The sequence below is a fragment of the Colossoma macropomum genome, unplaced genomic scaffold, assembly GCF_904425465.1.
Source record: "Colossoma macropomum unplaced genomic scaffold, Colossoma_macropomum, whole genome shotgun sequence".
Classification (NCBI taxonomy): domain Eukaryota; kingdom Metazoa; phylum Chordata; class Actinopteri; order Characiformes; family Serrasalmidae; genus Colossoma; species Colossoma macropomum.
The window spans coordinates 48,461,821-48,532,877 of record NW_023494791.1 but is presented as its reverse complement, the minus strand read 5'-3'; the positions used below and the strand labels follow the sequence as shown (position 1 = coordinate 48,532,877).

Here is a 71,057-nt window from a genome sequence, read left to right as displayed (position 1 = left end):
TTGGGAATCTTGAACAACACTTCTAATTAAACTTCTACTTTTTATCCTATTGTAAAATTCTATCTGTATGATTATTTTAGTGTTATCACTTTTATCACACTGTTGCTGTAGGTACTATGCATGGGTCACATGTTCTCCTCCATGGTCGTTAGGTGCTCATAACTAAAGTCAACTCAAGCCTTACTGTCACTTTTCACAGCCAAGTGTCGAGAGAGGAACAAAATCTACTTCCCCCGGAACCACAGTCCTACTTTTAACACAGAGCAGCAGATTAGTAGATAAGGTGACAGAGCGTAACAGCACAAGTTAATATTTACAACAACTAGACTGCAGAGAACACAACACAATACAAACAACAAACACAGATCAATAAACAACCAGTCAAAGCCAACAAACAGCCCACTATATGTCTGCCTGCTCCTGTGTTAATAGTGATTTTGTGCTGCACTAACGGCCTCTACTCTTCTGGGAGGCTTTACACTAGATGTTGAACATTGCTGTGAGGATTTCATTGAGCATTAGTGAGGTCAGGTACTGATGTTGGATGGTCAGTTCTAGATCACTCCAACTCATCCTAAAGGTACTGGATGGAGCTCCATCACTCCAGAGAACACAGTTCCACTGCTCCACAGCCCAATGCTGGGGGTTTTATACCCCTCTAGCCCACGCTTGACACCGGGCATGGTGAATTTCCTTAAGATGTGAAATGGCAATGAGTGACAATTAAATTAATAAATTAATAATATAATAATTAATGTAAATTAATAAAAAAAATAATTAATGTAGATGTGAAAATATGTAAATGTACAGATTTTGCCTGTGATATGTTTTCAAAATTATCAGGTTGAATCAGGTTTGATTATTGGGGTGTTTTTGGGGGGGGGGGTATTTACTGTATATTTACTTATTCAGTGAGTATGACTACAGACTCTACAGGGGGTGGATGGTGGGGGGGGTGTTAGTTTAACAGACCCCCAACACAAATTATTTCCATATCCCCCTATATTTGCTGTTGTACTTTGTGGTCTAAAACACATTTGTCAGTGTTTGAATCAGCCTCTTTTCACTAACCATACTTACTTTGATGAATACGGTTTTATGTATTTAGTGTGAAAGCCCATTTAATTTGAACAACATAGAACTGTAATGAAGGATTTCTGTGAGAATCAACTTAGCAGACTGTTTGGTGACTCTTACACCCGTCTGTCTTAATGATCAACCTGCCTATGTGGTAAGCTGTCATGTTAGCACTCGCACCACTCTCAGATGAACTGTTCAAAAATGATTGTTCGTAGAAACAAGGTATGTAGGCTAATAGTCCAATAATTATGTGCAGTTATTAGACTAGTCTAAACTAGCCTAATAATTCCACATGAGTAGTCCAGTGTTCCCGTAAGAAAGCCGTGTAACACCATATTTTCAGTAAGTGTGGCACGTTTTTGTCGCTGACTCACTGCTGGTAGAGCTGAAGCTCCACATTAACACCCCAACAGCACAACAGCCCATTCCCCGAAGAAGAAACGAGAAACAGACCTGCCTCAGTTTCACAAAGACAACAGAAAAGTCTGTTTAAAATGAGCTGTTAAACAACAAACGTTTCCCCTCATATATAAAGTAGTTTGAATGTCAAATTTCCACAGTTTCCCCTAAGCCTCCTGCTTGAAGCTGTGAAGCTGATGTAGCAGTGATATATGCAGTGTTTCTCAGCCCGGGTCCTGGAGGCCCACTGCCCTGCACTTTTTAGTGTCTTCTCTGCTCCCAACATGCCTGATTCAACTAATCAGCTCATCAACAGCCCCTTACTGAGCTGAAGTGGGTGTGTTAACACTTTCACATTGCGCTGTGTTCAAGAAGCCATGTGAGATCTTTCTTACCCACTGCTATACGGCTCTACAGCGAGTCTCCTCACTGCAGAGACGGTACTGATCTCCTGCTGTCTGAACTGAGCTGAACCTCATCACTGTATCTCCTCTCCTGTTAATACTCATTCATTGTGCTTTTAGACCTCATACCGCTCAGTGCCTGCTCTCATGTAAATATGACAAATCTGTCTTATATGCTATATAAATATGCAAATAGAACTACTTTATTTCTACTCTTATACTTTAACTTATGTCTATTTTTATTTCTATTCTTTATTTTCTGCATGGTATATATAAGTTTATGTGCAATTATATATGTTGCTACTAAAACACTGTAATTTCCCTTCAGGATCAATAAAGTTCTATCTATCTATCTATCTATCTATCTATCTATCTATCTATCTATCTATCTATCCATCCATCCATCCATCCATCCATCCATCCATCCATCCATCTATCTATCTATCTCTAAAGCGAAGAAAATACTAAAACGTGCAGGGCAGTGGGCCTCCAGGACCAGGGTGGAACACTGATGTATGGATAAGCGTACGGTTCGGCTCCAAGGCCTCAGAATGCTTTTGTTTAAGCCAGGTGACGGCTATTTTCAGAGACTACAGCGTGTCTTTCTATTACTTGTTAGCTACATTAGCAACATAGCTCCAGCGCTAAAACTAATGAGGCAAACTTCAGACAACAAACTTGACTGACTGACAGGGGAAAACCGGGTAAATTGGTGTTTTTCTTTTGCTGAACTGTAAAGTCAAATTTATTTGTATGGCGCTTTTTTCACAGGAATCCATTAAAGACAAAGTTTTAACATGAAATGTAAATCCTCCAGGTGAGCGAGTCAGGGGCGACAGTGGACAGGAAAAACTCCCTCAGAGCTGGGGAAGAAACCTTGGGAGGAACCAAGGCTCCCAAGGGGGACTCGTCCTCCTCTGGTCAAACTACCTACAAAATTATTATACTACTAATATTAATAGTAGTAGTAGTAGTAATAGTTATAGTAGTAGTAGTAGTAGTAGTAGTAATAGTTATAGTAGTAGTAGTAGTAGTAGTAATAGTTATAGTAGTAGTTATAGTAGTAGTAATAGTAGTAGTAGTAATAGTTATAGTAGTAGTAGTAGTAGTAGTAATAGTTATAGTAGTAGTTATAGTAGTAGTAGTAGTAGTAATAGTTATAGTAGTAGTAGTAGTAGTAATAGTAGTAGTAGTAGTAATAGTTATAGTAGTAGTAGTAGTAGTAGTAGTAATAGTTATAGTAGTAGTAATAGTAGTAGTAGTAATAGTTATAGTAGTAGTAGTAGTAGTAGTAATAGTTATAGTAGTAGTAATAGTAGTAGTAGTAATAGTTATAGTAGTAGTAGTAGTAGTAGTAATAGTTATAGTAGTAGTTATAGTAGTAGTAGTAGTAGTAATAGTTATAGTAGTAGTAGTAGTAGTAATAGTAGTAGTAGTAATAGTTATAGTAGTAGTAGTAGTAGTAGTAGTAATAGTTATAGTAGTAGTAATAGTAGTAGTAGTAATAGTTATAGTAGTAGTAGTAGTAGTAGTAGTAGTAGTAATAGTTATAGTAGTAGTAGTAGTAGTAGTAGTAATAGTTATAGTAGTAGTAGTAGTAGTAGTAATAGTTATAGTAGTAGTTATAGTAGTAGTAGTAGTAGTAGTAATAGTTATAGTAGTAGTAGTAGTAGTAATAGTAGTAATAGTTATAGTAGTAGTAGTAGTAGTAGTAATAGTTATAGTAGTAGTTATAGTAGTAGTAGTAGTAGTAGTAATAGTTATAGTAGTAGTAGTAGTAGTAGTAATAGTTATAGTAGTAGTTATAGTAGTAGTAGTAGTAGTAGTAATAGTTATAGTAGTAGTAGTAGTAGTAGTAATAGTTATAGTAGTAGTTATAGTAGTAGTAGTAGTAGTAGTAATAGTTATAGTAGTAGTAGTAGTAGTAGTAATAGTTATAGTAGTAGTTATAGTAGTAGTAGTAGTAGTAGTTATAGTAGTCATAGTAATAGTTATAGTAGTAGTAGTTTAACAGGCAGCCAATGGAGTGATGATAGAACTGGACTGATATGATCAAATTTTCTAGTTTTAGTGAGAACCCTGGCTGCAGCATTTAGAACTAGTTGAGTTCACTTAAATTCCTGCTGGTGCATCCTGACAGTAGTGCGTTACAATAGTCTAGCCCTGAAGTAATAAAGGCATGTACTAATGTTTCTGCATCATGCAGCGATAAGGCATTTCTTATTTTGGCGATATTGCGAAGATGATCAAATGATAAATCTGGATCAAGTATGACACCAAGATTTTTTACTGCTGAACCAGGTATAACTGGAAAGTCAGCAAGATTTAAAATTAAATCTGATAATTTACTTCTTGCCACTTTTGGACCCAGAAGGAGAACCTCTGTTTTGTTACTGTTCTGTACTGTTACTGTTACCTCTATTTTCTTTAACCTGTATTTGTCATCAGCCTTGGCTGATATGTATAATTGCGTATCGTCTGCGTGAAAGTTAATGCCATGGCTACTTATAACTGTGCCTAACGGTGTGCCTAATAATAATGGTCCTAAAATAGAGCCTTGCGGAATTCCAAATCTTACTTGTGAATAATTGGAAGATAAGTCATTTACCTTTACGAACTGATAACGTTCCGTTAAGTAAGATTTGAACCACGATAGGGCGGTCCCTGTGATTCCAACCATGTTTTCTAACCTTTCTAGGAGAATATTGTGGTCTTTCGTATCAAAAGCTGCGCTGAGGTCAAGTAGTACCAACAGGGATACGTAGCCTTGATCAGAGGCAAGAAGAAGATCATTTGTTATCTTAACTAGAGCTGTCTCAGTGCTGTGATGTGGCCTGAATCCAGATTGGAATTTTTCATATATGTGGTTCTTATGTAGATATGAACTAAGTTGTGAGGCTACAGCTTTTTCTAAGATCTTAGATATAAATGGTAGGTTAGAAATAGGCCTGTAATTAGACAATACGCAGCGTCAAGGTTTGGTTTCTTGATCAGAGGCTTAATAACTGCTAGTTTAAAAGCTCTGGGTACATGGCCCAGGCTAAGGGACGAGTTTACTATAGTTAAAAGAGGATTAATGATAACTGGTAGTACTTCTTTGAGTAATTTTGAGGGGATTGCATCAAGTGTGCAGGTTGTGCAATTTGCAGAGGAGATAATCTTCTCTAATTCTGGCTGTGTGAGTGGGTAGAAGGTTTCAAGCCTTTCTTCTGCAACTACGTTATGTTTTATATCAGCCACGTCAGATGACAGCCAGGTTGGATTTAATACTGTGGGTTGAATTTGTTGTCTAATATTTTCAATTTTATTATTAAAAAAGTCCATAAAAACTTCACTGGTGAGAGTCGCCGGAATTTGTGGTTCAGTACCTGCCTGATTTTTTGTAATAGGTTGTTGAAACGGGCTGATTGAGTCTTTCTACGTTAGATTTTGATTTAATTCGGGGCAAAGACACAGTCTCAATACAGTGGAACCTAGGTGACGCCTCAAGGGGGTTCGCAGACGGTCGGTTTAGCCTGTCTGTCTGCGGCCTGGTCCCGGCTCTGGATTGTCAGCAGCTGTTTACACTACTCTGCTGACTAACTAAAAGACTATGTGCTATGCTGCAAGAAAGTAAGGCAGCACCCTCCTGCGTGGGGTGGACACTGTCACTTTAAGAGTGATGAAATTAGCAGATTATCCCAGTTTGGTTCCTTTTGCACATTTGAATGTTTTCCTGCTAACAGATAAATAAATTAGGATCCACATAATCAGTGAGTTTCAGGAGTCCATCTGTCCCAAAGTTCAGAACTTTAAGGTACCACAATATATCTTCATAGAGAAGCACTGACCAATAGAATGGGACGCTATGGAGCAGCTGAACATGAGCCTATGGTCTCCATGCCCAATGCCAAGCGTGGGCTAGAGGGGTATAAAGCGCCCCCCAGCATTGGGCTGTGGAGCAGTGGAACTGTGTTCTCTGGAGTGATGGAGCTCCATCCAGTACCTTTGGGATAAATTAGTGATCCAGAACTGACCATCCAACATCAGTACCTGACCTCACTAATGCTCAATGAAATCCTCACAGCAATGTTCAACATCTAGTGCAAGGCCTTCCCAGAAGAGTAGAGGCTGTTACTGCAGCACAAACTCACTATTAACACCTTCATTTCATGAGAAATAAGCAGGTGTCAACAAACTTTTGAACATGTAAATATTGACCTTATGGGCTGATACTCTTCTGGTTGGGTGACTTTCAGTCCTCAACCGGACGTTAGCTCTTCCACCATATGGTCAGTGTGTCACTGACTGCCATCAAGCTGGAAAACATTGTGCTGTGTTTTAGACAGAAGACTGACAGAGCCAGTTTCTGAACTATTAGAAGAGATATTTTATTTTGGCTCCCGAGTGGCGCAACCGTCTAAGCTTGGCCCTGTCATCAGGACATCTGGTGATGCTACAGCCGTCCGTAGCCGGGAGTCCGAGAGAGCACAATCGGCCTCGCTCTCTCTGGGTGGGTAGGATGGCCCCTCCCTCTCCCCCCATCACTTAACGCAATGCTAGTCAGCACAGGCCTCTGTTAGCTGACGTAACAGATCTGGCGGTTGGCGCTTTCCTCCGAGAGCGTTCGGCTGTCCAGTGACGTTGCGTGATCGGCAGCTCGAAAAGAAGCGGTGGTTGGCTTCACAGGTCTCGGAGGAAGCCTGTGTTAGCCTTCACCCTCCTAGCGTTGATAGTATCGTGTGATTGGGGGAGTCCTAACTAGTGGGTGGAATTGGAAACGACTAAATTGGGGAGAAAATCGGGTAAAAATAAAAAAAATAATAATAATAAAAAAAGAGATATTTTATTATAGTGAATTTTACACTTATATTTCTTCTTATTTATGCAATTTTACAATCATTTCTTTTTATTTGTACATTCTAAATATCTAAATAAGTAAGTAAATAAATAAAAGGCACAAAAGCTGCAGTAGAAAAGCTGCAGAAGTCTTTTTCTTTACTGACATAAAACTATATGGAACATTGTCGCCACCTAGTGGTCACAGGTCAGAAAAGCATGCGATCTCTCTGAGGCGGGGTTTATTGCTGTCAATCAAGCTTTTAGCCACCAGTCAATTCACTCAATTCAAATTCACTCTGTAATAAGATCCTTTTGTAAGGAAGGGCCGGTGTGATTGGCTGATTCTCCTGCTGTCACTCCATTCAGAGAACCCGAAGAAGTGAATGAATGAAGACCAATGTTAGTGTGAAGCTGTAGTGCGTCACAGCCTTCAGTGTGTAACCACCACAAAGCACAAGAGACACCAACTCGGGCTGCACTTTAAAGGAGAACTGCCAGTGTGGTTAACAGTGAGGGAAAGCCAGTGGTGTGGGGGCAGACAACATTGTTTAGTCTGCATAAATATTCCTTTAAAACAACCTTTTTCAGTTCATTTTTCTCCACTAGTCGAATATTAAGAATTTGTTGGATTCGTTGGTTTTAAATCGTAATGAAGAAAATGATTCTTTAGTCTGCATCACGTGGCATAAGATACTAATAAATAAAAAATCTCAGTAGCTAATACTGTAATGTAAAATGTAAAAATGTAAAATGTAAAATGTAATGTCTTTTCTCAAACGCTAGAGGGCGCTGAGCGTTTGAGCAAAATCATAGTTTATAAATGCTGAAACATTTTTAATGTAAAATAGTTCATTCATTTCCTGAACACAGAGCAGCATAAAACACTTTAACACTGCTGTTATATTTTAAGAGCTTTTAAACTCGAGTTATAGGAGTTTAAAACGGAGCCTCATGTACGTTCATGACGTCAGTGAGCGCGAGGAGTCTCACCAACCAATCAGCACTCAGTAGCAGTAATGTCAGCGTCCTGCTGCCTAAAACCCGTTTGCTGTAGTAAAGCAAACATACAGGTGAGTTTTCTTTGATTTTTTAGCGAAATCCATCCTTCTACTCTCTAAAATTAAAGGAAAGTTCTGGTTCAGTGATTAGAAACTATTTAACTTCTCATTTTTAGCCGTTTAGCTCCATTTACTCCCTTTCATTGAGGACTCGCTCGCGGGCGCCCTCTGGCGTTCCGCAGTCATTTTTTCGATACAACGGGGAAAATAGGAAGAGGCCGGGCTCCTCATAAACCGGCTCTGCTAATACGATGAAAACTGCTTCTCCACTTAGCCTTGCCTTAAATTAGTTCAGCAACTCTGACAGACCTGGTTCTGTGGTTTCTGACTCTATGTGACTCACTGCTCTCTATAAACCTGGGCTGGACAACTTAAGGCCTCAGGATGGCTGCTACTGTTTGTAGCTACAGAGTCAGAAACCACAGAACCAGGTCTATCAGAGATTAACTGATGCACAGTGAGCCCAGTGCTCATTGGTGGTCAGTAGCATTATTAGCTTCTCAGCATAACTAAAGAAGTAAACTTCAGACACCAGACGTGTCGGTTCCTCGACTACATTCTGCCTAAGTGGGCAAACTGGGTGTATCTGAGTTTTCACTGAATGTATGCCTACACTTTTAAAGAAGAAGGTTCTTCAAAGGTTCTTCAGTAAAAGATAGTGGTTCTATGTGATACCATGAACACTTAGATAACTTTTTGCATGCTGAAAGGTTCCTTGCATGGTGAAATGGTTCTTCAGATTGATGGAGAATGTGTTATATATGGTTCTATATAGAGTCCTTTTAGGACAGGGTTCTAAAGAGCACAAAAAGTGGTTCTGTTATTGTGATGATGTCATGCTTATAACAACAGAAGAACCCTTTTTAGTTCTATACAGAACGCGTGTTAAAAAGATGAACCCTTTTTGGTGCTATATAGAACTGTTTTTTAAAAAGGGTTCTATATGGCACCAAAATAGTTCTGCTATTGTGACGACATCAAGCTTGTAACAGTAGCAGAACCCTTTTTCTGCTATATGGAAACATATGCAACACTTTCTCCATCAATCTGAAGAACAATTTCACCATGCAGAGAACCCTTTCATCATGCAAATGGTTCTTTGAGTGTTCATGGTTCTATATAGAACCATTGTCTTTAATAAAGAACCTTGAAGAACCATCTTACAGAGTGCAGAATACATCTTTGATCTGTTTGAGGAATATAAAGCGAGTAGGTCTGTTAGATCCTGAACTCAGGTCAGCTAGTCGAGCCCAGAGTCCAGACAAGCTTGTCACAATAGCACAACCACTTTTTGGTGCTTTATAGAGTCCCTTTAGAACAGGGTTCTATGCAGCACCAAAATGGTTCTGTTATTATGATAATGTGAAGCTTATAGTAATATAATAACACTTTGTGGAGCTATACTGAAGACTTTTTGAAAAGGTGAAGCCTTTTTAGTACTTTATAGAACTCTTGTTGGTGCTATGTAGAGCCCTCTAGAACAGGGTTCTATGCAGCACCAAAAATGATTCTGTTATTGTGATGATGTGAAGCTTATAGTAATATAAGAACACTTTTTTGGTGCTATATAGAACGCTTTTTATAAAGATGAACCCTTTTTAGTACCTCATAGAACCCTTTTTGGTGCTATAAAGGGCCCCTTTAGAACAGGGTTCTATGCAGCACCAAAAATGGTTCTGTTATTGTGACAATGTCAAGCTTATAGTAATATAAGAACACTTTTTGGAGCTATATAGAAGACTTTTTGAAAAGATGAACCCTTTTTAGTACTTATTGAACCCTTATTGGTGCCATATAGAGCCGTTTTAGAACAGGGTTCTATGCAGCACCAAAAATGGTTCTGTTATTGTGACGAAGGCAAGCTTATAACAACTGATATAACAATTTTGCTTTTGATCATGTAAAGCAGTTTGAATTGCCTCTGTGTATGAAATGTGCTGTATAAATAAACCTGCCCTGCCTCGACCTCGCCTCTCTCTGAGGCCTCCTCAGAGTCAGTGAGCAGGGCTGTGCTGCTAGCTGGTTGTGAATGAAGGTTAATGGTGCAGGGTGGGGGGGGCGGGGGGGGGGTCCTCATTGTGCATGCGCATGGCTTTTTTTAGAACAATAGAGCTCTTCCACAGCATCAGCTGGCGCTAGCTGCCCCTCTTTGAGGCTTTTGTTAGCCTTTGTTAGCATCAAGCATTGTAGCCGCAACATAAAGGCAGTGCGGACCCTCAGCGCTGCTGCTGGAGGGTGGGGGTGGTGAAGGAATGGTGAGGGAGAGGTGGAGAAAGAAAGACAGAGGAACAGAGGGAGGGTTTTGGAGTCTAGAACTGGAACATCTTTCGGGGTGTTTGAGTTTGTTTGTGGACGTGGTTGGTGACGAGCTGCCCGAACACCAGCAGCGTGGCCACATTTACAACAGCTTCATGTCCAAAAACAGGGCTGTTTTTATGCTGTTATGATGTCCTTTTGTTTTCTTTTGTTGTCTTTTTTATCTCGAGGCCTGTCTTGTGTGTCGCTATGCTACGTATATTCGTGTGTTTTGTCTTTTGTGTGCTTGATGCTTGTTATAGTATTAATTTGGCTGTAATAAATGACTTTTATTTTGTTTATTTGACTATTTTGGGTTACAAAATATCAACCCTCATGAAAAACTAGCTGTGTGGCTAACAAGCTAGAATATTTACCTTTGAGCTAATTAATAAGCCTTTTTTAAACTTGTATAACAAAAACAAATAAGTCAGTAGTTTTGTAATATAATCTGTTGCATTAATGTTAGTTGTTGTGTTTCACTGCAAATGTAGTGTTTGTTGCTGATGTGCAATATTCCTGAAATAAATGAGTAAATAAGTTTATAAACACATTATTCTTTGTCTAGACACAATAGCTATTGTTTGTTGTCAATGTGCATTGTTTATATATAAATAAAACAAAAAATAGTTAAATAATGAATTACACAGTTCTTTTAATTGAATTAATTCATTTATAATAAATAAATGCTGCATTAGTATTATAATGTTTTTTTTTTCTTTTCAAATATCTATTGGAACAAAATGATTATATTGATTCTTTATTGGAATCTAATTGGTGTGTCGTTGTAACTGCCTGTTTTTGTGTTGGGGGGGTAACTTTGTGTTTGTTCTCTGTGGGTTTTAAGGTGGGGGGTTGGGGGTGGGGGGGGATTCTGAGAGGAATTTTGAAATCCTTCTTTTGTCTCTCTCCCTGTAGACGCTCCTGTCTGTTGCGCGCTGATGGAGGGAGGGAGGAGAACGAGAGAATAAATAAAACTATCCTCTTTTCTCCACTAGGAGGCTCACAGACACACAGAAGATGTTTGTGAGCAAACGTTGCCACGGAAATCATTTACTCCACAACTTCACTTTTCTTTCTTTATTAAAGAGGGTCAATAAACACTAATTAAGCCTAATCACACAATCCTGCTGTTGTCTCACCTGGAGCTGTGTACACTCTTCACTCACACACACAATAAATACCATTAACAATTACTTTAAATTATGCCATCTGTAAATACTTGTAATAGTTGCATTCAGGCATGCGTGTAAACCCACCTACTGACCAGGCCTCCTGTGGGGATTGTAAGCATGTAAACTGTGTGTATTTATGGCTCCTCCTAATACATCATCACTGAACTAAACCTCCCTAAAAGGTAAATTTACAGGAGACAAACATCCTTAACTTTTAAAAGAATTAAAAGTTATTCATTCCAAGTTATTTTAGACCATTTCTGTTTGTCTGTTCACCATAAGGTGTTGATACGATGTGAAGGGCAGCTGGTGATTTTAATTAAGTCAAAAAAACAAAACTGACCAAAATGGAGATGTGAGATTTTGTCCCGACAGTGACGACGTGTCTGTGACTGCAGTTTCCTTCAGGATCATTGAAGTTTCTGTGTATCTGTCTGTGTTCCTGTCTATCTATCTATCTGTCTGTCTGTCTGCTTGTTTGTCTGTGTCTATGTGTCTGTCAATTTATCTGTCTGTCTGTCTGTCAATCTATCTGTCTGTCTTTCTATTTATTGCCTGCCCTGCGATGGACTGGCGGCCTGTCCAGGGTGTATCCTGCCTTCTGCCTAATGACCGCTTGGATAGCCTACAGCTCCCCCTGTGACCCAGAAGGATGAACAGTTTCAGAAAATGTGTGTGTGTGTGTGTTTGCCTGTCTGTCTGTCTATCAGTCTGTCTGTCTTTCTATCTGTCTGGCTGTCTGTCTGCTTGTTTGTGTGTATCTGTCTGTCTATTTTTCAATCTATCTGTCTGTCTCTCTGTCTGCTTGTTTGTGTGAATCTGTCTGTCTGCCTGTCTAGTTGTCCATTTGTCTATCTGTCTCTCTACCTTCTCTGTCTGCCTGCGTCTATCTGTCTATCTATCAGTCTATCTGTCTTTCTATCTGTCTGTCTGTCTATTTGTCAATTAATCTGTCTGTCTGTCTTCCTATCTGTGTGTGTATCTATCTATCTATCTATCTATCTATCTATCTATCTATCTATCTATCTATCTGTCTATCTATCTATCTACCTATCTGTCTGTGTCTATCTGTGTTGTGATTTATTCTGTTGAATTTATATTCATCTTTGTGATTCATTCTGTTAGATTCATTTTATGATTCATTCTCTTAGATTAATTTTGTGTTAAATTCCTTCTTTAAATTCATTTTCCTTTTCTCTGTGACTCTATAAAACCCGCCCCATTCCTCACCTAAACACTGACCACTGGTGTACCTGCGCTGGTCATTAGTGCAGCCGTTGAGGTCAGCGGGGTCGTTCACACTGCAGCCTCAGTCTCCTTCACACTGCCGCTTTAAACACAGGGGGTGGGAATGGGGGGGCAGTTACCACCCATCTATCTCTCATTTCACGCGCTGAATAGAAACCACTCTCAGGATTATGCTTTTTAACGACTGTGCTGAAAACGGGCCTTTTGAGGTGTCAGCAGGGAATTAAGACTTTAAGTGTATTTTTTTGTTTTGTTTGAATGATCGTCGTTCGGTCGCTCAGGCCTAAATAAAGCCACTGATCTCATGATGTTCCCCTATTTGCACCCATAAACTCCGAGGTACATCACTGGTAATCAGTGCTCAGTACAGTGTATGACCACAGACATTAACCACCAGCTGTAAATACAGCTTTTCTGTATTGTGTTTTGTGTATAAGAAAATAAACCTGGGTGGAAATTAAAGTACACCACATTTTCAAAGTTTCTCCATAATCCAGTGTGTGAGGTGTAAACAGAGTGATTCAGAGTGGTTTGGTGTGAAATGGTTCAGATGTCTTTACAGTGGTGGTGATAGGAACCAGGGGTCGCCATGACTACAACACAAATATAGACGTTTTATTTACTATCCAAAACCACCAGTGAACCTACACGAGTCTTCTGAGTTTATATGGAATGTTGATGATGGAAAATAGTGGAAAATCTGAAATAATAAGTTTTCTTTGGGGACTATTTTGCCTCACAGTGCCCTTCATGTATCCCTCCACCATGAATGGAGTTTAAGTTATAAAACAGTGTCTCAGTCATCAGGCAGTGAATTCATAACCATTTCATGTAGAAACTTTCTGTGAGGGAGCTTTTAGAGGTGGACATCTGGTTCCTATCACCACCACTGTGAACAGTTCTGACTCGGTAAGTTTCTCTAGAACAGAGTGTTTCACACCAAACCACTCTGAGTGACTCTGTTTACATCTTAACCATTTAATTATGTAGCAGTATTGCATAAAATACTATCCAATAATATACAGGGTGTCCCAAAAAAATTGACATCATTTCATAGTCTAACAGCCAATTCTCCCTCAAATGATCTCAAATTTTAACAAAATGTGTAAAAACTAACCAAGTTTAATTTTTAGTGTTTTTTTCAGGTTGAAGAATGGCGTTCACTAGAAATGAAAAGGCATTTTGTGTGTTAGAATATGCTCCAACACAGTCAAACAGGAGTGCGCAGCAGCATTTTCCAGAAAATTCAATAAAAATGCTCCAACTGAAAACAGATTTGGACCTGGCACAAAAAAACTCAAAGAGGAAGGCTGTCTGCGCAGGGTGAAAGGATCTGGACGACCACCAGTATCGGAAGATATTATATTTGTGAAGCTGTGGAATCGGTTATAAAATCTACATCTCTCTGAATTTCTTGTTCAAATTTTGATAAATAAATCTTGTATTGTTCAACATGAAGCCTGTTTAATATCGTTTGCCTACATGTAGTTACTCAGATATTCACATCTCGAATGATGTCAGTTTTTGTTTTGGGACACCCTGTATATATATATATATATATATATATATATATATATATATATATGTATATATATATATATATATGAACATGTATGTTAGAGGAATGGTGTCCTTTAAGTGTGTGAAATGAGCCGAATGAACCTGACAATGGGATGAAAATGTCATCTGAGATGTACGAGCTCAGCCTAATTGAAGCTTAGTGAATGGAGCGATGGGCGGGACCAACGGTCCGCGTGGGCGGAGCCAACGTCGTAAGTAGGTGGGGTCGTGGGCGTGTCTTATGCTGCTCCAGCTACACAAAGACGCAGCTGTTGGCGCGAAAAGTGCGTTAGGGGTGCGGCTGCGGCTCGAAACCAGACACCCGCATTGTTTCTCCTTTACAACTTTTTGTCATTGCGGCCGGAGCGGCTCTCGGCAGAGCGCGTGAGAGCGGACGGGTTCTATTGTCTGCGCGAGTTCTTTGGGTTTGGGTTGCTTTCCTCTCTCTGGAGTTATCCGTCCTCCTCGCGCCGGGCGCCTTCTTTTGTCCCTCTCTCTCTCTTCTCCCCCACGCGCCGTGTGTCCGGCTGCAGCACGAGCTCAGCGCCCACATGAGCCGGTGAGTAGCCTTTTCACGCGCATTTTAACATGATTTCTGCCTCGTGCGCTGGTAGTGCACGGGCTCTGGCTGGACATTAGTGCACCGCGGTGTTTCCTGTTTCAGAGGCGCCGACTTTGGAGCTGGAAACCTTCACAATGCGGAAAAGCTGCCCTTTCTGGAGGGTGGGGGAGGAAAGGGGGGGGGTGCGGTGTAAGTTGCTGCACGAGGAACCGGGGAGCTGCCCTTAAGCTTAAGTTAGCTTCCTATTCGAATGTTCCGCTCCACCTCAAATGGTGCCGCAGTTACATTTAACTACTGCACCATTTAAGGTGGAACGGAAGATCGTTGCATAAGCTTAAGTGGGTGAGTATTTCTGATGCAGTTGCAGGTGGGTTTGGGTTTTTTGGGTGTGAAGAGGCTTTGGGGTTGCTCTGCACACTGGCTCCCATCCCTCACCGCACGAGCATGTATGGCCTTTAATTTAACTTGACGAGAGTTGAAAGAGATCCAAGGCCTCAGCTAGGGCATTTTCGCATGTTTGCTTTTATTTTGGTTTTATTGGACTCTTACTTTGCCTCAGTGGGAGGTTTGGTGGTCTTCTTGTAGTGTCCAGAACTTTTTGACCTATTTTGGTGGGGTGGTCCTTTTGGTACTTTTTTGTTTTGCCAGCTGGAGCTTTTGGGATTTTTTTTTGACTTATTTTGCTCTTGGGAGCTTGAATGAAATCAGACATGCTTTTTGGCTTTAAGTTTTTATTTTGCCTATTGTTTGTTTTTTGTTTTTTTTCTTTTTCTTTTTTTAGCCTCAAATTTTTGCTCTTTTCCTTTTAGCTGATTTTCTCTTATTTTGGCTGTTGTTGCCAGTGATCCAGCTCAGTTGAACCTTGGCTGCGTTAGATTGCAGTAATATTATGCCTCCACTGTTCCAGCTAAATAAACTCTTAACGCTTCATTCCCTGCAGCCTGTAAATTGTACCCCTGCAATGCCTGGACTTAGCTGCAGCGCGGCGTCTGACGGGTTCTGGCCCATGGAGTTTGAGGCCCAGCAGCACTACTTCTACTATGATGGGCTGGACACTGGGGAGGATTTCTACAAGTCTCTGGCGCCCAGCGAGGACATCTGGAAGAAGTTTGAGCTGCTTCCTACTCCACCCATGTCACCCTCAAGGACCTGGGCAGAGTTCCCAGGCTGGATGGCACCAAAGCCCACCTTCGAGGAGGATTATGGCTCTCCGTATGAGTTGGAGCGAGAGCCGCTGGACGTTTTGGCCAACCTCAGCTCCATCGTGTTGAAGGACTGTATGTGGAGTGGTCTGGCTGCTGGTCAGCAGCTGGAGAAAGTCAGCCGAGATGTCAAGGTTGCTCCAACGGCTCGGGCACAACGCGTAGCACCTGCCATGACGCACAGCAGCCCAGCCACGCAGTGTGTAAGTCCGGCAGCGGTGCTCAGCCTCCCAGGGCATCATGGGAAGAAGACTGCCTCGGGCTCCTCCGGCTCAGACTCTCACTCTGACTCATCTGGTGAGAAATATAAAGATACTTGGCAGCTTTCAAAGCATGTATCGTATTAAGAAAGCGGCATCCACTGTACTTAAATTATGATCCAAATGGGCTTCCTTATAGGCTGCAATACACTACAGGAAGTGTAGGGGGCGATATGGCTTCTACTGCTTCATTTAAAGAGCTCTATAATGTTCATATGACCCACACAGTCACTCTGACAGACTGTAATACACTACAGGAAGTGTAGGGGGCGATATGGCTTCTACTGCTTCATTTAAAAAGCTCTATAATGTTCATATGACCCACACAGTCACTCTGACAGACTGTAATACACTACAGGAAGTGTAGGGGGCGATATGGCTTCTACTGTTTCATTTTAAAAAGCTCTATAATGTTCATATGACCCACACAGTCACTCTGACAGACTGTAATACACTACAGGAAGTGTAGGGGGCGATATGGCTTCTACTGTTTCATTTTAAAAAGCTCTATAATGTTCATATGATCCACACAGTCATTGTGACAGACTGTAATACACTACAGGAAGTGTAGGGATCTGTTTCCCTGCACCATGAGAAGAAATGGCTTGTTGAATATTCATATTAGTTAATTCAAAATGGCCAACAGGGTAATTAATCATTAGCACACCTAATGAGTGTTATAAATCTCTGTGAAACATAACCAATGCACTGATAGTATATTAGTACATCTGTGTTGCTGTTTTTCGTTAACTGTTCTGAGTAATCATTGCAGTCGGTCCAAGTCTTATAGTTAAACAATAGAGGAAGTGTTATTGTGAATAGCATCACAGCTGTGATTTATGATAACACGTCACCTTACATTGGTTTTATGCAATAGTTTTGAAATTAAAAACATCAATAAATAGGAAGCAATGCTTGAATGGCTGAAAACGTGCTGTAATCAGATGTGACACCATGTAAAGAACACTTTTCAACCATAAGTTCTGTATAATTCCATGTCTGCACTCCTCTCACAGCACACCTTCCTCTTTCTGCTGTTTTACCCCCAGATGAGGATGAAATAGACGTGGTCACTGTGGACAATCGACCAAAACGTGGCCGCCCCCCTGTCAGGCGGACACCGGTTACCATCGCGGTCAGCGCTGACCCCCATGGGCCCTGCCCCAAACACTTCCACATCTCACTCCACCGGCAGCAGCACAACTATGCCGCCCCATCCCCCGAATCTGACCGTGACGAAGAGGAAGAGGAGGATGATATAGAACCTCAGGGGAAGAGAGCCAGACTGGAGGCCTCGTCTTCGTCTTCGTCTCCGCTCTCCTCTCCAGCCAGCTCGGACTCTGAAGACGCCACGGAGCAGCGGCGAAACTTTCTGGAGAGGAAAAGAAGGGACGATCTTCGCTCTCGTTTCCAGGCGCTCCGCGGGGAAATCCCAGGACTTTCCGAATCTGCCAAAACCTCAAAGGTGGCCATCCTGACCCGGGCCACGGACTATTTGATGCAGCTGAGGGCGTGTGAGCGGCGGCAGAATCAAGAGAGGAAAAAGCTCAGAGCGAAACAGCAGCAGCTGCTCCGCAAGATCACCGCGCTCAAAAACTCCTGAAACTACCTGAACACATGGACAATACACACGGTCACTGGGGGGGGGGCTTACTTCAGACAGCAGGACACTTCTCAGTTAGCCAGATAATGTAAGCAAAAAGTCTGTTTTGGCCAGCAGGAAGAGACCTAATGGAGAGTTCTAGTGGACAATCTGCACTTTTGTCGTTTTGTTGAGCGATCCAGCAAGGAATTTCACAAAGTTAGCTGGGTAACTTAAGCCAACAGTTTTGCTTGTCCAATAGGAACGTCCCTCACCTTCTCCTATATTGGACAGGGTTTCACTTTTGGCTTAATTTATCTGGCTAACAGAGGAATCCCTCTGTAGTACATACCACAGAACTCATCTAACCGCCAGGCCTTTAGCCAGTGATGAGTCCTGGAGGGTCACAACATGTGATCCAGCCAGTAATTCATATAATAATTGCTTTGATTACTTGCATCAGGTGTTAAATTTGGTTGGAGTAAAACCTGCAAAAGATCCTCAGAGGAAGTAATAGTGACCTCTGGTCAAGCAAAGTAACACCTGACCAGAAGAGACACAGTTGTTGGTGATCTGTTATAAACGGGTCTTTCCAGAACACAGGAGTTGATATAATGATTAAAAATAGACGGAAGGTGGTAAAAGCTACAGGAAGTTTTTCTCCGATTTGGCAGACTTTGAACCTTACAAGCAGGAAGAGTTTCTGGAACTTGAGCTTTCAGAACTAAATGATGTAGTATGAATTTTTTTTATTATATTTTTGTGCCCCTTTGTATCCTAATAGTTTATGTGCACAGGGCAAACTGGACGGCTAATCTATTGCTGCAGACAAAAAATGAAAACAAAAACCTCAGTTAAGCGTGGGTGTGTATGCATTTTGGGTCACGAGGCAGGATTTCAACTTAAGCCCCAGTAGTGAGTATTATCCAGTAGGAAGATATCTTAACTCTCTTCCTCTTGGACAATCTTGACTGTTGGAAGTTGTCTGACTAACTGGGAAAGTACCTTGTAGGATCTGCGTTGGCCAGATAACTAAATTGTGGCTTTTTTTTTCTTTAAACCCCAAATCACTATCTGCCTTATCTGTAGCGTGCAGTCGTTTACCATAGATGGTTTCGGTGCATGCTGAAGCATCTGCCTGTTGGCTTCCGTTTCAAGCATCTTTTAAGTCATTTTTCATCTTTTCTAAGTAGAGAGAAATGGTTATCCATGGTAATCGGTGTACACTGCAGATGAAGCAGATGGAGATTTGGTTGGAAAAATGGTGGAATGTTGCATCAAAGCCACACATTTGGGTTTAAATAATCCAGCTAAAAGAGATCCTGTGTGAAATGCACTCATGGTGTGGGTGAAAGTGTGTGTGAACGGGTGTGTAAACAAACTCAGGATAAAGACGAGGCTCATGTATGAACCTGAGTGGAACGTTGGCGGCTGTTTAGTGTCGTTTCTGTGAGCGCTAGTGTGGTTCTGGTGCAGTGAGTGAATGTTATCCGTGGTCTGAGAGATGCTGTTGATCTAAAATCATGCTTTGCCTAAATTACCTCACTTCTTTCTGTGCAGTCGCACATGCTTGTTTTGTATAGAGAGTGGAATTATGGGTCTTTTTGTACATTAAAAAAAAAAAAACAAAACAAAAAATATGCACATTGAAAACTTCTGTAAATATTTTCACCTGGGTGGCTTCCTCGTCTCCTGTATCTACCTAAGAACATCACAGATTCTATTTTGCTAAAAAATAAATGCATTTGAAAAAGCTAATTGTGGTCTGTTTGTTTTGAATTCACAAAATCCCTTCACAAGTTCCCTTAACTCAAGTAGTCGGCCTACCAAGTCTATCGAGTTTACTTCTTTAGCTTTAGCACTGGAGCTAAGACTAATGAACCAAAGTATGTAGCATAGCCAGCTAAAACGTTAGCAACATCCTGCAGCTAAAATTTTGTCTGTAGTTCATATTTATAGATAAGTGTCAGAAATGACAAGTCTATTACAGATACTAAACAACTGTAAAAGCTTTGAGGAGAGTGATTTAAACATGCAGTTAGCGCCACGCTAACTGATGTTGGTTGTTAGCTTCTGTTATTTATTAGCTATACTAGCCTTTTAGCTGCAGTGCAAAACTAAAGAACATTAAACATTTGGAATGAGGGGAATTGGACTAATTTGACTTTAATAGTGTTGTTGCTTGGCTGTATAGCTCTGATTAGACTTTCACTTGCGTGCTAGTGTGTCTTTGCCAAAGTTGCTAAGTACCCTGACTAGAAGAACGTGCTGTGTTGGATCACTGTGACCAACTGCAGAGCAGAAAAACCAGAACATTTACACTTCATCACCGTCTGTCTGAGTCCTGAGAGTCAAGAAAAACTCAGAACTTAATCAGCCATGTCCTGAGTATACTAGCTACTTTTAGTGCTAGCAGTGTGTTCGTGCTTACGTACTGTTAATACCCACCCTGCTAAAAAAAGCACTATTAGAAAATCTTAGGATTAAAACCTTAAGGTTTACTTTCTAATCCATAGAAAGTCTGCTTATTGCTTGTAGACTATATATTGTGTATTGTCTGTAAATTATTTATACATTGTATGTTGCATTTATGCCTAGAGAGACACCAATGGCTGGAACCAAGTTCTTTGTGTCAACATATTTGGCTCAATGGTGTCTGAAAGAGATTATTTTTCCTAATATTACATTAAGAAACCATCGAATGCATTTAGAATCAGGTCACCTGTTAATTAACTATAGCATCTTTTACCCCGTTAAAAAAGCCAAAACACATTACAAAACAATTAGCAACCAACGGAAACACTTTTCTATGGGTATCTTCAGCAGGGCAGCCAGAATCTGTCCCAGAGGAAAAATGTCTTAAGATTGTCTCAAAGAAATAAATCAGATCTCAATACCATATTAATGACGAATCACTGATTTCTCAAGTCTTTCTCCTAAGCCCCCATGAGAAAAGATTAACATCAATATTTCATCGCAAAGCATGACTTCTACACCGACAGACGACTGAAAGAGTTCTGTGATGTAGAATTAAGCTGTATAAGAAAATGACGAGATCTTACACTTTTCTTATGGAAACGTTATTCAAATAAGACTGGGCTGAGACGAGTCAGACACTAAAGAGTTAATGCATATGTGTGACAGTATTTTGATCAAAGTGAGAAAATCTTGAAAAATGATTGTGAGACTATGTATTGGAGATTTTAGAATTATAAACAATGAACGTCACATTTCAGTTTGTGAAGGATTTGTTTCAAAATGGTTAAAGATTTGAGGCTTTAGATTTTGGGCCGCAGTGCATTTACCCTCATGCCCCTCTTAGCAGCCATGCTGCTGCCTAGAACCACCAGAAATGTGTGCAACATTGCACACAGTTTGTACTCAGTAACATCCCACACAGAAAAGAAATGTATATATAAAACATATTTCTAAAATACACACGAAATTATCCAAAAAATGTATTTTTTCTTTAATGTACTGTAATTGAAATACATTTTGAAATTGAACAAGATATTTGAACTGTATCTCACATATAATCTCACGTTATAGCTAAAATTAGCTTTCTTAATGTCAGCCAGTTGCTTGCGTAGGTGTGGTTCAGTCAAATGTGGAACTGCAAAGAAATCTGACATTTCTGTTCAGTGCACTCCTGGATCTAGATCGTGAGCTACATAGGGTAATAATATAGAGTGCACAGTGTCTGAACTGAAACAGCAATAGCCTTTGTTTACTGGACCTCACCGTACAAGTGACCACACAGTTAAATTAAACATTGCAGTGCAAGGCACTACATTACAATATAAGCACACAACAGTTCAACTCAATACAATAAATAAGCAGAAGAATACAGTGAGAAATTGAGATGCTATCAGTAAGTGTCTCTCTCCCTGTGAGTGAGAGTCTGAGGGAGCTGTATGAGGAAGTGCAGTCATTAAATTAGCCACAGGTCAACTGACAGTTTAACTCCCTTTTCTTCCCTGACCTGCACAACCGGTTACTCTCACAGTCACTGTATCCGCTCTTCACAGCTCTGCTGTTCTTCTTCTAATGTTTTTCTCATTTATATGCATGTGTTCAGCTGGATTAGTCACAATTAAAGAAAAAGTCACAATTAAAGACAAAAAGGCCGCTTTCTTCAGAGCGATGCCGTAAAAGAACCACTTTTGGTTCCCTAAATGTCTGAAATAGAGATCTGTCAGTGTGCACCTTTTGAAAGCTTTAAGAGCCTTCACATTTTCTTACAATGTTTTTTTTTTTTTACCAGTTTAAGCTTCTTTAAGCTTTTAAACTCTTAGCCTTCACACATATATTTTGCTTTAGTTCATGTGAACTAAAATTTTGCTTTGCATAGTATCATTGAATGAAACCAGTTAAGTCACCTGTTGCAACATGAGGTTAAACCAATTTTATTTTAGGTTAAACCAATTTGTACAGTGTAAAGAACCATCCACTGAAATGTTGTTTAGGGAACCAAAAGTGGTTCTTCTATGGCATCACACACACCTTTATTTTTTAAAAGTGTAATGCTGAGAAATAAAAAAAAAAATGTAAAAAAAGCATTTTTATAATTTCCAGATTTGTGCAGAATTAATGAATGTTGCAGTAAATGAAGGTCCTTCACAGTAATAATGTACATATATACCAGTTCATTTTAATTGATGTGCATAATTAAAGGGCCTATATTGTGTAAAACTGATTTTTTCTCACTTTTTTGGAAATTACAGAGTATGATGTAGTATGCAAAGTTTCAAAACGTACCATTCGTGCCCCAGTCTGTACTGAAACTAAGCTGCAAAAACAGCCTGTTTTGAATTGCCTATAGCAGTTTAGCCCCGCCCACTCACACTGAAGTTATAAGGACTGTTTAAGCCTAGACTGTGCAATACAGGGCAGCCATTTAAAACAGAGCTCATTTACATATAACATCTTAAAGGCTTCTTTATTTCTCAAGGATAAAAAGAAAATAGTAAATTTCCATGTAAAATGTTTTTGGTGCATAAACACACACAATGGATCTCGGGAGAAAAATAGAGTACAAGAAAAAAGTAGGATATGGGCTCTTTAAAACGCTTCATCACTTTATGTATATTAGCCAGCTTATATAACATAAGCATTTCATTACTATGATTAAAGAGCCCATATTCCACTCTTCTATTTCAAAACAAAGAGGGAAATATTCATTTTTCCACAGTATGGGCCCTTTAATGTGATCATACTGAATGTATGAGCTTTATATCACAGAGCGTTTCTAATCTGCACCAACTGAACAGCTTCTGTGTGTGTTTTAACTTCTGCCTTCTTCCCACATCCCTCTAGAGCACAAACAGATGGACTGAAGTGAAAGGAAGTTGAGAGTTGGACCTCAGCCGGCCGTGAAGTTTGAGGTCTGAGTGCTGTGTGTGTGTGTGTGTGTGTAGAGGAAGTACACACTCATCCACCCCTTTTTTCCTTCTCCAGCTTTCAACACTGACCATCAGGATTGAGCAACATTCACCAAGCTTTTGTTCTGCTAACACACACACACATATGTACAGTATCAGTACCGGTTCCAGATGTTGCTGTACATCCTCAAACCTGCACTGATTGTAGATGTTTTAAAGAGTCCTTCATTGCTTCGGCATACTGCCTTCTGTTACTTCGAAATACCACAGATTTAGACATAAAACTCACTTCACGTCTCAGACGTCCAGTTTTGATGCAGATATTCTTCTGTCCTTTTCTCAGTAAGGTTCTTCTTGACAGCTACACATCCTTTCAGACCCATAGCGCTGAGTCGTCTTCTCACAGTGGAAGGATGGACAGAAACACCTGTGGATGCTTTCAGATCTGAGGCATCCTCATCCTCTAGTTCTTCATCAGTGGTCACAGAACACTGTCAGCAAATTTATTATTTATATATATTGTTTTTAATTTTTGTAAAGAACATTTTTCCTTATCCTGTATCTTTTTCAGAGATACAGTGTTTTGTTCTGACCGCAGTGATATAGATATATATATATATATATATATATATATATATATATATATATATATATATATATATATATAGGGATATATGGTTATCCGTATGGTTATGTCATTAGTGTCTGTATGCGTCCCAGGTTCTCAGTGCCCCGACTGGAAAGGAAGAGGATTTTTTTCTGCCTTTTTTCCCGCCATTGTCCTTTCAGACTCTTACATAACACTCCATACATAAACACACAGTTATCACACCATCTCTACCCACTGACCCAGATTCCACTGCAGACCCACAGGAAATCAGACGGCCAGAGGCCTACAGAGCCCCATATAACTCTATAGCTCTCTCTCTCTCTGTCTGTCCCTCTCTCTCCCTCTGTGTGACGCTCTGTGCGAGTTATGTAAGAGACGTCAGTGGGGTTAAACTCTTCAGTCTGTGTTCTCTCTCTCTCTCTCTCTCTCTCTCTCTCTCTCTCTCTCCCTCTCTCTCTCTCTCTCCCTCTCTGCCTGCTTCTTTCTACTGTCAGCAGCTACCAGCAGTGTTTCTGAAGCCTAATCAACATCCTACTGTTAGTTAGCTTAACACCTCCTGATTGTAGAGTCTAACCAGTGAGATACTGTTTTTTTTCTTTCAACTACATCAAGCCTAATAGTGAGAGCAGGAAAACAGAAAAAGGTCCCATTTCTCCTTTTCTGTCTTGGCCTTTTTCCTGTTTCTCAACGCCAGATGGATATATCCACTTTATTACTCTGTCTTAACTTCTGATATCGCCAAAGCTTGTGATACATACCAAAAAAACATAACTACATACTCATATGGCTTCCAGGAGTTTTGAAGGAAGACAGCATGAAAGCATTAATATTAGATGCATTCATGCTTGGATCTCTCGTAACTCAAGGCAGGCAAGGCAAGTTTATCTATACGGCACCTTTCATACACTGCGGTCATTTAAAGTGTTTCACAAATGAGAAAATACAATAATAATTCAAATAAAAAAAAAATTAAATATTTACACGCTTGAGCTAGCTAGTTTTCTCTCCATGAAAGGAGTGGGGGTGAGACATAATATGACTGGTTAATATTATTTAGCCCTGCCTACTGGTGCACAGTGACATAAACAATAATCAGAAAGCATTTTAGAGGCAGAGGAAAGTCATTTCAATAGAAGATGAATTGTGCTTATATGAGCAGAGACACAAACTGATGATGTGCATTTACTTTTATTTATTTATTAATTTTCAGTATCTTTGGGAAAACATATTTTATGCTCTGTCATTTTTTATTGTTATTTGAACGTGAATGTCTTTGTCTTTTATTTATGTTCATACCCTTTGAACTGTTTACGTAATAACAGGGGTGTAGCACCAAAATTTGGGCCCCTAGGCACAGTAAGGTGCCCAGCCCCACCTCCCCTCTCCAAAGACAATAAAGGAAAGGTAAAAAAGTAGTTTATTTATTATTTGTATATCTTTGTGAGGTTGGTTGGTACACATTAGGGTTTAAACAGCTGAAAATAAGGAAAGTGTGACTGAATCATTAATCTTGCTGTACTTGAATAAGGATTAGACTTAAACTTGATTTCTGTTCAAAATAATCAATGTTAGAATCAATGATGGAATATCAAAAGAGAAAAACTAAAAACAATGTGAATGTAACGACTGCCAATATTATTATTATTATTATTATTATTATTATTATTACAAAGTTGAAAGGATTTGCAGAATGCTAGCATGTAAGTATGAGTTAAGAGCATCATGTTGAGGGTTATATGGTCAGTCTGAATGAAAGAGGCCCTCACTGTCTGCTGATCTGTACTGAGTTTAATCCTGTTAGTTAAAATATCACTGCCAAGTGGGCTCTGAAACACTCTGTGTGTGGCTAATAACTCATATAAGTTTGTTTGTAGTGTTTGTATAGTATTTGATGTGTATCATATTTAATGTGTAGTATAAATTGATTAAAATATGCCAACATTTTCGTAAAGCAGGCATCTTAGACATCAGGCAGTGAATTCATAACCATTTACTGTAGTAACTTTCTGTGAGGGAGCTTTTAGAGGTGGACGTCTGGTTCCTATCACCACCACTGTGAACCATTCTGACTCGGTAAGTTTCTTTAGAACAGAGCGTTTCACACCAAACCACCCTGAACCGCTCTGTTTACATCTCAACCATTTAATATAATTTTTTAAAAAATCGGTGGAGTTCCCCTTCAGCTCAAGCTGCGAGTTGCCTGAATGAACTCTCGGCGCTGGACGCCGCTCCGCTCTATGTGGAGCCGTCCACGCTCAGCGCCCGTCGCCATAGAGACGGCGTCATTCGAATTCTCCCACTCTGCGCTCTGATTGGCTGAGGAGGCTGTAGCTCTGGCAGCAGCAGCGTGTGATTGGTGGAGTTGGTGATCGAGTGGGCGGTCTTGTGTCACAGCAGTCAACATTCATTACTCACACAGACGCACACGGGTTAAACTAAAGCGTTTCCTGATTTATTTACCGATTTGCTTATAAACGGAGTATAAAGTTGCGCCGTTCACTTCAGTTTAATGTAGTCTCGCTTCATTTAATCCTCCTCAGACAGAAAAACAGCCAGGACAGGCGGATTGATACTGCAGCGTCGATACTTCTGATCCTGACAATCCTTTATGAGAATTGACCCTCAAACCCAAATGTCTATGCTGAGTGTTTGCATCAACTAATAAATAAATTAATAAATTTAGTAAATTAATAAATGAGGTGTTTCTCATATACACCATCAGCCATAACATTAAAACCTTGTTTCTACACTTACTGTCCATCTTATCAGCTCCACTGACCATACAGGAGCCCTTTGTAGTTCTACAGTTACAGACTGTAGTCCATCTGTTTCTCTGCACACTCTGTTACCCTGTTCTTCTATGGTCAGGACCCCCACAAGACCCCCACAGAGCAGGTATTTTTTGGCTGGGTCATTCTCAGCACTGCAGTGACACTGACGTGGTGGTGGTGTGTTAGTGTGTGTTGTGCTGGTCTGAGTGGATCAGACACAGCAGTGCTGCTGGAGTTTTTAAACCCCTCAGTGTCACTGCTGGACTGAGAATAGTCCACCAACCAAAAATATCCAGTCAACAGCGTCCTGTGGGCAGTGTCCCATGACCACTGATGAAGGACTAGAGGATGTCCAACACAAACTGTGCAGCAGGAGATGAGCTATCGTCTCTGACTTTACATCTACAAGGTAGACTGACAAGGTAGGAGTGTCTAATAGAGTGGACAGTGAGTGGACACAGTGACTGCAATTGAAAGCAGTTTTCCAAGTTCAGTGAAAGCTCTTGGCACCTGAAGACCGATCCAGTTTGATTACTTTCAGTATTTACAGAGAGCGTTGATGTGATGTAAGATGGCCTATATAGACAGTAGTGGATTACTGGGACCCCCACAAGGTGGTCTAAATAAATATTAGTGATTTATTTGGCTACATAGGCACAGCAGCTTTGCAGAGCTGGACACCTGTAATAGTATCCAGAGCTCTTATGTGTGTGCAGGACAAAAGAGAAAAACTGTTTCTGAGTCCTGTGATCAAGGTCAGCGCACTTTGTGCTCTGGATCTACAGTAATTAGGTTAGTATGTGTATCGGAGAGCAAACTGCACTGGACGTTATGTGGGTCAGTAGAATGAGGGTGTGTCTGTCAATAGAGTTGCACTGACTGACCTCCACACAAACACAGCGCACTAACATAATACGCATTAACACTGTCTCTCTACACTCCTTCACCTCTCACTCTCTCTCTCTTGCTCTCTCTCTCTCTCTCTCTCTCTCTCTCTGCACCAATCACTGCTCTGTAAACTGCAGCTGTCTGGTCTCCACAGACACTAAACTTTGAGCTTAGACTTTGAAATGTGTATATATAAACTAAAATACAGTACTGTGCAAAAGTTAGAGACCACATTTCATAGTACTGTTTATCTGATGGGGACAGTTTTGGTGGTCTCCTAGGTTTTGTTTGGAGTCTGTAGCTTTTAATTTCTCTACATTTTTGAACTCCAGTTTTGAAAACTCCTGTTTTTGTTACTTATTTTTGTTTGACATCCTCCTCCCTAATGCAACTGTATTATTTTATATCTAATCTCCTCCCAAATATCTGTTTTACACTACTACTATGACAGTGTCATTGCTGTGCTGAGATTGGTCCACCATCCAAATAATACCAGGTTAGCAGCAGTCTTGTGGTCAGAAAGTGACCTTTAATAAATTGGGTGGAGGGGGTCTTGTGAACTGCAGCAACAGACAGACTATAGTCTGTAACTGTACACCTACGTAGTGGAGCTGTATGGTAGGTGTTTCTAATAAAGTGGTCAGGGTGTGAAAGCACAAGTTGGGTGTTTCTAATAAAGTGGCCAGTGAATGGAAGCAAAAGGTAGGTGTTTCTAATAAAGTGGTCAGGGTGTGAAAGCACAAGTTGGGTGTTTCTAATAAAGTGGCCAGTGAATGGAAGCAAAAGGTAGGTGTTTCTAATAAAGTGGCCAGTTAGTGGAAGCACAAGGTGGATGTTTCTAATACAGTGGCCAGTTAATGGAAGCACAAGGTGGATGTTTCTAATAAAGTGGCCAGTTAGGAATACCACAAGGTAGGTGTTTCTAATAAAGTGGCCAGTTAGTGGAAGTACAAGGTAGGTGTTTCTAACAAAGTGGCCAGTTAGTAGAAGCACAAGGTGGGTGTTTCTAATAAAGTGGCCAGTTAGTGGAAGCACAAGGTGGATGTTTCTAATAAAGTGGCCAGTTAGTAAAACCACAAGGTAGGTGTTTCTAATAAAGTGGTCAGTTAGTGGAAGCACAAGGTAGGTGTTTCTAATAAAGTGGCCAGTTAGTGGAAGCACAAGGTAAGAGTTTCTAACAAAGTGGCCAGTTAAATGTCCCACCGTCTTTACTGGTGATGCCAGTGCTGCTTTTTCAGGTCACATGACATTATATGACGTCATTTGTTTAGTGGCTGATTACGGACTCATGTACTCATGTACAGTGATGTGTTGCTGCCCTCTAGTGCTGGAGGTGAAATTGCCTGACAGGACAGATTCAGATACCTCCTCGTGTTTCTGTTAGCAATATCAGGAATTTTTTTTTCTTTTGAGTGTGTTTTTGTCTCTCTCTCTCTCTCTCTCTCTGCTTTTGAAAAATGGTGAAAATCTTATAAAATCTAAAAATAGAATTATTCAGCTTTTACATTTCAGTAGCTGAACGAAAGCGCTGACGGTGTTTTCGGCTCTAGTGTTTTTCCACAGTCGCTACAGCGGGTTATGTAAGGTCATGTCAAGGCTTGCGTCCGTCTTATTGGCTCATTCGCCTGTCTGTTTCTGTTACGACCAATAGGATGTTCGCGCCGTCTGACACGGCATTGGTGGATTCATATTACTGCCCGCCTTCGTGACGTCGCGCTACGAATTTAATTGGTCAACGCAGAGACGTTTAAATTTGAAATTTAACCGGCGGTTGAGTTCCCTGTTCAACCGCTGCAGCTCCAGAGCGAGGATTCTGGTGGAGAGGAGGGAGGCGTCGGTCTGTCTCTGAAGAAAAGCGAGTTTAAGTCATTATTCCGCCTCTGCTGCTGCTGACTCTAACTACAGATAGAGGTAGGTTTACGAACAAGCTCTTATACGGGATGTCGACAAAGTAAAACATTGTAAAATGCCACTTTTCACCTTGTTTTGAATGTGAAGTCACTTGTCTCTGGCAGCGTGACGTTAACTACGTTAACCTAGGAAGGTTAGATTCCCTTCGCGCTGCTGATCATCTTTCTGTAATACAGTGTTCCTTTCTCTGGGTCGCTTTGACCGTGTTATCATGTCATTTAAGGTGAAGTAAAGCTTGATAAACAAGTCTAACGTCATTAAGAAACGTTACTGATGTTCTAGGTTAACCTAATGAGGTAAGACAGCTCAATGTTGAAAACTTCAGTAGCTTCGAAATAACTTCATAGGTTTGCTAAGGTAGTGTAATGAAAATGATCCATCCCATAAGTCAAAATTAGCTCTTCTAGGACAGTAGAACATGTTTACGTAATCTAACTTACTTACTTAACCTATCTAAATGCAGATCTGGCATCTTAAATTCCACCTATTTTTCAAAATGTCTCCATAATTCAGTGTATGAGGTGTAATCAAAGAGATTCAGAGTGGTTTGGTGTGAAATGGTTCAGATTTCTTTACAGTGGTGGTGATAGGAACCAGGGGTCGCCATGACTGCAACACAAATATAGACATTTTATTTACTATCCAAAACCACCAGTGAACCTACACGAGTCTTCAGAGTTTATATGGAATGTTGATGATAGAAAATAGTAGAAAATCTAAAATAAAAAAAATTCTTTGGGGCCTAACGTAATGTTATTTTGCCTGCCAACACCCTTTTTGTGTCTTCCCACTGTTGATTATACTTACGCTTTAGACCAAAAACTTCCTCAAAACTACCGTAAAACAGTGTCTCAGTCATCAGGCAGTGAATTCATAACCATTTCATGTTAATAACTTTCTGTGAGGGAGCTTTTAGAGGTGGATGTCTGGTTCCTATCACCACCACTGTGAACAGTTCTGACTTGGTAAGTTTCTTTAGAACAGAGAGCTTCACACCAAACCACTCTGAACGACTTTGATACATTAACCATATAAGTATTTAGAAATTTTGAAAAATCGATTGAGTTCCCCTTTTACACACTGAGCTGTCCACACATGTGCCTTCAGCAGGCACTGAATGGTGAGAGTCCTTTGATGACTAAACAGCACTATTGATGATAAAGTATGAAGCACGGCTGTCGATACTTCCTCCAGATATGAGGAGTCGGAACAACTCATGGTTGTCATGTTTATTGGCATTGCAGCTTCCCCTTTTCCCCAAATGTAGCACACAAGACATCTTTGGTATCTGAAGTGCTTCTTTAGATTTGCACTAGTGCTAAAAATGCAGTTAGGATGTCACTCAGTGTTTTTGCACTACTGTAAAACTATCACTAACTTGAGACGCCAGACATGCTTTTGTGGTCCACCTACTGTTGGGTTGAGGGGGAATCTGTGTAACCCACATTAGATTTTTCAGCAAACGTTCCTAAAGAGAGTGGGAATGTTTGGAAGTGTGTGACTTGGCAAAGCTGATAGTTTATTGTTAATTTTAAATAGAAGTTCCTGGGTCATGGAGAGAGGGCCCGTAAACGGTAACTATAAACTCTTATCTTGTAAGTCATGTCGAGTCATGCCATCAAGGGATCGGAGGTGAAGCTAACCATTCGATCATTAGATTTTAGTCTGAATTACAGTGTAGTATGCAAGGAAGAGCTGTAATCTAAAATTAGTTTTTCCTCTCAGTCTCTGCCTTTCTCTTGAAGGCATGATCCACTGTCACTGATGGGCTTTCTCTTCAGTTTTATACTAACACTTGGATCACGGTTGGGATTTTACACTGGCAGTGCCAACAGCCTTTTCCCTGCCACACACCAGCTGACTGATTCAAACCACTATTGACCTATTTCTGCACAATGGCTGTTCACTTTCTAGGCTTCTTGCAGATAGTTGTGGTTAAATGGGGTATGCAGACTGTTTGAATCACCAGCATTTGACTTATGGAGGAACTTTTCATGACTGGTCCCACGCAGCTTGTGTAATCTCCATAGAGAAGCACTGACCAATAGAATGGGACACTCTGGAGCAGCTGCACATGAGCCTAAAGTCTCCATGCCCAATGCCAAGCATGGACTAGAGGAGTATAAAGCCCCCCAGCATTGGGCTGTGGAGCAGTGGAACTGTGTTCTCTGGAGTGATGGAACTCCATCCAGTACCTTTAGGATGAGTTGGAGTGGTCTAGAACTGACCATCCAACATCAGCACCTGCCCTCACTAATGCTCAATCAAATCCTCACAGCAATGTTCTAACATCTAGTGTAAAGCTTTCCCAGAAGAGTAGAGGCTGTTACTGCAGCACAAACTCACTATTAACACCATTTCAGTAGAAGCGATGGAGGAGCAGGTGTTGACAAACTTTTGGATATAGAAGGTCACTTATTTGCCTGGCTGTTGTGGTTTATAGTCTCTCTGGCCAATAGAGCTGCAAGAAGCTCACACATTCATTTCTATTGGATCAAATTTTGCTTCTTGAAGTTTGACATTGCTGAGATCACAACACACAATGTGATTTTATTAAAAATTAATTATCCAGCTCTACTGGCTAACATGACTCGTCACTTTCAAAAAGAATTTGCTACATTGTCGCTGTTGTAACAACCTCACATTGGGGTAATTTTAAGAGTTTTGGTCCTTAATTGTAACTACATTAATGTATCATGCAGAGTTTTTGGGCTGTTTCTGCTGATCCATTCTTCATGAAATGTCCACACAGTGTAAGAGGGAACTGGTGTTTTTTCAAACATTCCAATAATAAATAAACCAATAAGTTTTCATTGGCACTGTACAACAAAGTTGATCAGAATAAATCTGCACTCCAGGCAGCCGAATCTTACTGCATGTGACTTTTTACCCGGTTTTATTCATACAGCTTGTGACCTGGCTGTTTATTTAGAGTGCCAGTCTTTCAGGCTTATCAGTAAGCCCAGCTGGTTACGGTACTTGAAGTGCCCACTGGGAGTGGCTTTTCTCATGTCGTCACCCTTACGCTCCAGTTTGTTCTCTCCCTCTCCAGTATGAGTTCAGTGGTGGTGAACGATGAGAATCAGGGAGTTTGCCCTGTACGGAAGCACGTCACGTCTGAAGCCGCAGCTGACATTTTTGCCCTGGATCAGCCGACTGGCAGGCCGTCCATTCTGCGACAGTCGCAGTCTGAAAACATCAACAAAAACGTGCCTAAAGGAGTGAAGGTGAGCTAAAGAAGGTATTGCTTATTGCTTGCCTAAACTAATTATGCTGTAGTGCTGGATAAAATGTCTGTACCAGTTAGTGGCCCACCAATTTGGGGAAGATATCAATTTTATCCCTCTACTGCATGCATTATGATAGCAATTTAAAATCACTACCCTGTATAAAATGGTCTTTGTTTATTAAATTATATCATTATAGAACTATATATAATGATTATTAATAATCTGTCCTGATTATTACATTCAAAAACATAAAAAAAAAAAAAATAGAGCCATGTTCCCTGATGTGGTGAGACCTGGCTTGTGACTGGCTAAATCCATTCCACTGTCGCATGTCAGTGTTACTGCAGTGCTGAGAATGATCCACCACCCTAATAGTACCTGCTCTGTGAGGGTCCATGGGGGTCCTGACCACTGAAGAACAGGGTAAAAGGGGGCTAAAAGTATGCAGAGAAACAGATGGACTACAGTCTGTAACTGTAGAACTACAAAGTGCACCTATATAGTAAGTGGAGCTGATAAAATGGACATTGAGCATAGAAACAAGGAAGTGGTCAGAATGTTATACCTTATCGGTGTATTTAGAAGGTATTATGGTAATGTTCTTAATTAATATCATACAGCTTTTATCAAAATCTGACTCAACTCTGGTCCCCTGACCCTAACTGTCATTGTGCACTCTTGCGAAGGTTGCTTTGGTTGTACTTGCCTCTTTTTTGTTTTCCCCTAACCATTTAGAACAAAAGTTCCTTTTCTTTAACACATGAGCTACTTATTTTCTCATATTGCTGATTTTCTCAATGTGCTCATTGTTTTCTTTCTGTAATCTACTTGCTGTAATTGAACTTTGTCCTTATGTTAAATGCTTGGAGTCAGTTGAAAATTGTCGTTTTGTTTTTGATGGAGAGAATTTGGATGTCAGTGTCCTTTTTGTTTTCAGTGTTTAATCATTTGTTTTGCTTGCTGCTGCCTCCCCAGGTTTGTTTCCAAACCCCACGCAGAGACCCAGTCACTAAGAAGATTATGTCTCCAAGCCGTGTCGGCAGGATGACTTCTCTGGACGATTGCATGGCCGCTCTAGAGTCTCTCTCTCTGACTTCTGCTGCTGAGTGAGTGTTAACCTGTTCTTCAATGAGGAAGGTTATTTTGCAGTTCTTGGCTTCTACGAAGGCTGCAGTATTCGTATTACTACCTTGGCCTTTGCAATTCTGACGTTACATGTGGCGTTTACCAAAACAGAATTTCTTCTCTAATATCCAGAGCTGAATGTTCATGGAATCATGTTGAATTCATCGTTGAATCATGTTGATCATAAGAAGCTTAGTTAGCTTGTGGAAGAACTGTCCAGCTTTATTGAAACAGTGAGTTTGCTAAAGATTTTCTAGACGCAGATTAAGCCTGACCCTAAATCAAGAAGAATCTGTTGGTGCTGCCTCAAATCTAGTACAAGATTAGGCTTAGTCCATGTCTGAGGAACCAGGTCTATAAGCTAGCTCAAAATGATTCTTGTGCTGTGAAATTCAGCTTTATAATAATACTTCTTATATTCATAATGTGCCATATTTTCCAGGACACCTGCTGAACAAAGTGTTCCCGCAGCACCAGTTGATGTCCCAAGTAAAAACGAAACTCCATACCCTGATGATGAAATGCCCATTCAGAGCAAAGGAGGCTACACAATCGATTTTGACAACCTGGAGTCCATAAATCCTTTTCAGAGCACCTCACTAATGACCCTGTCACCACCCAAACCTGCTGTTTTATCAAGCACTATGACCCCACCAGAGCCAGAACAACTTGATGTGGTGTCTGTTCCTTCGCTATCTGCCCTTGAAGAGGTGGAGAAAGCTCCAGAAAAGCCAACTCAGATGGACATGGCCCTGGATGAGACTATCCCTCTGAGCCAGTCTGTTGAAAACTCCCTGGCAGATCTATCTTCAGATATGCCCTCCACAGACACCACAGTGATCATTGGGCAGAGAAGTTGTGGAACACCCATCATGGATCAGAGCACTAATGACACTGAGAATCTGGAGGTTCCTGCACCAGCTTCCATCTCGGATAGTGTTCCTGTTAAAGAAGAACCCTCAGATGCTGTGGATTCTCCATTACCACCTAAAGGATCCTACAGCTTTGACTTTGATAATCTTGATTCAGTGAATCCTTTTCAAACCGGTGGCTCAAAGCTTCAAAACTCACCACCTCTTGGCAGAAAATCACCCATCAGCAATTCTCCACCTCCAAAAATAGAGGAACCTAAGAAAGATGAGGTCGTCCCTGAGGCCATTCAGACAGTTCCAGAGAAGCCTAGCCAACCAGAGGTGAAGCCAGTCACCCCTGAGCCACCTGCAGTTATTACTACAACCGAAAGCACTTCATCTGAACCGCCTCCAAAAGACGGCCACATGGTACTGGAATTTAACTTTGACGATGGCGCAGAAGTCAAGCGCAAGCCTCCTCCCAAACGCCTTGGCGTGAAGAGACCCCCAGGGGCCAAACCAGCCTCTAAGAAACCCACCTCTGCTCCAGCGGAGAAGAAATCCCCAGAACCCAAACCTGAAGCTCGTGATGCACCAGTTGAAACAGCACCTGTGGAGATCCCCGTCGCCAAAGGCTCTTACACTTTTGAGTTTGATAAGTTTGATGATCCCAACTTCAACCCGTTTGGTACGAAGGCTAAGATGGGTAACTCTCCTCCTCGTGGTGATAAGATCAGTCCGGTGAAGAGTGAAGAACCACCGGCTCAGGCACAGCGGCCCACAACACCAACACCACCTGACAACCAGCCAGAACAGCAAGGCAGCGTGGCCAGTAATGCACACAGGTCAGAATCTTTCACATGATTTACAACTTACTGTTCCAAACTGCCATGGTTGTGATGTCACAACACATGGGGGTTTGGTTGTCTCTGATTGGTCTGTTATCTACAGGCAGTTCATAAGCTCTTATTAGGTGCAGTTTTCCCCTCTTAAAACACATTTTTTTTGCTAATGTGCACACTTAAAAATGGTTCCTCAAGGGTTCTTTAGTAAAGACAGTGGTTCTATATAGAACCATAAACATTCAACGACTTCTTTGCATGCACTTTTTTGAATGGCTCTATATAGGACCCTTTATGGTGCTATATAGCACCATAATACATTCTCCATCAATCTTAGGAACCATTTCACCATGCAAAGAACCATTTAAGCATGCAAATGGTTCTACATAGAATGATTGTCTAAACTAAAGAACCATCATTTTAAGGAACCTTGAACTCTTGCGATTTGAAAATTGCAGTTGTGATTTCGATATAAAAATGTCATTTTTTTTCAGCTCTAGTAGTTGATGTCCATCAGTTTGTGACAAAAAGGCCTGAAAAGGACCAGACGGTTTGTCCACTTGTCTGGATGGTTGGACCTGTTTGGTGCAATAGCTGTTTGACACGCATTTGCAAACCTCCTCTGAGGCACCTTAGGTGTGCAGCATAAGTTTCTGAGTTAAATTGAGCTAAGTTTAGGTTGGCTAGCTGAGCAAGCCCTGCTTTGTTAGAGGCTCCAGCTGTGTTACGTTAGTTTTGGTATCGGTTTGAGCAACAATGAGTTGAAATAAAGGGTCACTTAACATTCAGGACAAAGGAAAATGTTTGGATGGTTTTCCTGAGACTTCTTTTGAACAGTAGTTTTACTCCAGCTGAGTTGCAGTTCAGCTCATGTATTGAAAGTGATTTTGTTTAGGTTGATTTATCTTGGTGTGGAACTGTGTATTTGATCCTCTCAAACTTTTACAGTTCTCCTCCTTGTGACGGTATTGAAAAGACGACAGAAGCAGAGCCATCATTGACTAAGGTAAGTGACGCTTTTATCCTAAACTCTATCCACCCTTAGGAGCTCAGTTCATTATCACTAAATACAGTTTCTTTCCTCTGTCGTGCAGGTGGAGGAAGAGACCAAGCCTTCCATAATTGAGTGCAACAGACCCTGCAGCCCAGCCAATCAGAAGCCAGTAGCCAGAGAGCTGACTCCTGAGCCCTGTCTGCAGAACCAAAGCACAGAGTTTGATTCAACTACAGCTGATGATGGGTTTTTGCCGGGCTCCATGTGTAAGTTTTCTGCAGTAAACAGAGCTGCTCAGTGTTGGTTATACCTCTTTCAGATGCATCCACTACCTCTGCATGGTGTGAGTGATGCAGACTGTGTTGCTTTTAACATAGGATGGCCTGTGTGAGCAGTACCTGCAGCACTGCTTCGGTTTCATGTCTAGCCAATATTTTGTGTTCATGTGCTTTTTTTGGGAAGTCTCTAGGCTTGAAATGACTTAAGTTAAAGGTGCACATGGGATTATTTTATTATATTCAGAACGAACAAACCTGTTATGGAGAACTAAAACGTATAGAGAACTAAAATACAAGGTCAGAGGAAGGGAAAGTACACATTTTCAAAAGTTTTTTTTAAAAAAAAAAAAACTGACTGTTATATCAATAGCAGTATGTCTCAATGTGACACACACCTATAAGGATTAAATATGTACCCCTCTTGTGCCTGTGCACATCTGTGTCCAAACACTTTGGCAGTTTGTCGTACGCTGCCACCTTGCCCATCTGCCACGGTACTCTTTTTAGTATGTGATGAAAATGGTTGGTACTTACAGAGCCCTGAACTACATGGCTCAGATTTAGACCAATTAGACAGCCTGTAAACAGCCAGGGTAAATTAACTGTATAGTATGCTTAACCTGTTCCTTGTTACCTTAGTTTTTCACTCATTGTCGGCTTATTTTTCTCAAACATTTAATCAAAAATGAGTTTGTTTTAGCTTGTTTTCAGGTCTTAAGATTAGAATGATAGTTTTACATTGTTAAAAGTATAACTATTAAAATCTTGATACTTTTGACCACCCTTACTGAGTGTCCCACATCTTGCTTTTCTTATTTTTTTTCCAACATTTACTAAATTTTTTTTTTCTTTTTTCTCCGTAGTCATGCCTAGTGACTTAGATGGACAGATTGATTATTTGGAGCAGTTTGGATCGAGCACTGTAAGTAGCTGTTGACTTATTTCTCAGTTTTAATTGTATGCTTTTTTGGGGAGATTCTGATTTTTGTGTGTGTGTGTGTGTGTGTGTGTGTGTGTGTGTGTGTGTGTGTGTAGTTTAAGGAGTCTGCCCTGCGAAAGCAGTCTCTGTACCTGAAGTTTGACCCGCTGTTGAAGGAGAGCCCTAAGAAAGTAGCAATGGACACCAACTCTGCGTTCAGCCTGCCACGGCCCTCCCTTGCCATCCGGTCAGTCACCTGGACAGAACACAAATGTTTAACTGATCTGTAAACTTTTAAAGATGTTTAATTAATCATACCATTTTTTGAGTGACCACTTTTGAGCCACAAACAAACAGCACATCTCATCAGCACATCTCATCAGCACATCTCATCAGCACATCTCATCAGCACATCTCATCAGCACATCTCATCAGCACATCTAGGGATGCACGATGATATCATTATCTTAACACTGTTGGGGGGAGATTTGACGTAATTATTGAACTCTAGAAGTGCAGAGTATTTCACTGAAGCTAGACTACTGTGGTAAATATCAGAGTTTTATTCAATTTACTGCATTTCTAACTCGAGAAATAAATGTTATTTTTGTTTAATGGTAATCCAGACAGATTAGGTACAATTTATACCTTTTAAAGTACTGGCCTCAGCAGATGTGTATAAGGAAAAAATAGTGCATCAGACATCAGTGCATGTCTAATTAGAACACATCTTGTGCTAAGAGTCTGACACTACTTGGATTGAATAAGAACACTGGTTGTCCTTAACTAGACACGTGCATGTTGGAATAACGTTCAGCACTGTTTAGCTGGGGTGTTTAATAACTGGTTTCATATTGCTTGGTGTAACTGACACCAGATATGAATGTTAGAGATGGTTTATTTTTTATTTGTTTTAATTTTTGAATAGTCACAAGTTTTAAAAAATTGAAAAGTTTAGAATGTTTGAGCATTTTAGCTCCCCTCTAACATTTTATACATTGTCGAATTTAAGTGCCATGAGGTGTTGTTTGAGCACTTTTCAAACAGTACCTTACAAATTTGAATGCCAAATTTGATCGAGATGCCCGTCCCTGATGAGCTCTGGGTGTGTTGCAGGATGATGGAGGCCGCTCGGTCTGAGGTGCGGCAGAAATCTCGGCAGGAAAGCCCAAAGCTGCTGGAAGATTTCCCTCCACTGGTAAGATACCTACTCACTCACAGGTACATATACATGTAACAGTTTTGAACATAATGTGGGTCAGTCACAGCCTTACAAACGCAGGGTTCTTAATTTGATATTTTTTTTTACAAATACCAGTTTTTAAGGAACTAAAAATTCCAATAACCATAATAGGATTTAATTCTCAGCTGCTGTCCTGCCTTTGTGTTCACACAAAGTTAAAAATGGTTTTTAAAGTCCTGAGTCTTGCTGTTTAATTATATCCTTGGTTATTTTTCTGAATGAGCCCGACTGTGGTTCCTTTTCTCTGCCTACAGGTCGAAGTCCCAGTGGTGCAGGACCCCACTGTGCTGGACCTGCTGGTGCCCACCCTCAAACAGCCACAGAGGAGTGAGGACGTCATCGTGGATGTGCTTATGTACAGTCAGAAGGACATGGACGCTGCCATGGAGAGGGCACGTAAACAGGTGAGCGCCGAGAAAGGAAAATCCTGGGAACACTGAATGGACAGAGAATACTGAAACTGAACAGCTCCTTTTGCTACCATGCTCTTTAAAACTTTGGATGCCTCTTTGCAAATTCTTTTGTAAGACAAATAAGCATCGTCTTGAAACCTAAGCAGGTTTATTTAGAGTAACCTTGTAAATATTTGTCCCAATATAAATGATGGCAATAGCCAAAAGCCATACATTTTGTTTAGATGTTGGTGCTCAAACCTTTCAGGTGTTTAAATATGTACCTTTAACAACAGTTTGGAAAAGAAAGCTGTCATGATGGTTGGTTTTCAGGTCAAAACCTAAAAGTCATACCAAGGAGGACATTTTGATGAACATAAAGTGTTGTAGATAAATATGCACAGAGCTGCTTTGATAAGCACTTTGCAGGGCTTTTTTGGCTTTTGTTAAAAAAAAAGGGGAGAACAGGGAAAACTCAAACTTTAAAATAAGGCAAGACATCCAAACTTTTACAGGCAGTGTAGTGTAATGTGCACTAAACCTGAGTGTGTGGTAGGGAGAGAGTAGCAAGTGTTTCATAATTAGTATTTGGAAGATAATGTCTTGTTTTCCTCTAGGCTGTGGAGAAGGAGGAGGAACTGAAGGCTGAGATGGAGAAGCTACGTCTCGATAACCAACACATGGTGTAAGCTTCCTTATGTATTAATCTCCCATATCTTTGATTTACCTACATGCAGAAAAGTGAATGGAGCATTGTTTTTCCACCCTCAGGTTAATTGTGTCAGAGTTTGAGGCAGTTATTGCTCAGATCACAGGTATGTTGTACTTTCTTGGATCCCCCCCCCATGTAGAAGATGGGACCAGTATTATCTCACTTTAGACATGACCCCATTGTAAATTTGTCTGTGTGCTGTGGTTTTGCAGCGGAGCACAAGCAGAAGGAGGAGCTGGCGCAGGCAGAGCTGAGTAAAGTCCTTCAGGAAAAACAGCAGCTGGCTAAAGACCTGAACGATATGGAGCGATCATTCTCTGACGTCGTCAAACGCCTGGACAGACGCAAGGAGGTCATTGATGGCTTCAAGAAGGTGATCATCTCACTTTGTCTTTAATTTGAGTGCAGTCTGAGTATCTGAGTTGAGTGCAGTCTTGACGAATGAGCTGGCGCATCATATTAGATGTTTCTATTAATGTCTTTGCAATAATACAGCACAGTGACTCACATCCGGAGTTATAAGGCTATGAAGAGAAGCTGAGATGCATGCCATCTGCCAGTTGAATGCATTGTAAAAGGCATGAACTGTTCCCAGTGTTCAGTATTCATACTCTGAACTTTGATAAATATGGTCCGCCGTGTGTAACTGGCGGATTTTTGGCCATCTGCCTCTCACCTGTAATTTGTGGATTTGTGTGGACAAATGGACGCTTAGAAAATCACTAAGGACTGACCATCATGCTAGAAACCCTTCATTCTTCATTCAGTCCACATCGGAGACACATGGCTTGTAAAGAGTTTACATCTGCTGAAGTTGCTGCAGCTGATTTTGGAAAATAGAATAACGTTTATCTACTATTTTGTTCATACATTCCACCACTTTTGTGAACCTGAGACTTTCAAGATTGAACATGAAAATGAATTATATGGTGCATAAACCCCACACAAACATAATTAGACTTCAAGGAAAGAAAAAATTAAAGAATATTTGACCTTTTTAGAGAAATTAAATCATACAGTTTGCTGCTGTACATTTGTTTTTCTAGTTTTGAGTGGTACTAAAATAATTGTACTTGAAAGCTGAAGTGATGGTGCAGCTCGTCTTTATCTGTTCTGTGTGTTTAGAATGAGGAGACGCTGAAACAGTGTGCGCAGAGCTACCTGGCCAGGCTGCAGAAAGAGGAGCAGCGCTACCAGATGCTGAAAACTCACGCAGAGGAAAAGATTGACCAGTAAGAACTTTAGTATGGTATTTTATTGGCAAAATGCAGGTGTGATTCTCTGATCTGTGATTTTTAATCTTTTAATTTTTAAATTCAATCCATGTTGGTCAGTTTTAGTATCTTTAAAAATATACTGAATATATGAATGTGACAAGTATATATTTGTGTTGTGAAATGCTGGCAAAAAGTGCTACTGATCTCCTTTTTTCAGTAGTTGTGATCAGGTTATAACTTTTAAAAGACAACGCATTTAAAATGTCAGTGTTATCAATCTCTAATAATGGACGTAATTTTGTGTTGATGTTTGCAGGGCGAATAAGGAGATAGCGGAGGTCCGCTCTAAACTCGGAGCTGAAGTTTCAGCTCTTCAGGTCCAGCTGCGAAGAGAGCAGCTCAAAGTGCAGTCACTGGAGAAGAACCTGGAGCAGAAGGTATAAAGGCTGCCACTGACACTCGCGCGCGTGCACACACAGCAGTGAATAAATGTAATAGAGACCGCTTATTTTAAGCAATAGAACACGAGAGGGAGTGTTATTCGCGATAACACACTCCTCAAGTGTTCTATTGCTTTAAAACAACAGTTAAATAAATAAAGTAATAAATTAATAAACTGGGCCGTGAACGCGGCGTTTAGTATGTTTTAATGTTCGCGGTTCCTTCACCAAATTATAGTTCCTTAACGAGCAGCTTGTTGCTACGTCAGAGTAACGAGCTCCGCCCACTCGCTGCACAGCCGGCAGTTCGTTCTCCAGCTCCTTACACTAAATTCCCAAACTGTCATCACCACTGAGCAGCTTTTCAGTCGGCAGCTGTGACAGAAGAACAGCTGAACAACCTGGAATCAGCCAGAAATGAACCCAACACCATTTGTGATAAAAAGTGATGTTATTGCAAAATAACAGCACGGTTAGAACGCTTATCAACCAATCAGCTTGCATGGCCGGAACTAACTGTTGTATAATGTAGATCATCACACTGGAAAAAAAAAAAAATAGCTGTAACGTATGTTAACAAGGTTTTATTCCAAATCAGTTAGGACCCTCTTTATATTGGTTCACTCATGGAATTAGTGCACTGTAAAGAGCAGCTGATGTTTTCATATGGGGATATTTAAGAAACAAGTGAAAAAACAAATAAAAAAGAAAAGTATAATTAAAAAAAGGTTTAACTGAAATTGTGTGACTGAAGCATCAAACTAATTAATGCTGCTATGGTTTAACCAAGAAATCATCACCAATATGATTAATAATATATTGCTGCATTCAGTTGAAGTAACTCGATCACTTGATCTTGCCTGGTCGTGTTTTTTTGACGTGTTCTTTTATTTCTCTTTTCAGACGAAGGAGGTGGAGGATGTCACCAAGCTGTGTGATGAGCTGATTATGAAAGTGCAGAAGCACTAAATTTTATTAGTTCTGTCTGTATATCTGTGTCCGTCTGTCTCTTGTTCTTGTTCTTGTTCTTTACTGACTAAATAAAAAAAATATTTACAACGTACACACTGAGTGCTCACTGAATGTGGAAGTTTACCCAATGTTGTTTTGAATAAAGATTATGTATAGGTAAAAGATGTTTTTCGCTGCAGTGAACACTCAAACACAGCAACCACTTGCACTACTGAATTCAGCTTTGATTCAAATGTGGCTTTTTTCTTATTCTATTCTAAGGCGTTTAAACCATGCTTTATTGTCTTTAATCTACATCTATTAGCATTTATTTAGCAGTACCTAGTAAGAACGTGTAGAGATTGTATATTTGGGGTGGGGTGGGGGGAGAAAATGGCAAATCTGCATGAAAAGTTGACCAACATGAAGCTGTATTTGCTGCTTGATTTTGAGGTTTAAACTCAATCCTGGATATTCTGAGACATGACCAACAATAATGTTTGTGTGGTGCAAAGTTGCTGTGTAATTCTAATAATGGTGCATTAGTGTACATGTGTTGTCTTGCCTTTGTTTTTCTTTAAAGTGGCTCCTGTTTCCCGCTACAAAGGGGAATAAATAAAATTATACCATATTAAATAAGCAATGCTCAATCCCAAATGGCTCCCTACTCCCTAGATAGTGCACTGCACAGGTCTTGACACTGCCTAGATGGTGCCATGAATGCTGCTTTTTGCCGAGTCTGAATAGCTTTCGATTAGACATAAAATGCACTGTTTGTGCAGAAGCCGTTGTTTCATTACCTACATAGGGCGTATGGAGCCATTTGAGAAACGACCCTACAAACGGCGTAATACACGCTTTCAACAATTATAGAGAGATTCGTAGAATCATCTGTAACCTCGTCCAGATGAAGTAATAGAACTGGCCTGCAGGACACATTTATGTTTACACTAAGGTGACCGGGGCAACATCTCAAATGGCTCTATGCTCCCTACGTAGTGCGCTGCCTGAGTCTTAAAATAATCGCTCCTGCGCACAAACAGTACATTTATATGTATAATAAAGATTCGCCCACGTGTGCTTCCTCATTTCAGTGCGACATTTTAGTGAAGAAGCCACAATTTCACAACTCACACTTCGCACTAGGTAGGGAGTAGGGGGCCGTTTGAGACGCAGCCCGATTGAGAGCCTGTCCTCCAGGCCTGCAGGTGGCGCAGCGATAGTAAAGCGCTGTAGAGATGGGTTTACCTCAAAACCCGCCGCGCCAATTTTGAAGTGTTTTGATGTCGATTAGAAGATTTTTTGGCTTTTTTGTTTTTTAGAAATGACACATAACACAATGAACCCCAAAGGAAAAGGTACTGTTACTGATTTCGCTGCTTTTGGATGAATATTAGAGGCGCTTTGTTTCAGCTCTTCACTGTTTTGTGTGATGATAACAGAGCTAAGTGTCAATACGGGTAACTGGGTTAGCCAACACCAGCTAAATGAACTCAAACCGAATATTTAAATACGTTTAACTTTTATTAGTTCTATATAGATGCGGCTCGACGGTAAGCAGTATGATATAAAAAGCTTCGTGGGCAGAGGAAGCAATGTTAACTTTGTTTTTGTACGAGGCTTAAATTTCTTCCTTTACGAACTTTCCCGTTCCACCTTAAATAGTGCAGCAGTTACGTTGTGGCTGCACCGTTTAAGGTGGAACGGCAAAATTCGACTAAGAAGCTGACTTGGTTTTGTTGTGTTTATGTTCCATATTTCGCTGCCCTGTAAAATCCGGCCACAACATCAGCTTCGTTAATCAAAAACCTGTTTTGTTCGTTTAATTTCGACCACTTTAGAACGAAAAGCACGGCTAATAAAGGGTTTTTATGATTTAACACGACTAACAAACACCATGTGGCCCATTTTCACAAAACAGCAGCTTTAAACAGTGTTTATGAATATTTAACATATATAATTTAGTGGATCAATTGGGCTCTGTTTGGTGCAGTAAGAAGCTCATTTAAAATAATAATTTTTTATTTTAAACTTTTTTAAAACCCTAATTCTCACTCATTACCACACCGTGTACACACATGTGCTTCTCATCATCATTTATTATTTCAAACAAAACGTAAAATATCTTTAAATGTTGACTCGCTTGACTTTGATACTTTCCTTATCATTTCTAAGGAAGTGAACCAGAATAAAAATGTTTTATGACACATCCTCAATGGCAGAAATGCCAAAAATACAACATTTGTGTGTGAATTTTTTTTTAATAATCAGCATTGAAAACAGTATGTAGATTATGAAAACAGAAGTTTGGAGAAGTGGACTTACATTATTACGTTACATTATTGACATTACTTACATTATCTTCCAATCCTGCTGTTTTTTTTACTTAATCGGAAAATGTTACTAAAAGCAAAGAAATCATTCAGGTTTATTTTTAATTGTTCAACTTGGTAGGTCTTTTTAATTTTTAATGCTGCATCCCAGTTTTTATCCTGTTTGTGAGAATAAAACATTCGTTTTTGCTGTAATGCCACAGAACGGTTGGAGAACACACACGGGCAAACAGGCAGTTCATATAAATATGAATATACATCTTAAACGTGGAGAAGCTTCTGCCTGAATCTGATTCTTATGAACGAGTGCACAGTTAAAATGATGAGTGAATAATATCTTTGCACTGATGTTGAAGTAATTGTGTTTAAAGAGAACTGACTGCTTACAGTTACAGCGTCCTTGTTATCAACCCTAAGAGCTCAGTCTTGTTTTTATCCATGCAGGGTCTGGAGACACAACCTTACCTCTCCAGTCCAGCAGGTAGGTTCATTTCTACGTACTGTACCACAGGTAGTCTGCAGAGGAGGGTAAAAGCAGCCAAAGACCAAAACTGTATTGTTATTTCAGTTAAATAAACTCGACTGCAAGTAAAAATGATTCTCAAGAATCAAATTAAATTACAGAACTGCACTAGAGGGGTTCTTTGGGTGTTCATGGTTGTATATAGAACCATTTTCCTCAGTATAGAACCCTTAAAGAAGTGTGTCTCTGTAGAGAATGTGCTCATTTATTTTAACAGAATGTGCAGTTTGGTCAGGGTGCCGACACTTACGCAAAACAGCTGTAAAAATAAATAGTCTTTATGTAAAAGTCTGATTTGTTACAGCTCAGCTCTGCCAGACTGTCCGGCTCTGCCAGACTGTCCGGCTCTGCCAGACTGTCCGGCTCTGCCAGACTGTCCGGCTGTGTCCTGTTTCGCTCTCTGATGTTTTGTCTCTGTGTTTGTTCCTAAAGCAGTGATGGAGACGCCATTAAGGTGTATGTGCGCGTTCGACCTTTGACCCAGGGCAGCGGGTTGACCACAGATGGCGATCGGAGTTTGTGTCTGACGGTGACGTCGCCCCACACCGTGCGCCTGCACTCCAAACCCGAGCCGCGAACTTTCACCTACGATCACGTGGCTGATATGGACACGACTCAGGTGAGCACTGAGAGCAGGACTGATCTGGGAAATGCGGACGGCACATCAAACACAAACACCACAGAGCTCCCAGCTGATCTGGGGTCTGTTCATCATTCCTCTAGGTCGGGGTGTAGCGATTCAGTTTCTCAGATTTGATATAGCTTTCATTTCCAAGGTTAAGATTTGATTCAAATTTCTGTTATTTTATGTGTTAAAATATCTTGATTTTAATTGTGTGTTCCATCGGGTTAAATGGGGTGGGCGATATGGCAGAAATACCAAATCATGATACTTTCATGACATCTTCAGGATTTATGTTACATATCAATATTTCCACACACAGACAGCATTTAAAAACCGCACCGAAACCTTTTTTTAAGTACCAGCTGTAGCTACAATATACTCAAAAAAGCATGTTGTTTATCATGATGACAAAATTGATCATGATTAAGATAATATATCGTCATTTTGCCCACCTCTTGGCTCAAATAAGATACAACACATGCCAACTTTATAAAATGTAAAAATCTGTACTAAATCCACCTAGATTGGCCTAAATCCACCTAGGACCCCAGGAAGAGTAGCGGCTATCATGATAGCAGCTAATGGGGATCCTATAAAAAACAAATAAACAGAAATATAACATTTAACATAATTTAATGTTTCATAATCGAAGTAAAACAAACTTATTATGATTTACCACGAGTCTGAGAATCTGGCGACTGTGATTAGTTCATGTAAACTTTTCTAGTAACTGTTACTTTTACTGTCTTATGTTGTTCTCTATAATATGATATTGAAAAATTCCTGAAATGTACTCGGTCCATTATGTTCTGATCGTGTCTGTTTTGCAGGAGTCTGTGTTCTCAAGCGTGGCGAAGAACATCGTGGAGTCGTGTATGAACGGTTATAACGGCACCATATTCGCATAGTGAGTCCTCGTCTGCTCTGTTTACTAGTCATTGATCAGTTTAAGTCAGATTCAGTAAATTCTTTCTGTTCTTCACACTGTGATGTTTTTTCCTCTCTTTCCCATGATACAGTGGACAGACTGGCTCTGGGAAGACGTTCACCATGCTGGGTAAGCAGAGTCCAAAACTTTATTGTCCAAAACTGCTTAACACAAATGTAGAGTCACAGTGGTTTAAAATCCCAACAATTCTATCAACAAATTTTAACTGAAGGTGTTTGTCTGAACACTCAGTTTAACGGACAGAACAGAAAAAATCTAATTTTTAAATTGAACATTTCTCATCTCTGATTTTCCCAAATCAATCTTTTATGAGTGCGAAACTCTTCAAATACTAAATAAATGAAATAGGTACCTAAATAATTTAAACATGACTAGATTAGGTATGTTTTTGAAAGGAATCAAATGTAGAATACAGTATAGCCAAACATTCATCATTCTGTTTGAGTTTTAGCAGATTGTAGTGTTGGAAAAAGTAACTTTTATAAATATTAACAATAAAGACAACAACAATAATAATGATGTTGGTAATAATGGTAATTCTTTATTTAGCAACTTTCATGCGTTAAAATGCAGCTTAAAGGGCCTTACGAGGAGGAAAGCAAATAAAAACCAAGAATCAGTAATAGAGAGAATAAAAACATTGTAAAGGGAATGAAAAATGAAAATTTAAAGTATAAATAATAGTAAATAGAATAAAATAGCCAAAATATATAAAAGAGAAAATACATGAAAAAGAAGGAATTGTAAGTCAGAATAAAAGTATTTTGTGTATCTTGTAGTGAATTATTAAAATGTTTATATAGCTTGTACACAGCTCTGTGATCAGGGTTATATACTGATATAAGGGGTGTGTGTGTGTGTGGCTGTTTTTGTTTGTAGGTCCTAACGAGCTGAATGATTTCTCTGATGAGCTGCGTGGTGTTATTCCTCGCAGCTTTGAGTATTTGTTCTTCCTCATCAACAGAGAGGTGGAGCGGGTGAGCTGATCACTGCTGTATTCAGTTTTAGGGGTTCAGACAATGTTTTCCTGAATGTGGGTGAAGCGGAAGCGCTGGGGAGTGTGCTGGGGGGTGGGCTAGGGAGTGCGCTGGGGAGTTTGCTGGGGAGTGTGCTGGGGAGTGTGCTGGGGGGTGGGCTAGGGAGTGGGCTAGGGAGTGTGCTGGGGGGTGGGCTAGGGAGTGGGCTAGGGAGTGTGCTGGGGAGTGTGCTGGGGGGTGGGCTAAGGAGTGCGCTGGGGAGTTTGTGTGTTTTGAAAGCTGCACTGGGCTGAGCTTTTCCCTGTTGCTAAGCTAAACTACTGGTTTGTTAATCATATATAACACACAAAAAACATACCTGAAGTCTGAAGCGCTGCACTGTTAAAGAACCCAGCTGTGCTGGCAAACTATCGTTTTGATATGTATAGAAACATTTTTAATTACAACCGCACTTCCAAATCACACGCTGGGCAAAATATAAATAAAAACAAAATGCAGTGATGTGCAGATCATTTAAACCCTATATTTCATTGAAAATAGTACAAAGGCAACATATCAAATGTTGAAACCAAGAAATTTTTTTGTTTTTTGAATTTGATGCCAACAACACGTTCCAAAAAATTGGGAGGGGGCAACAAAAGGCTGGTAAAGTTGTGTAATGCTTAAAAAAAAACACCTGATGGTTGATTGTCAACAGGTGAGTAACATGATTGAGTATAAAGGGCATCTCAGAGAGGCGGAGTCTTTCAGAAGTAAAGATGAGGAGGGGTTCTCCACTCTGTGAAAGACTGCACCGTCAAATAGTGCAACAATTGAAGAATAACGTATCTCAACGTAAAAGAGCAAAGAACTTCTGCTTTTCATCATCTACGGTACATAATATCATTAAAAGACTCAGAGAATCTGGAGAAATCTCTGTATGTAAGGGATGAGGCCAAAAACCAGTATTTGCTGGTCGTGATCTTTGGGCCCTCAGGCAGCACTGCATTAAAAACAGACATGATTCTGTAGTGGAAATCACTGCATGGGCTCAGCTCAGTTCATCACTGCATCCACAAATGCAAGTTAAAACTCTAAAACACGAAGAAGAGACCATATATAAACAGGACCCAGAAATGCTGCCACTTTCTCTGGGCCTGAGCTCATTTAAAATGGACAGAGGGGAAGTGGAAAAGTGTCCTGTGGTCTGACGAATCAACATTTGAAATTCTTTTTGGAAATCATGGGCACTGTGTCCACTCAGCTTGTTATCAGTGCACAGTTCAAAAGCCAGTATTCATGATGGTATAGGGGGGTATTAGTGCACATGGCATGGGTGACGTGCTCATCTGTGAAGGCACCATTAATGCTGAATGATATATACATGCTTTGGCAACATATGCTGCCATCCAGACAACGTCTTTTTCAGAGAAGGCCTTGATTATTTCAGCACGACAATGTAAAACCACATTCTGCACGTATTACAGCAGCATTGCTCCATATTAAAAGAGTCCAGGTGCTAAACTGACCTGTCTGCAGTCCAGATCTGTCACCACTGACAACATTTGGCGCATTATGAAATGAAAAATACGACAAAGGAGACCCCGAACTGATGAGCAGCTGAAATCCTATATCAAACCAGAATGGGAAAACATTTCACTTTCAAAACATCTCACTTTCAAAACTACAGCAGTGTCTGGAACGTGTTGTTGACAATAAATTCAAAATGGGAACATATTTTTCAAAAAACCAAAAAATTTCTCAATTTCAACATTGATATGTTGTCTTTGTAATATTTTCCTTTAAAAATATGGTTTACATGATTTGCACATCATTGCATCCTGTATTTATTTACATTCTGCACAGTATCCCAAATTTTTTGGAAATGAGGTTGTACTTCTAATAGCTGGCAAACATGGTGCTGTTTGCAAAAATGAGCTAAACTAAAAAAAAAAAAATCAGTGCTCTTTTATGTTGTGAATTAGAAGGACTGCAATCACTAATCCTTTTTCCATTGATGTTTGATCTCATTGGTCAACACAGCCACCACCACCCACTCTTACAGTACAAAACTGAACCACCTGTGTCGTTTATTTATGTGTTTATTTATTTTTAATAAAGTCTGGTCTTTGCCTGGTTTATTGTTGCTCTCTTATCTGATTTCTGTCTGTGTGTTTAGTCTGCAGGTGCTAAGAGCTTCCTGTGTAAGTGCTCTTTTATAGAGATCTACAACGAGCAGATCTTTGACCTACTGGACAGTGCGTCGGCCAGCTTGTTCCTGCGAGAGGACATTAAAAAGGGGGTGTTTGTGGAGGGAGCTGTGGAGAAATACGCCGCCTCTGCCGCTGAGGCCTACCAGGTCAGATACCGTGAGGGGGTAGCTAGGCCTGTCGCAGTCATTACATAAATATCAGTTGAGTTGATCACAATTGTTCGACTCAATAATACTGGTGCTACAGAGGGCAGCAGTGAGTAATGTTTGTTTTAACTTCAGCTGTAAGCTGCTAGGCCCAGGCCCATTTCATATTTTTACACCTACCCCTTGTTTTCAAGTGTTGCCCCTTGGAACTGAGTTACAGGGTAGTGTTTGAAATCATCCTCTGAAATGGGACCCTCAAATAAAAAGAGCATCACTTCATTAACAGCTACCAGCGCTGCTCTGTAGGCGACCCTGCCAGTCTGCAGTGACAGCAGAGGAGGGTAAAGTTCAGCTCCTCACTGCTGGGCTTTAGTTACATTTAGGGCATCATATGATCTTCAAAGAGGGGGGCGATTATTTATTATCACCCACCCCTAATTCTTCAGTGATATGAAGCTGAAGTCCGATATTCACCAGATTCTTGTTCAAATTTTAAGGTGGAATGGGAAAATTAGCTAGGTAACTATTTTTTTATGCTTGTTTTGGAAAAAAAGGACCATAATACATTGAGACGAGAATAAACGAAAATAAACATAATACAATGGTTGTCGAATTTTAAAGTGAGAAAATTCTCACATCTGTGTGTCTCTTTGGTCGCTTGTTGCTGTTTTTTTTTCCTCTTTTTTCCTCATAACTCTCTGTTTGGAGCCTCTGAAAAACCTCACTTCACCCTACCCCTCTATTTCAACAAAAATTGGGACACCCTACCCTTCAGCATGAAAATGCAAAACAGATGAGTAGGGCTAAGTGGTAGGGGTGAGGGGTGAAATGGGTAATGGGCCTAGGTTTTGACAGTTGGGAAGCAAGACAGCAATTTGGCCACTTTTGTCTTGTACTGTAATGCAATTTAATTGTTTCAAAAACAGCCAAATTGTTAATGGCAAACTATTATTATAGCAATTAATTGTCGGCTGAAATTATTCTGATACACCTCAAGTGTTGATACTCAAGTTTGTGTGTATGATTTTGTTTTTGTCTGTGTGCCTCGGTGCAGGTGCTGTCTATGGGTTGGCGTAACCGTCGTGTGGCATCAACATCAATGAATCGTGAGTCGTCGCGCTCTCACGCCGTTTTCACCATGACGCTGGAGTCTAAGGAGACCGGACAGGAAGTGGTCAACATCAGGACGTCCCAGCTCAACCTGGTAGATCTGGCGGGGTCTGAGAGGCAGAGAGACACCCACGCAGAAGGATCACGACTAAAGGTGAGTAGGAGATTTTATCAGGATCTACTAGATTATTGACTATTTTTCGCCCCCACAAACGTTCTCTCAAGTTCAATGAGGAGTTTCTCCTTTTATGCTGTGATCAAACACAAGAAGCCCTTCCTAAAATGTGTTGTTCCCTATATTTAACAGTTTTAGGTTCAGCTGTATAAAACTGTCTTATGCCCTGTACCCTGCAGGAGGCCAGCAGTATAAACCGCTCCCTGATGTGTCTGGGTCAGGTGATCATGGCCCTGGTGGACGTGTCCAATGGGAAAACCCGCCACATCTGCTACAGAGACTCCAAACTGACCTTTCTGCTCAGGGTCAGTCAGAAAATCAAACAGAGGTTATACTGTATGTGGTCTTATAGTGTTTGTGTGTGCTTTACTCTCAGATGTGAATAGCTTTCACCATCTGAGCATCACTCTTACAAACAGAGGTTTTTAATTATGGAGTTGACTCCCAGTAAGCTTTTGGAGAATGTTGTCTAGCATTCCTTTGAAGCAACAGTTTAAGCGTGTGGAGGTGTTCGGTATCTCTAATAGACCTAATTATATGATTTCTGACACTGTATGACTCACTGTTATCTGTAAACATGGGCAGAAAATGACCCAGAATCTGCAAGAAATATTGAAATAGGCAAATTGATTTATTTATTTATTTTTTAACGATGTAAATGTGAACAGGAAGAAAAGTGCTTCAATGCTGTGTTTGAATGATGCTGCTGCATCTGTACCAAAATGTCATAGGATAATTATGCATATACCTCTTACTCAACTATGTTGTGCTTTATTTGAATCACATTCTTTAATTAGGTAGCTGGGTTTTTTATGAATGTAAAAGGCCAGTTTGGCCCATTAAAAAGCAAATAATGTTACTTAAGTTGAGACTGGCTAATAGAAAGTACTGGCAAACTTTCATACATGGATTGAGCTTCAGATTTAACATCAAAAAAGCCAAAATTGGCCAAAAAGCATTTGACTATAAAGAAATTTGAAATCGACAAAAAAGGTGATTGACGTGTCCTTACGATAATTCTTCTTGGAATTGTTTTTCTGTCTAAAGCATTTAAGCAATTAAAGGATCAGTGTAGAGGCTGACTGACCTGTGTGTGTGTGTGTGTGTGTGTGTGTGTGTGTGTGTGTCTGGTCTCTTTTAGGACTCTCTGGGAGGCAATGCTAAAACCTACATCATAGCTAACGTCCACCCGGGATCCAAATGTTTCGGAGAGACGCTCTCCACCCTGCAGTTCGCGCAGAGAGCCAAACTCATCAAGAACAAGGTGCAGTAGACAATACTGCTTATTCAGTTAATATTATGTAATTTTATTTTTTTATACTTACTAATTTGTTCATATATATATATGTATGTATGTAGGATGCTTCCCCTTTTTTTCAACTGACCACTTAGGTACGCTGTGATGTACACACAATGAAACATGACAGGATTTCAGAAAAATATTAGATTTGTGAACAGATGAATGAACAAAACGTTCGTCTGTGTTTTCTGCATCGTGAAAATCATAGGACCCTGTTTATTGCTGTTAATTGTGTTTGCTGAATTATGCTTGATTAGGCGTTTTTTTGTTATCTCTGTCTGAATAGTGACTTTGTTTTGACGTTTTGTATTCTCTGCTTGTGGTTTGATTCCCTGTAGGCGATGATAAATGAGGATACTCAGGGTAATGTAAAGCAGCTGCAGGCTGAGGTGAAGAAGCTGAAGGAGCAGTTGGCTAACGCTCTGTCTGCGCGCCACAACATAAACGAACTTGCGCCTGGAGGCCCTCAGCCACACACAGGTACACATGCACACCTGAATATCCTCTTTGAGGGATTAGCTGTGGCACAACACTACCTTTTCCAGTGCTGGCTACGTTTACATGCAGTCTGATAATGTGTTAATAATCAGACTAATAGCTCTAACAGAATAGAAAATGTTTACATGTACACATGCATAGTTTACACTAATGTTTACACTAAATGATGAGCCGAATTTTGGAACAGGGTTACATTTAGCGAGTATGTAAATAAAGATTTTGATCAGATTCCATAGCAAGAACTACCAAACCATAAACTACCAAACTAAAAACCACCAACTCTTACCAATAACTGCCAAACCACACTTAAAAATGCCAAATAATAAACTACCTAACCAAATCAATAAATAACAAGCCATACCAAGAGGAAGTACGATAGTATACTGCACATGATCTGTCAAGCCTAGGTTCCATCTATATTCACGACCCATCATTCTAGACACTCCCCCTTTTACTGTAAAAGAAAAATAAGACTAATTGTATGATGTTGTTTGTTTAGCCCCGTCTGACGCTGAGCTGCCATATAAGACTCGCTTCCTTCAGGCTGTACGACTCTGGAAAAAACGGGAGGACGAGAAAAAGGTGACGATCATTGCATTAAAAGCAGTATAGATGTTCAGTCTTTTATGCTAAGGATATTAGCAAACAGGATTTATGTTTTTATTCTTTATCATTATTGATCCTTTTTACTCATGATGTTTAAGCCACGATATGGCAATATTAAGATTAAGAGTAAGTGACAACGGAGAAATTTCACCTTCGCATTTAACCCATCCGTGCAGTGAAACACCACATACACACTAGCGAATGCACACAAACACACACTAGGGGGCAGTGAGCACACTTGCCCAGAGCGGTGGGCAGCCCTATCCACGGTGCCCGGGGAGCAGTTGGGGGTTAGGTGTCTTGCTCAAGGGCTCTTCAGTCACTTACTGTCAGCTCACGGGATCAAACCAGCGACCTTCCGGTCACAAGCCTGGATCCCTGACCTCCAGCCCATGACCGCCCCCAAATTAGAAATTGATGATATTTGAAGATCTGTAACGTGCTATGTATTTTGATATGACATATTGACACGTATTGCGATTTATTACTTTTGACTGCAAACTGTTCCTCCAAAAGAGCAGTTACTAACCGCCGTGTTGACGCTGCAGGTCCTGCAGGAGAAGGTGTCCCGTTTGGAGGAGGCGTGGGCTCAGAAGGAGAGGTTCATCCAGTCTAACCGAATGATCCTGAAGTTCAGAGACGACCGCATCGCGCAGCTGAAGCGAGAGCTGGAGACGGGACAGCAGAGCGAACCGCAGCGGCAGGACCAGATACTGATCGAGCAGCTGCTGCAGGAGATCCGCCTGCTCCGGGAACAGGTTCGGACCTCATATACATTCATATATGCATCATAATTAGATTCGATACAATGTGGTTGTGTCCCGCTTCAATACATTTTTCAGTACAGGCAAAATTAAGTCCCTGAAGGTGGGGGGTGGGTGGTTATTACAATAATAAAACAATGTTTTATTATTGTATTTTTATGGTTTTAATATAAATGTGCAAATTAAAAAAAAATTGCTACAAATGGCAAAACTAAAGGAACAGCTGGAAGTGGTTATTCTGCTTATTATTATTATTATTATTATTATTATTCTCAGGAACGTCCTGATTAAATTCTTCATCCTCAGGTAGAGCATCATCCCCGCATGATGATGTACGCAGCGGAGAACTGCAGCCTTAAAGAGAAAGTTCGTGCTCTGCAAGCTTTGGAGTCCGTGAAGAGCGCTCAGGAGGCCGTGTCCCAATCCGCAGCTGAGCTGGAGAAAGCCTTCCAGGATCTCATGCAGACTGAGGAGGCTGCAGAGGCCTCTGGAGGTGAGTGAGGCTGATTAATCTGTGTCAGTGCTGGTTGAAAGCCTGTCAGCTGAGTGTGAGTTTGTCCGTAGCATAAGCTAAACGTATTTCGTAGAAACGCGAGATGCTTGAATGAGAGCGAGGGCTGATTCGGCGGTACAGTTTTACATTTTTACTGTTTATTTTTATAAATTTACCTCCATACATCGTTAGTAAGCACTTAAAGCTTGTACCTAATAGCCCGTGTGATATTTATCCTGATCCTATTCTGCCCAAGCATATGTTCACACTGCAAACTTTTTCAGTTTGAGTTCTTCCTTGTTTTTAAATACGACAGCTCCACCCACCTACTCCACCCCCGTCACCATGGAGACGTTGTCCTCAGTTTCCGTGGAGAGGCTGAAGGCCCAGTTGCTGCAGAAACAGTCCGAGCTCTCCTCCACCATCCAGGCGTTCGATGAGTACAAGCAGGCCAGCAAGTAAGCAAATATATGAACAGCTAAGAGGACAATATTTTTTTTAATCAAACTAAGTTCATTTGCAGTCTTTAACACACTGTAAACACACTGAGAAGTAGAATCCATTTACGCTACATGCTGAATTATGAATACTATAATCAATTAACCTATTAACTAATATTCAATTAATTAATTAATCAACTATTCTATCTTCTCACTTCTTTTCTCTCTGGCTTTAAAGTTCTCTGTGAGTGACAAGTTATTTCTTATTTCATGATGCAACGAAACAGCACAAGTCATACGCCCCCTACACTTCCTGTAATGTATTACAGTCTGTCAGAGTGACTGTGTGGATCATATGAACATTATAGAGGCTTTTTAAATGAAACAGTAGAAGCCATATCGCCCCCTACACTTCCTGTAGTGTATTACAGTCTGTCAGAATGTAATCTGTCAGTGTGATAGTGTTGCATCAGCGATGAAATCCACGTTGACTTCCTTTTTTTGTCAACTAAATATTGCAGCGTTAATGTCCACTGCAAAATAACATACAAAGGACACATTTGTTGCTGTGTTGTTGTACAAATGTCTGCGAGCCTAAAGCCCAGCTGTGCTGCCTCTTCTCTAGGAAGCAGCTGCTGGACTTGGAGTCTGAGAAACGCTACCTGGAAAAGTCCAACAAGCACCTGGAGAAGATTCTGGAAGCTACTAAAGCGCACACCAAGCAGGAAGTGTCACAGCTCAATAAAATACACGCAGAAACGATTAAGGTACACAAAGAGTGAAAGTAACATTCATTGAAATCTTTAAAAGATTTTAAAGTGTTGATTTAGCTAAAAATAGATTCCCTCGTTTCACCCCTTTATTTCAAAAGCAGTTGATCAGCCAAGACATGTTTGGTGTCTGAAGTTTTCTTCTTTAAGCCTTTGGGTTTTCGGTGACTAAAATAATTGGGGATCACACACTACTCAACTTAGTAGGAGACCCAAATGAACAAAGTTAGAGCTGCTCGCTGCTGATGCTGTTTCCTCTGCTGTTCGCAGTGACGGGGTAAAGAAGCAGCAGGTAAACGTGATCAGTGTGGTATTTTTTTGAGGTTTAAACGTAGATAAACTCGGTTCTGCTCATGTTTTAAACTCGGCTCATTAAAAAGCTTCGCTCTACACGAGAGAGACTTTTCACCGTTTTTCTTTGTTTACTTGCTGTATTTTCTCTTTTCGTGCTCTCAGTTTTTATTGGCTGTTACAGGAATCTGTTCAGACTGAGTCGTTGATCAGTTTAGACTAGATTTCGCTCAGAGTCGGGTTAAAAAAATCACGTTTGATGAACTCTGACTGGTCTGAAACGCGATCGGGAGGCCAAAAATCTGAGTCTGCGCCCCTCAAACACGACTCAACTCAGACTCACCCAAAAATCTGCAAACTAGAGCTGACCAGCTCAGACTCAGCCAGACTGAGAACTGAGGCTAAAATCGGGCTAAAATTGGGGTAAAAGTCGTGTAGAGTAACCCCGGCTTTAGTTTTAGCAATGGAGCTCTGAGGCTAATGTAACTAACAAATAATAGCTGCTTACGTTTCACCAATTAGCATGGTGTTAACGGCATGCCTGAATCATCATACGCTCGCCTCAAACCGTGTGCAGTTGTTAAATAACATTTAATAGACTTTGTGATTTTCTGACCCCATATGGTCTTTTGCTTGAAGTCCATTTTGCTGTAAGATCTCTTGCTTGTAAAAGATGAATCATCTATGAAGAAGCAGAAAAGTATGTTGTGGTTTATTGGCTTGATTTGAAGTAAATTTTGAAAATCTGAGTTTTGTCCACAGTAATTTCTGAGGGAAAAGATCAACACTGTTTGTTCCCTTATGATTTTGTTTGTTAAAGCTGCTCTCCACGTGTTTTCATTTTTTATTTATTTATTTATTTATTTATTTAGATCCTGACGACCCCGACCAAAGCTTATAACCTGCGGAGTCGTCTGGTGCCGCTCTCCAGCCCGGAGCACCTAAACGGTCATTCGGGAGAACACGATCTGGAGGATATTCACACTGAACAGCCTCCACCAGAGATGAGTGAGGTGGCCTGCGAGGCTCTTACAGAAGAACTGAAGCAGATGCAGGTACTGACAGTGAGACGCTGCTTGATTGTAACTATTATAACCATAATCTTTGGATTGCTTTTCTCTAATAACATTTAAAGCCATGTTTAACGACTTAATAACTTAATGTCCCTCGCTCATCAGGATCAGATCAGTCGTCTGAAGGGCCAGTTAGACGAGGAGGAAGCCAAGAACATGAAGCTGCTTCAGCAGATCAGCAAGCTGGAAGAGCAGGTCTCCACAGCAACGGAGCAGTCCACCCGCAGAGAGGAGGTAGGATGTGCGCAGTAGTGCAGTACTGAGTTTAAAGGGGACCTATTATGCTTTTTTGTTTTTCCTCTTTCCTTTAGTGTGTTGTGCATGAAAACGTTCTACAAAGTCCCAAAGCTCAGCGTTCCCTCCAGAGGGAGAAACTCTCTCCCACGGAACCTGCTTTTCTCAGCTGCCTGAAACGCCTCGTTGGAATTCCAGCCCTTTTCCTTTGTTACAAGATGACTCAATCTTGTGACACAGTCCTTACTGCCCGCCTACCGGCGAGCTCCGCCCCCTCACACAGCGCACAGCGGCTACTGAAGGAGGAAGAGTGTGTTTAGTGTTGTGTCCATGTGGAGACGACGCTGACCGGACTTTCAGGATCCACTCTGGATCAAACTGATCCGGCAGAAGCAACACCGCTGGAGAAACAGCCACAGCAGAGTTTACGGCTGCTCAGGAGAGAAGGGTCTGTCTGCAGACTGCAGGACAGGGGTGGAACGTGGAGGGGCTATGTTTTTGGAACAGTGAAGGTGTAAATCTGTTCTAGTGAAGCCTTAAAAATAAAATATTGAGCCTTGAAAATGAGTATAATGGGTCCCCTTTAACACAGTTACTGTTACACAATCAAAAGAAAAGTTTTATGGCTGTTTGTGGCTACTTTTATGTTAAAGTAAATCACATTATTACAGCAGCGCCCTGTCTCTCTGTCTCTTTAGGACTTCAGTTCTGAGCGGTGTTCTCTGCTGGAGGAGCAGCAGAAGCTTCAGGAGAAGATCAGCACTTTAGAAAAGCAGCTCACTGAGGAGAAGACCGCAGCAGATGGTCAGTGTATCTCCTGAGTATCTGAGGGCTTATTTTTGTCGACACCATGGGGTCTTAAAAAAGACGGTCCTTCACATATTTACAATGTTTTATTAAATCCACCCTGCAAAACTTTTATTTTCAGCGGAATATTTTCATTTCACTGCTAAATCAGCTCAGACTGATGATTGTGATATTAAAAAGCAGAAATAGAGCACTGCGTGCAAGAGGAGCCGTTAAACTTTTTAAAAATCTACTTATATTTATATATATTTATTTATTTATGCTAGTATAATAATAGTAATAGTGTTTACAATCCAACATAGACGAAAGTACAGACAAAAGTGTTTTTTTTCTTTATCATTTGCACCATGTTGATTGGTGGTTTGATGACCTTTTGACCCTGCAGTGCTGCGCAGTGAAGTGTCTGATCTGCGGCTGATCCTGCAATCATCCGATAAAGAACTGGAGGCCGTTAGGATGGAACTGAAAGAACGACGGACCGAGCAGGAGAAAGAGAACACGCACCTGTCCAGCAGCTTGATCAGCACACAGCTACAGCTGGATAAAGTCAGGTGGGTGCTGGGTGGTTATATATGGTTCTGGCGTTTTAGTAACTGTTAAATCCACTCTGTTCCATAAAATATCATTCATGTTGCACTGATTGTGCTTGTTGCTGACGATATCCAGAACCTGACAGCTAATTACTGTGTATTCCATTTACTCAGCACTTCAGATTGTTTTGAAAGAACAGTGTAGACAAAAACCTTACAGTGACTTTTTTTGTTGTGAGTCGTTTCATTCATTTATTCGCTGTGCTGTGTGTGTGTGTGTGTGTGTGTGTGTGTGTGTGTGTGTGTTTTTCAGGCTGGAGTGGGAGCAGCTGCAGGAACAGCAGCGTTTGCTGCAGGACGCCTTCGACACGCTGCAGGCTGAGTTTAAGTTTGAGGCAGATCAATACAACCAGCAGCTGGAGGAGAAAAACAGAGAGCGCGCAGAACAGCAGGCGCAAATCACTGTGAGGATCACTCTGACTTTTTCTTTTCCTTTCCTACCGTTTTCTTCTCATCTCCTCTCCTGTCTTCTCTCCTCCTTTCCCCTTTTGTCCTTTCCTTTCTGTTCTGTTCTATTTTGTTCCCCCTTTTGTCCTTCATTTTCCAGTTTTCTGTTCTGTTCCACTTTTTCCATTCTGTCTCCTTTTTTCCCCTGTTGTTGTCATCCAGTTTTTCGATTCCTTTCCACCTTTTATTCACTCTGGTCCTCAGTTTTCCCTTCCTTTTCTCTTTTTCCATTCCGGTCCCCTTTTCCTTTTCCATTTCTGTTTTTTTTTCCATTCTGGTTCGCCTTTTCCTTTTCATTTCTTTTTCCATTCTGTTCCCCCTTTTCTTTTTCCATTCCTCTTTTTCCGTTCAGTTCACTTTTTTCCCTTCTATTCTGTTTGGTTTCACTTTTCTCCTGCCATTCTGTTATCCATTTTCTCTTCCATTCCTCTTTTTCCATTCCATTCCTTTTCTTTCCTATCACCTTATAGTTTTCCCTTTCTTTTACCATTTTCTTTTCATTACTTTTCCTATTATTTCTCATTTTCCTTCCTTTCCTTCTTTTTCTCCTGCTGAGTGTCAACTATAAACTCCCTCTTCTTTCTTCTCCTCTTTAATCACTTAATCTTGTTCAGTAATTCTGAGTTTTGTGCTGTTATTATGTAGGAGCTGATGAATTCTCTTCAGGCCGAGAGGGAGCTGGTTAACAGTCTGAGGTCGCAGCTGAAAGCCGACCGAGAGAGCACGTCAAAGTGAGTTCATATCCATCATACGAGCAGAAATAAGTAATTCTCATTACTTGCTTCTGTAACTATACTGACTGTACTGTGAGCTGAAGAGTTTTAGATGTTTCTGATGATGTCGTCTCACAGAGAACTGCTGCAGTCGATGGAGGAGAACGCTGTGCTGAAGAAACAGATTCTCGATCTCACTACAGAAAATCAACAGCGGGTGGGTGTGTGTGTGGTGGAAGTGCTTAATGCTACAACCTATACCTCATCATCATCATCATCATCATCATCATCATCATTAACTACTTAGTCCAGATAGTGTTGCCGTAGCAGTTGAGTGAGCAGAGAATCCCAGACGTCTCTGTCCCCCACAACTTCCTCCAGCTCATTCCAGGGGACCCTGAGCCGCTCCCAGGCCAACTCGGAGATATAATCCCTCCAGCGGGTCCTAGGACGACCCCGTGGTCTTGTCCCAGCTGGCCATGCCTGGTACACCCCCACTGGGAGGCATCCGGGGGGCATCCTGATCAGATGCCCGAGCCACCTCACCTGGCTCCTCTCAATGCGGAAGAGTAGCGGCTCTACTCCGAGCTCCTCACCGTATCAAGTAGAGTGTAGCCGCCACCCTGCGAAGAAAGCTCATTTCCGCTGCTTGTATCCTTGATCTCATTCTTTTGGTCAGTACCCAAAGCTCATGTCTACAGGTGAGGGTCGGGATGTAGACCAACTGGTAAACAGAGAGCTTCGCCTTATGGGTTGGCTCCCTCTTCACCACTACAGTGCGGCACAGTGACCGCATTGCTGCTGCCATCTGTCCCAGGTTGCGGCCAATCTCACCATCCCTCTTCCAATCTCTCGTCAATAAGACCCTGAGATACTTGCACTCCTCCACCTGGGGCAGGTCCTCTCCCCTTACCTGGAGTGGGCATAGCCTGTACCTCTGCGATTGAAAAGAAAACAGTTTCTGTTTTTTCTTTTATTATTTTCATTTGTGTTTGAGAAAAAAGTTAATAAATACAGTCTCGCTCTCTCCATCATCCAGGCGGAGAGGATTAAGGATCTTCAGCAGGATGTGACCACTGCCAGCGCCTCAGTGTCCAACCTTGAGCAGAAAATAGAGCAGGACAAAGTAAGTTAACCTCAGTATCTCACAGATTCATAACAGTACACAGCAAAACAGTTCTAAAGGGAGAGAAAAGGCTCTGGGGTTAAAATCCTCAGTCTGTTCTCCTTGGTGACCACAAAAAGCCATAGACTGGCTTAAAAGTCAAATTGACCAAGTAGAAACAAAATTCAGTTTTTTTCACTTTAGCCAACTTTTATAGATAAAAGTACATCAGAGCACAGTCGTAAGTGCTTTATTATTATTATTAATTTAATTAAATCTAGCAGAAATTCTTATAGTTCTGACGGCCTGTGTTTGTGTTTCAGGCTGTGGTGTTGGATTTGATGAAGCAGACGCGTGATCTGCGGTCCGAACTGGGACAAAAGGAACAGAGTCTGTCCCTGATGACCGCTGACCTCAGTGACATCACCGTGAGTCAAAGATCATTTTATTTTAAATTGTTATTCATATTTTATTTGCCATTCATTCTGAGTGATTTGGATATTTTGTGGTTTGTATAAGTGTTTACACCATACCTATAATGGCCATTCTATTGACATTAAATACATACTGTTTGTATTTTTGTATATTTAACCCCATAGTCTTTAGGCTAAATTAGTAATCTTAATATTTTGTTATTTAACTGCTGCTGTATTATTCAGCGAATACTTTGTGTACAAATGTAAGTTCTGTGTTTGAGAGTGAGGAACTGAGTTAGAACCTTCATTGAGAACCTTAAGGGGTTAGTACAAAAGCTGAATCTGAAGGTTCAGCAACCTTCAAAAACCAAAAGAAGTGAAAGAAATAGAAGCACTGTAAAATAATTCTAACCAGGACGGACTGTACCGTGGTGGACAGTAACGAAGTAAATGTAATTTGTTACTGTACTTAAGTAGTTTTTATTTAGCCAAATATCTGACTTTTTACTCCACTACATTTTGCGAAATCTGTCGTTCCTTTTGGTTTATGTGTGTATAAAAACGTAACATGTCAAAACGAAAGAAGCGCAAAGCAAAAACACCAATCAGGGCACAGCGGTCACTTTGTTTTGAGCTTGTTTTTACCTGTTGGACATACCGACTCAGTGGGACTCTAACCTAACTTTGTTTAAATAGACCACAGTATAGAAATATGTACACATATGCAGTTGTGACTGACGTGTCTTTTTTCTGAATTTATACAAACACGATTTCATTTTATAGTAAATTAGTTTTGTCTAGTTTATGTTTATGAACAGAGACCTACAGATGCAGTTTAGTAAAGGAAAACTCACCTGTCAACCTGAGTTTAAAGTTTTTATTAAACTTAATCTTGTAACTAAGGTCAAATAAATCTTAAACTGAAACTTTGCTTGTTTGTAAAGTGATTTCAGAGCCACTCAGTTCTGCCTGATGGAAACTGTTTACCTTCAGTGTTTTGTTCTTATGATCATTTTAATAGACATCAGCGTCACTAATTAATGACATTCTATTAAAAGACTGGTTTACCAAGAGAGACACTGGAGTATTTTCACCTAAAATGAGTTAATGAAGTGAGTCTTGTTACAAAAATGATAACAGGACATTAAAGTCATAATTAATCTTTTAGTACTTTCACTTTCGATACTTAAGTACATTTAAAAGTAAATACATTTGTACTTTTACTCAAGTGGAGGTCTAAAGGGAGGAACTTCTACTTTTACTGGAGTAATATTTTACCTTGGGTATCTCTACTTTAACTCAAGTACATGGTTTGTGTACTTCATCCACCACTGGGACTGTATGGGGGGCTTAGAAGTAAATGTCTGAATCCTGCTTAACTGGAATGCTGAGTGGTTTCAGTGTGGAACAATCTAACAGCAGCACTGCTGTGTTTGCAGGTGAAGTACGGAGCGGTGAGTTCGGAGCGAGAGGAGATGAAGACGCAGATCTCCCACATGCAGACAGAACTGCAAGAGCTCAGAGAGGCTTCTGACCGGCGCGTCGCATCGGACCGCGTCGAGGTGAGTGACAGTTAAGGATCTAAATTATCTTCATTTGTTTCAGCCTCGTGTCCTGTGCTGTTGTAGTCTTTTCAAATATGCTAAGTTTAGTTTTAAAAATGCAATCAAAAAATTGGCTCCCGAGTGGCGCAACCGTCTAAGCGTTGGCCCTGTCATCAGGAGGTCGCGAGTTCGATCCCTGGTGATGCTACAGCCATCCGTAGCCGGGAGTCCTCGAGAGCACAACTGACTTCGCTCTCTCTGGGTGGGTAGGATGTCCCCCCCCTTCTCCCCCATCACTTATCGCGATGCTAGTCAGCGCAGGCGTAGCAGATCTGGCGGTTGGCGTTCCTCCGAGCGCGTTCGGCTGTCCAGTGACGTTGCGTGAGCGGCAGTTCAGAAAGATGCGGTGGCTGGTTTCACAGGTCTCGGAGGAAGCCTGTGCTGCCTTCGCCCTCCTAGCGTTGATAGTATCGTGTGATTGGGGGAGTCCTAACTAGCGGGTGGAATTGGAGACGACTAAATTGGGGAGAAATTTGAAAAAAAAATGCAGTCAAAAAGGCGTATTGCAGTGTGCAGCAACACAACTGCAGTATGCAGTTTTGTCCGTATCATGCTGTCCTCCTCTGAAGCTCTGTTTGCTGTTGTGTTGTAGTTGGAGCTGCTGCAGGAGGACCTGGCGTACGCTACAGAGGAGGTGGAGAGGCTGAGCAAAGCTTTAGAGGAAGAGACCGCTTCACTGCAGAAAGCTCAGCTCCTCAACACGGAGAAAGAGGCGACCATACAGATGCTGCAGGAGCAGGTGCGCCACATACTTACAGTGTTAAAGGCTGATGGGTTAAAGCAAATCTTCATTCTGTTAGCGGTGTGCACAGGAACTTAACCGTGTCACTAAGTTCTGGTGATTTTGCTGCATCACAGAATGTTAAAAAGAGAAAATACTGAGAACTCAGTTTGGCTAATATTTGTGATTTAGTAAGTTCATTATATAGGGATGCAGGGATCATGAATGATCATCTTTCACTTCTGATTTCTTTACAACCAAGTTAGCTTCTTGCATTTCTATTATTTCCAACTTTCAGTATACAGTATAAATTTAAAAAACACATTTAGTTGCTCTTTAATCAGTTTAGCCCTTAGGACCCGGAGACACGTGGTCACTTCTAGCCTTCATAACTTCAGAACGGTTTAAGATACAAACATGATCCACAAATCAGGACATTTAGCAGACCTGCCTAGCAAGCATGACGTCATCGAGCTGTGACATCAGCATCATTGAGTAATTCGGCTCGGAAAATCACCTAAAATCCTGATATTATTGCTGTGCTTTTAGCCTTCTTATTCCAACAAAGGGTTAAAACAGCGACATGATTCACACATCAATCATCATCAGACTCCGCCTCACCTTCGAGAGTGATTTCATCCACCTGTGACCGTCCATCAGCCAGAGATCAGCTCCAAAATCACCCAAACCCACTCGCTACTGTTATACTACATCTCTGCTTTTAGCCTTCATATTATAAACAAAGGGCTTTCAGTTTACATTGATTTTGAGTATTAAAAATATCTATTATTGAGTTAAGCCAGTCTTGCTGTGTATCAGAGTTTTAGGATTCAGCCTGAATCCAAGAGCACAATCAATAAAAATCATGGCCGCCTTATGCTAAATGTTTGTTTTTACTCATAATAACAAATAGAATGAATCACCATCAAAATTCTTGCACTTTCAGCTCACAGACACTCCAGACTAACAATTTCTGAAAAGATAACTACAACTGCACTTGTTTTCAAGATCTTTTTAATTAAAAAAAATACAAAATTGAGCAGGTGCTGGGTAAATTTTTGATAAGGAACGACCCAAATTCATGAAGATATATCAACTTTCTGTTAGCATTTACATGTCAAACAATGGCATATCTGAGCAGCCCAGGGTCTCCTGAAAACTAACAACATATGGCATGGTGACTGTTACATGGAAATACTTTTATAATTGTAATTGACCCAAAAAATACCAAAAAAAGGGTTAATTGACATTTTAAAATCCCAAATAAATTTTTATTTATTTTTTTTAATAGCACGAGTCGTATAAAGTGCTACATTGAAACAGGCGACCGACATTGTTGGCGCAGTGAGTCGTGTAGTTATGCTAAGACATTTTGGTTCAGGTGTAGCGTGTGCACTTACCTGCCTCACCTTTTTTACATTATAACACAGAAACAGGTTGACCAAAATCACAAATAATAGGTTGTCCGTGTGCCGTTTCATGTTTTTTAATGATTCCTGAGGCATGTTAAAGAGGTGTGTGTGTGTGTGTGTGTGTGTGTGTGTGTGTGTGTGTGTGTGTGTTCAGCTGAAGCAGCAGGAGGAGCAGAAGAGTGTGAGGAGTGAAAGTGCTAATCATGTATCTGCTACACCTAAAGCGAACCCACAGGTGAGTGCAGCAATCAGAGACATCTTTGTTCAGCCTCTCTCTGCAGGCCTCCTATTGGCCATTCTGTCGTCAGGGTGGAAATCAACTTGTCGGATATTTTTATTAATATCATAAAATTAAATGGTTTTAAACACTACGAGCTGTTTGCCAAAATGTATTTTAGATTATTTATTTAATATTTCAGGAATTCTGTGAACAAGAAATTATGAAAACTTTTTTTTAGAATTATTTTATACATTTGTCTGAAACCAATTTAGTTTGATTTGGCTGAAGACTTAGATTCCAAACTTCTGAACAATTCCAGATTTTTTGAACAGTAGTGTAAATCGATATTACAGAAAGCAAATAGTAAACAAATAAATACGGCACATAGACACACAGGCTATATTTGCAACTATATAGATTAGATCCAAATCCAGCGTGTGAGGGACACCAGCCAGCACGTATTTTCGTGCTGTTCCTGAACATAAACGTGAACTTTTGGGATTCTTATGGAATTTGAAGTGGTCCACCTGGAAAGAGGTGCTTTTTGATGAGCCAAACTGGCATTTTAAATACCTAAATGTTTATTTAAATAGCATGTAAATTGCTCCGTTGAAAGTAAGAGGTGACTGTCAATTTAGTGATTATGTTTTTTTCTAAAAAATAATTATTCTAAAAACAATAAATTCTTTTGTTTGTGTGTGTGTGTGTGTGTGTGTGTGTGTGTGTGTTCAGACTCCTCACACCCCACACAGCTTCAACAGGGAGCTCTCAACGCTGTTGGAGAGTCAGGAGAGGGAGCTAGAGAGTAGACGCTCGTCCATGATGACCATGGAGGTGCTGTTGGCAGAACTTAACGCAGAACGTACGGCTAAGAACGATGAGATCCAGAGACTGAAGGTGAGGTTAAACACAAATACACGCTTACACACACACACACACACACACACACACACACACACACACACACACACATAATGAAGACATTTGGTTGGTGGTCCATTCTCAGGGTATCAGACACAGAGGTGTTGCTGATGTTTTTAAACACATCAGTGGGTGTGTTTACATGCACTCAATAATCCGATTATAATCAGAATTCTGCGGTTATCTGATTATTCAAAGGGTCATGTAAACAGCGCAGCTCTGATTTCTTACATCGGAGTAAGGTCTAGAAATCAGATCTGATCAAATCTGATAAAGAGGCTGGATTGTAGCTCAGTAATCAGATTTCTCAGTGCTGTAAACTCTTACTCTGATTTCTTTCGGATTTCTCAGTCTGCACATGTGCGAAACAGATGGTGGTACCGGAAATAAGCGAGCAGATTTGCCACTAGATGGCAGCAATACACTTTTGGAGCGACGCTGAAACCAAATACATGCTTGATGAAATAAAGGATTTAATATTTTTCATCTTCTAGATGATGTATGTTCATATTTTCAGGTAAAGTGACTCGATGTTTTAAAAAAAAAAGTCATGGTATGAAGTTTTACATTATGTTTAAGTCTCGTCTTCTTCTGGGAGTTTATTGGCTGGTTGCAAAGCAGAAATCTGATTACTGTCTGACTCATGTAGACCTGGAGTTTCCCCATTATCTGATTACTGCATTTAAACGTGTTGATCGGATTACTGCCAAAATCTGTTTTTCTGCAGTTATCGGATTATTAGGTGCATGTAAGGGCTTGAGCAGAGGTCTTCAAATCCGGACCCAAAATCCAGTTTCCGGTCCTGTGTTTTTGTAATTACTGGTGGTTAACTGAACTGTTGATATAACTGATTGGCTACTTAGTGTCTCACCTCCCAGTGATTGCAAAATCCAGGACCGGGAACTGGATTTAATTGGATTTGAAGACCTCTAGACTAGAGCAGTGATTGCTATCCCTGGTCCTGGGGGACCCCTTGCCCTGCACATTTTTGGGCATTTCCTGCCAGAACACACCCAATTCAACTCAGGAAGGGTTGGTTAATTAATGGACTAGTTGGATCAGGTGTGATGGGAGCAGGGCAGACTCTAAAATGTGCAGGGCAGGGGGTCCTCCAGGACCATGTTTGGGAACCACTGGACTAGAGCATGATAAGTTACAGTATCTAATTACAAGAGAGGGGTTTCTGATAAAGTGGCCCGGGAGTGTATACAGTGTGAAAAGCATATGTGTGTCTGTGTTTTCAGGCTCAGATAAATGAGAAGGAGAACATGCGTTTGGAGATCCAGAGTCTGTTGGAGCATTTCTACAACACGCAGAGCCAGCAGTCCCTGAGCAGCAATGCTACAGAGTGAGATGCACGCACACACACACAATAACATAACATGCAAAAGTGCACTGTTTAATGCAAAAACCTTCGCTCTGTAAGTACTTTTTTGTCACCAAATTACCAGTCTTATTTTGCACCAATCCAGCGGCGCCCTTTTCTCACGCTGGGGCTGAATCTCAAACGGCTTCCTGCTCCCTACATAGTCCTGCAGCCCAACAGTGAATAATATAGTTTAAAAATAGTCATTTGGGATTCAGCAACAGATTAGGCTGTAGAGGATAGAATTTCTAAACACTATTTATTGAGTACGGAGCTGTTTGGGATTCAGCCTGGGTTTGACATGACTTCCGACTGAAATGAAGTCATTCATGTGACGTTCTTTAGTGTTTTATATTGCCCTTTTACAGTTACACAATTGTATTGTAAGTAGTAAGAAGTTGAATTCAAGTTTGTGATATTAATGATGGAGTTTTTAGCCTGTTGGCTAGCTGACCAGCCCAGTTCTAGTTTTTTTAAAAAAAAGGCCCCGCTCAGTTTAAACAAAAACGGATTCTTACTTTATCTTAGGTGTGTGTGTATTGTGGATTTTACAGTGGCTTCGAACACGGCTCAGCCAATCAGATTTTAGGACCAGAACTATCCGTTTTGTGTGTGTGTGTGTGTGTGTGTGTGTGTATATAAAAGTCAGAGACGATAGCTCATCTGCTGCTGCACAGTTTGTGTTGGTCATCCTCTAGTCCTTCATCAGTGGTCACAGGACGCTGCCCACAGGATGCTGTTGGCTGGATATTTTTGGTTGGTGGACTATTCTCAGTCCAGCAGTGACACTGAGGTGTTTAAAACCTCCAGCAGCACTGCTGTGTCTGATCCACTCAGACCAGCGCAACACACACTAACACACCACCACCACGTCAGTGTTACTGCAGTGCTGAGAATGACCCACCACCCTAATAGTACCTGCTCTGTGAGGGTCCATGGGGGTCATGACCACTGAAGAACAGGGTAAAAGGGGGCTAACAAAGTATCAGAGAAACAGATGGACTACAGTCTGTAACTGTAGAACTACAAAGTGCACCTATATAGTAAGTGGAGCTGATAAAATGGACAATGAGCGTAGAAACAAGGAGGTGGTCATCATGTTATGCCTGATCGGTGTACGTATGTTTGTATGTGTGCGTGACTCTCATTCATGCTGAGATGTATGTGATGCTTGTCACACTGACTGGTGTTTGTGCCTCTGTTTTGTTTGTAGAAACCTCAAGGAGGTCATTCATCAGTCGGTTCTTCGGGAGTTACGAGAAGAGAGGAGTGCAAAGGTGAGGCTCTTCATCTTCGTTTAAACATTTACAAGTTTAAATGGAAAAGAATTTTAAAAATGTACAGCTTTGTTTGGGCTTTTAATTGTTTGAATTACGTCTCTTTTGCTCTTGTTCTTACCCAGAATGCTCTGATGCAGCAGCTGGTTGAAGCTCAGAAGACGTAAGAGAAAAATTACATGTTCAGTACAAATTCAATTCAATGCTCATTCATTTTGAACTTTTTTTATTATTTTTTTGGTGATGTATTTTGAGGATTGATTAGTGTGTCTGTATGTGTCTGTGATGGTCAGTCTGCAGAATAAGGAGGTAACGCTGGCCCAGTCTCAGACGTGTGTGCAGGAGCTGACCTCTGAGCTGAGGAACCGCTGCCTGGAGCTCCGAGAACTGAGGCTGAAAGACCAAGAGCAGGAGGCTCTCCTGCAGGTGAGCTGGGATGGAGGGATAGAGGAGAAAAGCAGAGGGTGTTTTAATGGGACCGCAAAGGAGCGGCCATTCATGTGAGAGTTCCTGTTGTACTTGCTTGCAGGAGGTGGAGGTTTTGAGGAAGCAGGTGGATCACCTGGCGGAGGAAAATGGCAAACTGCTCGGCCACCAGAACCACAAACAGAAGATCGAGTACATGGTCCGCCTGAAAAAAGAGATCACCAAACTGCAGGAGGTGAGCTTCACGTTGATGGATTTGTTTTGCATGTCTGAGGTAACATCAACCATCAGCAGAGTCAATTGGCCCCTTTTTAAACCGTGGCGGATTACGGGTCATTAGTTCTGGCGAATTCCTAAAAACTCCCTTCAGGCTCCGACCACAAATGTGTTCCTTCATAGCTGCTGTTGTGAAACGGCGCACAACTCCCACATTTAGAGTGAGTTATTCATTTCATTTGACTTTCTTTCTTGTGTGTTTTTACAGGAAAACGAGAAGCTACGGCATAAAAGCACCTCCTAAATCTTGAATCTCCGAGCGCAGCCTACCAGACCTCTTCAAGCTGAACATTTCAGGAGTCTCCAGCCGGCCAGTCTGATTGCAGGAAGTATTCAGGGACACGCATCCTAAATAGCTGTTATATATACAATGCAAGTTTACACTTTTACTTGCCCAGGATCTACAAAGCTCTATAGCTGACATGTCAAACAGCGTTAAACAGGTACACGCTTTCTTCATGAAAGCTGTTTTACCTGAGCAGGGAAACACAAACCATTTACCGTCCTGTGAAGTGATTGCGTGAGTGTGGATGCTGTTTTTTCTTCTTAAAGTAGGAAATGATGAGGCAATGTGATTTCTATTAAAATTTAGGAAACATGAACTGTTGTATATCATCTGTTGTGCATTTACACACATCAGAAGTAGATTGTTCTATTAAAACTCATGTCTGTAATCGACCAGATAAAGTTTTGTTTGTAAATATTGTTTGTCTGGAACTTAGTGGTGCTGCATTTCACTCAGAATTCACCAGCTTTTTAAACATAAACTGATCCGGCATAACATTCTGACCACCTCCTTGTTTCTACGCTCAATGTCCATTTTATCAGCTCCACTTACTATATAGGTGCACTTTGT

General features: G+C 40.8%; 3 protein-coding genes across 4 annotated transcripts; all 3 read left to right on the top strand.

The window, feature by feature from the left end:
* Positions 1–14,341: 14,341 nt before the first annotated feature.
* On the top strand, positions 14,342–18,404 carry mycla (MYCL proto-oncogene, bHLH transcription factor a). Its single transcript, XM_036575231.1, has 3 exons — positions 14,342–14,599; positions 15,543–16,101; positions 17,114–18,404. The coding sequence occupies exons 2-3, from the start codon at positions 15,564–15,566 to the stop codon at positions 17,665–17,667; spliced, it is 1,092 nt and encodes a 363-aa protein (XP_036431124.1). The 5' UTR covers positions 14,342–14,599; positions 15,543–15,563; the 3' UTR covers positions 17,668–18,404.
* Positions 18,405–29,084: 10,680 nt separating this feature from the next.
* tacc3 (transforming, acidic coiled-coil containing protein 3) lies at positions 29,085–42,509 on the top strand. Of its 2 annotated transcripts, none has more exons than XM_036575230.1 (16): positions 29,085–29,207; positions 32,260–32,434; positions 33,413–33,543; positions 34,005–35,258; positions 36,204–36,261; positions 36,350–36,515; positions 37,391–37,449; positions 37,569–37,693; positions 38,563–38,644; positions 38,944–39,093; positions 39,699–39,766; positions 39,853–39,896; positions 40,006–40,166; positions 40,919–41,025; positions 41,327–41,447; positions 42,354–42,509. In XM_036575230.1, exons 2-16 carry the CDS (start codon positions 32,261–32,263, stop codon positions 42,417–42,419), a joined length of 2,766 nt encoding a protein of 921 aa, XP_036431123.1. In that variant the 5' UTR covers positions 29,085–29,207; position 32,260; the 3' UTR covers positions 42,420–42,509. The 2 variants fall into 2 exon arrangements, with proteins under 2 accessions (XP_036431123.1, XP_036431122.1); XM_036575229.1 differs by having other exon boundaries at positions 37,563–37,693.
* A 1,140-nt stretch (positions 42,510–43,649) lies between these two features.
* Positions 43,650–70,691, top strand: kif15 (kinesin family member 15). The gene is made up of 35 exons (XM_036573532.1): positions 43,650–43,759; positions 45,179–45,215; positions 45,690–45,876; positions 46,713–46,789; positions 46,902–46,939; positions 47,711–47,808; positions 49,967–50,146; positions 51,201–51,410; positions 51,611–51,736; positions 52,573–52,695; positions 53,070–53,211; positions 53,729–53,811; positions 54,384–54,593; positions 54,906–55,092; positions 55,409–55,550; positions 56,158–56,299; positions 57,466–57,648; positions 57,772–57,900; positions 58,599–58,704; positions 59,093–59,258; positions 59,551–59,701; positions 60,390–60,475; positions 60,596–60,674; positions 61,497–61,583; positions 61,886–61,990; positions 63,418–63,540; positions 64,175–64,321; positions 65,870–65,950; positions 66,668–66,832; positions 68,101–68,204; positions 69,436–69,499; positions 69,625–69,662; positions 69,793–69,925; positions 70,029–70,160; positions 70,410–70,691. The coding sequence occupies exons 1-35, from the start codon at positions 43,726–43,728 to the stop codon at positions 70,443–70,445; spliced, it is 4,131 nt and encodes a 1,376-aa protein (XP_036429425.1). The 5' UTR covers positions 43,650–43,725; the 3' UTR covers positions 70,446–70,691.
* The last annotated feature ends 366 nt before the right edge of the window (positions 70,692–71,057 follow it).

Bases quoted from the DNA above. Each gene is read 5' to 3' on its own strand.
- tacc3 (XM_036575229.1), top strand. From the start codon at position 32,261: ATGAGTTCAGTGGTGGTGAACGATGAGAATCAGGGAGTTTGCCCTGTA. The intron at 37,450-37,562 runs GTAAGTAGCTGT...GTGTGTGTGTAG, and splicing joins AGCAGTTTGGATCGAGCACT to TTTAAGGAGTCTGCCCTGCG. The intron at 39,094-39,698 runs GTGAGCGCCGAG...GTTTTCCTCTAG, and splicing joins TGGAGAGGGCACGTAAACAG to GCTGTGGAGAAGGAGGAGGA.
- mycla (XM_036575231.1), top strand. From the start codon at position 15,564: ATGCCTGGACTTAGCTGCAGCGCGGCGTCTGACGGGTTCTGGCCCATG. The intron at 16,102-17,113 runs GTGAGAAATATA...TTTTACCCCCAG, and splicing joins CTCTCACTCTGACTCATCTG to ATGAGGATGAAATAGACGTG.
- kif15 (XM_036573532.1), top strand. From the start codon at position 43,726: ATGACACATAACACAATGAACCCCAAAGGAAAAG. The intron at 51,737-52,572 runs GTCAGTCAGAAA...GGTCTCTTTTAG, and splicing joins AACTGACCTTTCTGCTCAGG to GACTCTCTGGGAGGCAATGC. The intron at 57,649-57,771 runs GTACTGACAGTG...CTCGCTCATCAG, and splicing joins AAGAACTGAAGCAGATGCAG to GATCAGATCAGTCGTCTGAA.